At 50.8% G+C, this 72,089-nt stretch overlaps 1 protein-coding gene across 1 annotated transcript; it reads right to left on the bottom strand.

The window, feature by feature from the left end:
- Positions 1 to 12,826: 12,826 nt before the first annotated feature.
- On the bottom strand, positions 12,827 to 59,535 carry SNX7 (sorting nexin 7). The gene is given in 10 exon segments (XM_028503011.2): positions 12,827 to 13,017; positions 25,093 to 25,245; positions 43,315 to 43,401; positions 46,077 to 46,276; positions 51,431 to 51,629; positions 53,386 to 53,550; positions 53,909 to 54,019; positions 59,351 to 59,389; positions 59,391 to 59,435; positions 59,437 to 59,535. Coding segments are annotated over 10 exon segments (1,164 nt in total). The 5' UTR covers positions 59,524 to 59,535; the 3' UTR covers positions 12,827 to 12,939.
- Between the last annotated feature and the right edge of the window lie 12,554 nt (positions 59,536 to 72,089).

Here is a 72,089-nt window from a genome sequence, read left to right as displayed (position 1 = left end):
TATGTGGCAGGTAGCAGTCTGAACTACTCACCTCAAAAGAGACTGTGATAGCCCTGGCTGGCATAGCTCAGTGGATTGAGCGCGGGCTGCGAACCAAAGTATCACAGGTTCGATTCCCAGTCAGGGCACATGCCTGGGTTGCAGGCCATGACCCCCAGCAACCGCACATTGATGTTTCTCTCTCTCTCTCTTTCTCCCTCCCTTCCCTCTCTGAAAATAAATAAATAAAATCTTTAAAAATATATTAAAAAAAGAGACTGTGACAAAAGGAGTTCGGGTTTGAAAGATGGTGGATTTTCCAGATCTTTATTCTAAGTCCAGTTCCACAAGTACTGAGCACGCCCTGGGGTGTTCTTCTCTGGCCCCGCCGGTTCCTCACACCCACACACCCGTGGACACTCTGCCCAGGAGCTGGGGGTCCACTTCCGTCTCCGGGGGCTCCGTCCAGGCGGTGCTCTCCCCTGCGGCCCCCTGGAGAGGCCGTCGCCATGCCTCTCTTTGTCCTCAGATTCTCTGCTGTGTCCCTCCGACTCAGGTGTGGTCCCGGTTCGGCTTGGGATCTGCCCCATGCCTGTGGACATGAACCTGGAAAAGAACAGAGGCCCCCATCCTCGGGGCACCACTGCCGTCCTTTGTTGCCCAACGCTGGTGCCTTGGTAACCCCCGCTCCACACATGGCCCCTGTTTACTTCCCCAGGTTCAGTGAGAGTTCTGGTCCGCCTCGGTTGGCAGCGAATGACCCTGAGCATATTCATTCTGACCCCAAAGGGCAGCCCGGGACCCCGGAGCCCCAGCCCGTGAGCAGTGAAGGAGCAATGGTGACGGTCACACAGTCCTGGCGACTCCCAGGGTCCTCTGCCAAGGACCCCGGACAGAAAGGGAAAGAACGCCTTGGACCCGAACTGATGTTGTCATTTAACGGGGCACTGCTCTCACCCAGCATTCTGTACTCGACACTTGAAAAATTTTGAATATGTTCCAAATGTCTTCTTGAAATATTTCACTCTAGTCCTGGGTAGCTGTCATTACAGTGCCACGTGCTGAGTTTATTTTTCTCCGCCCAGTAAAGCTCTTCTCAGTGGACTATCGAGAGAGATCTAGAAGTTATTCACTTTATACACTGTGTACATAAACTCGACTTTAGAAGGCTCTACAGAATAAATCAATGGAAGTATTTCATAATAAAGGAAACATAATTTGTGTGTGTGGGTAAAACATGACTTATGGAACTTCCTATCCATGGCTGACTACACCTGCAGGTAAAATCGCTTTAACTGCTTTGCCTCGGTTGATGGCATGGCTGTTTCGGGATCCCTAGTGACCCAGTTACATCGGCCGGACCATTACAGAACACGAAACTGACGGGCTGTCCCACGGGACAGACTCGCCGAGTCGGGCAAACGCGGCCTGGCTGGTCGTGGATGGAGCCACGGCCCCCCCGCCCCCGCCGGCCCCCCCGCCCCCGCCGGTCCCCCACCCCCGGAAGGGCACCCTGCTGAGAGGTGGTTCGGGCTCTGGGGAGCGCAAGGGAAATATTTATGATTCCTTCCGTTTCCTGTAACGTTGTTATCCAAGGACCCAGACAGAAAGGACTTTTATCCAAGGACTGGAGGTTGCACCAGTACCGCAGCTCCTTAGATCTAAGGGGCCTCTGTTGTCTGAGGCGGGACATCTGTGAGTGTGAGGACTCACGGGCGTGTCGTGCATGCACAGCCCGGAGAGAGAAACCCCCAGCCAGAGTCCGGCAGCGTCCCACCTGCCCCCTAAACAGAACACCAGATTAGCCGAAGCCAACACGCCCTGGAAGACACGGGCCCCCGAGGCACCCGACAGCCACTGCGGAGCGGAAGCACGAGCTCCGGACGGCACCCACGGCAGGCCTGCGTGTGCCCGCTGCACCCACCGAGTGCCGACAGCGCCTCCCGTCTCCGACGAGTCAGTAGCCGTCACAGCACCAGCAGGCCTGCCTGCGACTTCCCAGTGGCAAGGACTGAGGGTTTTGCCTGGAGAACAGTTCTGTGGATTAAGGGACGTCATGAAGATGAATCTGGGAGAACGGCGCAGCGCCCTTACAGTCCTGTGAGAAAAAGAACCGTGGACGTGGACAAAGTGTGGTGATGGTGGTGAGTTGGAGGGGGGTGCTGGGGCCGGGACAATATGGGGGGGTAAATGGTATCAGAAAATGCAATAGAATATCTTATTAATAAACTAAAATAAAATAAATAAAATGCCGTTGGCAGCGGGCCCCTACAGTTCCGCCCCGCTCCCAGCCACATGTTCTGGTTAAGAAGGAAACGGCGGGGGCTGCAGTGAGCACGGGAAGGAAAACGACAGGATCTGAGACGGGCTGGGGGAGGCCTCGCGGATGCGCGGCACTTTAACGTTAGGAAACACTGCATGGAGCTGGACTCAGAGGCTGGGAGCCAGGCGTCCGGCTGATAACAGCCCCCGAGAGCTCAGGGTAACAGCTGAATGAGGTTGGAAGAGAGAAAAGTTTGACTGAAGGGTGTCTCTTTGCTCCACTGCAGGAACCAGAGAAATGTGTATTGAAAGAGTAGAGAAGTACATTATTCTCCTCTTACCTATTTTTCAGGCTCTTTTGGTGAATGACTCATTACGCCAATGAATGGAAATAAGGAAGCTGGGACAAATTTATTCTTCTCCATAATGTCTGTCTGGACACGCTGGGAACCCCATGTCCCCCAGCCGTCAGGGTTCTCCCCCAACAGCACCTCCTTGTCACCCTGCAGGTGACACGTGGCACGAAGCCCAGTGGGCCCTTCAGCTGGGCCCTGCGTTTTCCGACCTTCGGGCAGCTGGGTGTCAGACAGCTCAATGAGGGTGTCACCGCCCACTCCCCACGAGACTACGCTCCAGGCTCCTTGTGACCCTCTGTGATGAGAGATATCTGGACGCCAGAGGGAAGACATGAACTCCGCCAAGTCCGTGATGAAGTCTCTCTCTCTGTCGGATCGTTAATGGTATTTCCACGGTTGTACAATGAACACAATCGGGGAGGAGACTGATTACATTGCCTAGAGGGAGGACACGGCAAATGACAGAGGGACATGTGACCGCTGGGGCCCTACACTCACACTGGCTCTGGACGGAGCATCATAATAACAGCGTCCGAGGGCAAGAAGCGAAATAACCCTCAGCGCGAGTCCTTCTGCACCTCGTGTAAACACAAGCCCAGGAGGCGAGATCACGGGACACTCGGAGTCCAACAGCTCGGACTTTAGCGATCTCACGTGCACGTTTCCCACGAAGTGGTGTTTTCGTGGTAAGTGCTTATAGTCAGCGACGATGTCTGTCTTTTTTGTCACTAGCGTCACCCCCGATGAGCGTGGCTGGCATCGATATGCAAAGGACATTGGTGAGTGAAGCCACAGAGATCGGAAGCTGTGCACTGCGGAGACGCACGCGGGTTTTACCGAAGAAGAGCACCAGCTCACCAGCTCCACCGCTCGGGCAGGCTCGGTTCGCCGGGCTGCCTCGGGTGCCTGCGTCTCGGCAAAGTCACTCGTGCCTAATAAATGATGTGCTTGTGAGTGGCCTCCCTTTGCAAGGAGGATGACCGGAAGGATGTGCAGATTCTGAGCATCTTGGACTCCTAAGTGTTCAATTTAAAATAATTTCACATCAGGAGAGCAGGCGGGCAGGGGGTGTATCGGCACCACACAGCGTGTGGCCTCGGTCATCACTCCGCTGTCACCTCTCACCGTGCCACTGCCCTGGCCCCCAGGCACCTCCCTGCGTCCTCTCCTGCCTCCTACTAACCCGTCCGTCCTCTGAAAGGCAAGTGAGGACGTGTCTCCTGTCCACCCAGAGCTCTCCAGTGATCCGCCTCTGTCTCCGAATGAACTTGAACGCACTTGCCATGGCCTGCAAAGTCCCCGCCCCCTGCGACCAGGCCTCTGTGACCTCCCCCCCACGGCCGCCCGCCCCCTGCCACACTCACCTGCTCCGGCTGCACCGTTTCCCTTGCTCTCAGAGACCCATGAAGCCCCCGGGCTGGGAGAAAGTCCACTCCCGCAGTTTAAACCACCCAGCGTGCGGTCTTCGGTGGCAGCCCTCGCAAACCGACACGCTGTTCTTATGAAGACAAATACCAGTTCTGACGCCCAGAAACATTGGTGCACATGCCCGAGGTCGCACAGACAATGAGTGATTGATTCAGGTCCAAAGGTGGGGCTCCGGAGCCTCACCCTCAGCCATTATCGGGGAGGGCGCCCGGCTCCCTGGCTGGCAGAAGGGGGTGTTCACCGCTGCCCGCCGGCCGCCCCAGTGCACCGCTGCTCCGTAATTACCACCCGGGACACGCTATTGATCGGTCTCTTCGGAGATCGCCAAACAAATTAATGTTGGGGTTACCAGGCACTGGAGGGAAATAATTACTCTGAGGTTAAAGGGGACACAGAACGTGGGCATTTACAGTGTTTCTTGAGTGATATAAATACGTGAGAACATTCTTGAGACATTTTTTACTGCATGAGGCGAATTTTGAAAACTGCCTGCGATTTAGCAGCCCACACTGACCCTAGAAAACCGCTCAGCTTAATAGTGGCTGAGCTGTAATTTACTCGAGACGCAGGGAGAGAGAGAGAGAGCACTTTCACTGGGAATGGAAAATGCGCAAAATTATCGAGACCGAGTGGGAAGTAGGGAGAATTTATACCAGAAGAGTGAATTAGGCATTACCCCTCCCTAACTTATCTTACTTAATGTATAACATGTCACATGTAATATAGAAATCTATATCTATGTATCAAATATATCATAAATAACATATTACCACTCTATATATCTATATATCTATAATCTATAAACCTATAAATATGTGTTTCTCAGATACTGAAGACCCTTAATTTTTAATTAAGCTCTTCCTCCCTAACTCATATAGGTACATCAAGATGATAAGTAAATACTGTTTTAACTTTTTAAAGTATATTCGTTTTAAAATGTTTTAAATTAAAAATTTAATTATTAAATTTTCCAAAAAATCAAGTTTCCCAATTTTAAAAGCATTTTTTTTCTGGGTGATTTGTAAAGAACTTGTGCTGAGGAGCGGAACCACAGGTGCCAAAGCAGAGAACACCGTGAGGCCCCCTCCTTGTTCCTGCCACCGGCCACTGCTCCGCTCTGAGTAATGACAGTGACCTTCAGAGCCTGCACTCTGTCTGCGGTACCCGGGGAGGAGTTATGGCAAAGGAGAAAGGACAGCCACTTAAAACCATCTTTAGCTCTGGTTGGTGTGGCTCAGTGGATTGAGTGCTGGGCTGTGAACCAAAGGGTTGTGGGTTCGATTCCCAGCCGGGGCACATGGTTGTGGGCTGGGACCCCAGTAGGGGGCGTATGAGGGGCAACCACACATTGGTGTTTCTCTCCCTCTCTTTAAAAATCAAAACCAAACAAAACAATCTTCGGTTTAGGAGGTGAAAGTGAGCTGAGAGGAGACAGCTCTAATTCTGGCTGTTTTCAAATAACCACGACCAGGACCCACTACGGAATTTGTGGGGCCTGGCGGAAAACGGAAATGCAAGGCCGCTTGTTGAAAAATGAGTGACTTCAAGCCGGTGACAGCAGGTCACTAGACCAAGTGCCGGGCCCGAGAAGCCAGGGTCCTGGGGGACCATCCAGACCCCAGGCCGTGAGGCCCACTCTCACTGAGACCCCGGATCACGGTTTCTTCGTAAACTCAGGGACCCAGTCAGCTGATCTCCAGGGTCCCTCACAGTTTTTAGGGGTCTCTTACGACTATAAAATACTGTATGCTTCTCAGATGAAAAGATTGTAATGTTCACCTGATGGAGCAGAATGTTGTGAACTTTTTTGTCTAGTCGGAATTACCTACCATAATGTTTTCTATGATTTGTAGCCTTGACTTACAGGAGAAAAACCCTGACCCCTAAATGGGATTCTTCATGACTCCCGTCCCAGGTGTCCGAAGGAACACTCCGGAAATCTCAACTGCCAGAGAGAAGGGACAGCGTGGGACCTGCACGCAAAGGAGAAAGGAGAAAATGCGTCCACCCTGTCTTTCCGACCTTGAGGCTGAGAAGTGGACAATTACGGCCCTTCTGTTTTCGTGTTCCACTTTAGGACCTCGGAGAGCACTCAGCCACGTCAATTATGCCATCAAGCCGTCCTGGGTTCTTCGGGGCTTTGTGATGTAATAACTAAACACAAAAAGTGTCTCCTGTAAAAAAGGACTGAGTGCAGCCCATTTTCCCCTTTCTCGACGTGTCAGACTCTGACGCCCTTGCAGTGGGAGGTGTTCTGGCACGACAGAGGTGAGCAGGGGCTTGGGACGCCAGGGTGCAGGACGAGAGAGAGAGAGACAGGGGGACAGAAAGGGGAACAAGGGAGCTACAGCAATGCCCCTTTAAGAGGAAGCCTCATTTTAGAAGGAAGAACTCCCCAAAGCTAAGTGAAGCGACTGCGGTGATGCTTCAGGAGAAAGAAACCATGGTGGCAGGTGTCTGTCGGCCCTTTGGGAGCGGCCCTGGGCGGGGCGTGCAGTCGGAGACCGATCTGACGACAGCTCAGGACGCTCAGTTTTTCCGTCTGCGGGTCCCCGAGGTAGACTCCACTGGGAAGTGGGGAGAAATGGGATTCCCATTGTGCCACCCAAGGCTCCAACTCACTGCGGATGGGGCTGGTTATCCACCCACACCCGGCTTCCCCGTGGCCTCCGTCCTGGGACTCTGACCTTACTTGGCGAAGCTGTGCACACCAGTGAGTATTACGTCCTGTGGTCTCCCTCGAATAGGGGACTGGCCACTGAGTCCCAAGCACAACCCCGTACCCCAGTTAGCACGGACTCCCTACCCTCGGGGTGAGGTGGGTCCATTTCCCGCGTGTTGGCCCTGAGGCAATACACTTCGTTTGTTTTATTTGTCCCGCAACTCTGGCTTCCTTAGCCTTCGACATGCTGTTATTCCCCCTTACATTTTAGAGCTCCTTCCAAACCTCTGCTGCCACGGCTGCAGTTAAAATCTCAGCAGTCTCTCATCCGGGCTGTAGCAGCACGTCCTCAACTAGTCTCCGGCCTCCGACTCAAATGTAACTTCTCGGTTTTTTTACACAGACTCGCCATATTCTCCCTGATTGCTCTGAGCCAGCGCAGAATAACAGCATGGAGGGCAGAGTTAAAGAATCGTCATTATTACCGTGACTGTATTATGCCCAAACGTAGACATGAGGACTCCAGGAACAGTGGGACATGGCATAAACCATGTGTATACGGTCAGTTAATTTTGGACGAAGGAGCCAAGACCGCACTGTGGGGAAAGGGCAGTGTCTCCAACTAACGGTGTTCGGGAGACTGGCCAGCCAGCTGCAGGCGAAAGGAATGCAGGCGGCCCCTGTCGTGCACCCCACACGAAGGCCCGCTGAGAATGGATCAATGTGGGGCCCGATACGGTAAAACTCCTGGAAGACGAACAGGGGTAAGCTCCCTGCTATGGGTCTGGCAATGATTTTTTTTGGATTGGAGCAAAAATAAACAAGTGGGATTACATCGAGCTAAAAAGCCCCTGCACAGCAAAGGAAACCATCAACAGGATGGACAGGCACCCTACAGAGCAGGAGGAAATATTTGCAAACCGCATGTCTGATAAGGGGTTGCTATCCAAAATATAGGAGCATCTCATACGACCTGCCTCACCTCAGCCCAGTTCTGCTAATTGCTCTCAATTCCTTTAAAAAAAATTCTGATGAAGTCTTATCTTGAGACCCCTTCCCTGTCCTTCACTACCCTCCAGACACCGGACTGTCTTTCACTTCTTGCGTCATGTCAGGCTTTCCCCCACCCCAGGACCTTTGCACGTGCTGTTTCACGAAGCCCTGAAGTGCTCCCTTCGCTTATTTGGTTACTTCTTATTTTCTAGGTGCTCGGCAGTCCTTCCTGCTTACTCAGTTTACCCAGCCCTGGCCGGGTGGCAAAGCTGGTCGGAGCACTGCCCTGGGTATCAGAAGGCAGTGGGTGCGACCCGTGGTCAGGGCACATGCCCAGGGTGAGGGTTCGGTCCCTGGTCGGGGCCCGTACGGGAGGCAACCGATGGATATTCCTCCCTCCCATCGATGTTTCTCTCTCTCCCTCTGTCCCTCTCTCCAAAAATCAATAAACAGACCCTCGGGTGAGGATCTAGAAACATCGATGCTCCACGTGGTTCTCTTAGTTGTCTCTGCATCGTAACGCTCACCAGTCTGCAGTTTTGCATTGTTATGGGGGTGTCGCTCAGAGAGGGCGTGCTGAAGTCCCGACCCCCAGCACCTCAAAATGTGCCCTTCTTTTTGAAATAAGGTCTTCACAGAGGTGGTCCCGGTAAAACGAGGTCCCCAGGGTGGGCCCTCATCCGGTATGACTGGTGCCCTGTGAACAGAGCAAGTCTGGGCACAGAGACGGACACTGGGCAGGAAGAGGATGTGAACTCACAGGGGGAGGGTGGCCCCGTGCCCGGGGCGATGCCTCTGTCCGAGGAACACCAGGGCTGCCAGCCAGCAGCAGAGGCCGGGAGAGGCCAGGGGGGACCCTCTCTTACAGCCCGCACGGAGCAGGGGTGCTGCCGACACCCTGACCTCGGACGTCCTGCCCCTGGGACTGCGAGACGGGACATTTGTGTTGCTCTCAGCCACCGAGTTCCGGGCACTTCCTACTGGCCGCCCTGGAGATGAACGGAGCATCGGTTGAGAAGTATTTATTATTTACGGACGATGTCGGTGTTTTCACGGCACTTTCAGCTTACTGAGGGCAGGTCGCCTTTCTCTTATTTTCCGATGCTGTCATCACTGCCCAGGTGGCGGTGTCCGGCACCACCTGTCAGCCATGGGGTATGTGGATTAATTAGCACAGGAATGGATGCGTGGATGGGGGTTTTCAATGCAAAGAGGTTCAAAAGATTTCACCACCTCGGATGGTTCAAACACACCACTTAAAAGTGATAATTTAATCTTAAAATCAGTAATCATAATACTTCAAGGAGAAAGAGAACATCTTTTGTGCCTAATTATCAGATGCCTCATTTAAGCAGCTCTGACGAGCTCTTTAAATTGCGCGTTCAGGGATGCCTTCCCCGCAAATGAGAAAGCATTGTTCCTCTGATCTTACCCAAAAATTACCCTGTTACGTTTTAGAACAAAAACTACAAACAGTCTCTTCAACCTCCATGACTCACGTTAAGAGAAATATAAACAGGAACTGCGGAAGCTCAGTTTTGACCTTTGGCATGTATGTAATAAGAGTGTTGTCCTGAGAGGCTGAGGTTGCAGGTTCGATCCCCAGTCAGGGCACATACAAGCATCAGCCAATGAATGTGTCAAAAAGTGGAACAACAAATTGATGTGTATTTTTTCTTTCTCCAAAAATAATCAGTAAATAAAAATTAAAAAAAAAACAGTTACACTTGCTGAGGATGGCGAGCGCACACCCACAGCTGTCCTGTTTGAAAGGACCTCATTGCTCAGTAACCTGATGATGAGGATCATCGAGGCATCATCAAACCCCACGGAGCTGTCACAGAAAAGGAGGCGGGACCGCAGAAGCAGGGTGCTTGCCACTGGCCTCCTGCTCCAGCAATTTCCAATTCACGTGTCTTTCCACTAGTCACACCACACATGCGCCCAAGCACCCGTGTGCATAAACAGGAACCCACATGTGTGTCAATGTCTATTTATAGTCACACACATGCATTCCATGTGGAGCCTTTCTTAACACACCTTTGTCAACGATGACCATTCGCTTGCTTTATCTCAGCCGGAACTCATGGATGGGCGCTGGGGTGCGGGCAGGGAGGGGCACCAGGGGAGGCTGATGCAGAATTCAATGCTTTTTGGCGGGGGGAGTCAGAGTAAATAGGCTAAGTCAGCTGTGTATAATTTATTCTCACACTTCCCAGCAATGCACATCTGGCAGATTAATTCCCCCTTTCCACAGATGGGAAATCGGGGCTCAGAATTTTAAGTGCTAAAACGCCTGTATTTGCTTTTTACAGTATGCTCAGAACTTACTTCTACCTCGATGACTCCAACCGTTTATCTAAAGCTGTTATTACATAAAATGCCCAGGACCATGATTTCCGAGTTTGTGAGCTGGATGCCAGAATCGTGCTGCCGGAAAGACTGCGTCCAGGCAACGTCCACTTCTCTCCCAAGGTGGCCTGTCCCCCTGCAGCTGGTTTTTAAACAGTGAGACAGCAGGGCACTCTCCTTGATCAGCGGGCCACTCTGCTGGGGGGAAGGAACCAGGCAGAACGGAACCTGTGCTTTGGGAAGCAGCTGTTGCAAGAAGGCAGGTGTGGAGTGAAAGGTACATGTCACCTGAGGGCCAATCTTTCTTCTAGGTAAAAGGGTGGTCACAGCACAACAGATCTCGATGCCGAGGTGCCCAGTCGCCCAGTCGTCACACTTCGTGTTACCGACACGGCCATTGCCACACACGTCACAACCGGTCCAGGAGACCCACCCGGGCGCTGCAGGGACCGGTCCCCCGGGTGGCGAGGATGAGAGGCAGTCTCCCCAGCACACAGCACCAGGGCAGGTGGGTGTCCACAGGCAAAGGGGCGAAAGCGTGCCCTTCTCTCACATCCCGCACCGTAACTGCCTCGACGCGGGTCAGAGTCCTGGACTGCAATGTGGAGGCTCTGGGGAGAACGCTCGGGGTAGATCTGCATGACCTTGGACTTGGTGGTGGACTGCTAGACACAACCCCAGAGGCATAGACAATGAGAGAAACACTAAATACACTGAACGTCATCAAAAGTAAAAACTTCTAGGTTTCAAAGCACATTATCTAGAAACGGAAGAGAAATATTGGCAAGTCACAATCTGATCAGGGATTCAGATCTAGAATACACAAATAACTTACGATTCAATAATAAAAGACACAACTTTAACAGCGCGCAGAAGATCTGACATTTCCCCAGAGAATGCACACGACGGCCAGCAAGCACCTGAACAGGTGCAGCGGGAAGCGCAGCTCAAGCAGCAGCGACCCCGGGCCTGCCACGAGGGCGTCAAGGATAGAAAAGAGCAGAAGACAACAGGTGTGACGGGCGACGGAGCAGTCAGGGCCGCACCCACGGCCGGTGGGCACGGAGAGCGGTGCGGCCCCCCCGGAAACAGTCTCACAGCTCTGGAAACGGTTCTGTGTCGCTGCGATGCGACCCCGTCATTTCACTCCCAGGTGTAGACCCGGGGGGAATGAGGACACACGCCCACACACACACTTGTACAGCAGCGTTACTCATGAAAGCTGAAGGTGAAAACGGCTCCGGGTCTCTCGTGAAAGGATACACCAACATGACGGACAAAGACAGGGTGGTCTCTCCATGCAATGGGGTGTTTCGGACCATAAACGAAAATAGAGTATTCATAAATGCTGCAACATGAGTGAACCTTGAAAACATTATATGAAGGAAGCCAGAGACAAAGGTCACGTGTTATATGATTCCGTTAATAGGAACTACCCAGAATAGGCAGGTCTGGATGGGCAGGTAGGCAGAAAAAGCAAAGCAGTGATTCCTTCGGCCTGAGGGAGTGGGGGCAGGGTGGGGAGCGACCGCCGAAAGGCAGGTGATGAAAAGTCCAGCAGAGAGGGGGTTGCATAGTGTGAACTCCCTCCCAGGGCCCCACGAGGGCTCCCTCTGGCTGTCTAAGCAGCTGCCCCGCGTGGGCAGGGGGGAGGGGGAGGCGGGGCTTCCAGCTGTCAGCAAACACGGATAAGGGAGCCAGCGTTGTCCCTGCAAGCGGTTTAACAATTCCACAGGCCAGTATTTAAGACAAGGGTTGAGGCTTGCATTTATAGATGTGTTCATGTTTCTTGTTAAAAGAATCTGAACTAAAACAGTTAAGATGCTTCACGTGTCTGGGTGTTTGGGTATGGCACTCATTGTAGGGCTTATTCCCAAACGAAGAGGTCTGTGTGTGCAACGTCACATGCAGGACCCAACGCCTCCGACTTTGCTCGAGTCCGGAGCAACATCTATTTCCCAAACTTAGCAAATACTCCATTACTATCAGGTACTCAGTGGTCAAATACGGCCATAGAAGGAACAGGAAATCGCTGTGCATGGCCGCTAGAGCTGGGATGTGAGGCTGGGGGGAGAGGCAGGGGGCTGTGTCGTTTTCACCACCGTGGGTCCTGGGCACGGGGACCGAGCCTCGCGCACAGTAGACGTTTGATTAATAAAGGGACGAATAAATCTGATAAACGCCGTGTACTCTAAAAATAAAAGCTGGATGGGAGCAGTGAAGACGGTGTAAAAAAATATCAAAACAATTTTACTAGAGGGGATATGATTGTATAATGGTATTTAATTTAATAACTCAAATAATAATCTAAATCTATTTTGGTACCTTTCTTAAATTGTGGAAAACAAGTACTTTGAACAAACCAACTTTGGAACAGTTATCAGCAATGTGTAATAATGTTAAACCATTTTTCTATGTATTTCGAATTCCTAATATCGAAGGGAATCATGTCCAGAGAAAACGATGACGAAATCCAGGTGAATGTGGCGTCACATCAGAACCCGCTCCAGAGGCCAGAGCTCCGTGCAGGAAAGGAACAGACCACAGCCCGTCCTTTCATACGAAACTTTTTATTATTAAAATCGAGTCTTTATAATATATTTAAAATGACATGTCCACAGACAAATACGCAAGAAAAAAATTTCTATATTTCGTTATTGGCATATAAATTTAAGAACATAATGAAAACTAAGCCAAAGATTTATACATATACATACATGTATATATAGCTATATAGACATCTCCCAGCTTGTGTCAGCGATCCGGAACACCTGAGCTCAGCTGCTCGGTCTTCCAGACGGTGTGGAGCGTCTGGCGCCCACTGTGTCGAGGGCACGGCCCACCCGGGAAGAATGACTTCGGCCAAGCGGCGCTCCCTCCCGAGGGTCACGGAAGTCCTCCGCGGGGTCAAGGATCCTCTTCGCAGGGCTCTTTGGAGCAGAAGTCGCTCTGCGACGAGAGGAAGGACTCCCACGTGGCGAGGCACTGAGTGAGGAGAGCACACAGCACGAGCAGATGAGCCGCGGTTCACGGTCAGTGTCAAAGGATGGAAGTCCTCCCCTCCGGCCTACAGCAACCTGCCTCCCTCCACCCTGCCGCCAGCTTGCCAGGACGCTCGTCATTTTCTACCTGTTTTCATTCTTAATGAGGGAAACTGTTGCCCCTCAGCGAGGGGCAAGCCTCTGCAAGGGGGAAAGACTAGCATGGACTGGCTGGCTGAAACACTGCGCTGCTACCCCGCTGTCCCGGGTACGCAGGAGGAGGCAGACCCTCCGGTGGGAGGGGGCCGGTGTGAGGTGTGGGGCAGAGGGGCGGAGACCCGGGCGCACCGTAATCGGATCCGAACCCCTCGGCGGCACCTGCCACCTGCGAGTGTGCGCCAGCCGGCCATCTCTATCAGAGTGTCTGCAGCCGTAGCTCGGGTTCATGGTCATGCGTGCTGACCACTGAAGCGATTGCTAGGGAAAGTTAAATTTACGTCACCTGTATAAATCTCTAGGCAGGACGAACGCCCAGCACAAACCAAGTGCTCAAAAATGAGCAGTTATGTAACGGTGGTCTGTTGGGACTAGGCGCCTAGACTTGGTCATTAACGGGCCACAGGAAGTGCAAGAGGGTCAGAGAGGCGGGAGATGGTGACGGTGACCACACGGTGACGTGGCCCATATGGCCACTGTGCCCAGGGCTCCTCTGTCAGCGGCCTGGCCTCGGCTGTCTGGGCGAAGTTCATCCGCAGAACAGTCTGAACAGTCTGTGTGTTGTGCACAGAGGAAGAAAGATGAGGACGCCCATATTTCTTGTCCAAAATAACATGGGAGGTCAGTACAGCAGCATTTTTAAAGCGGTGGAGGAAAACACACTGTCCACTTAGAATTCCCCTCAAAAACAAAAGTAGAATAAAAGATATTTGCAGACTTTCAAAAGCTACAGGATTTATCACCATCAGACCAAAACGTTTTTATTTTTAAGTCTAGAAGGTGGAAAAGAGAGGAGCAGATAAAAAGAAGGATCCGTGCAAAGGTGTGAAGAGCCCTAGATACAGTGACCGCATGGCTGCATACGTAACGGTTTAGTACTTAAATAGGTTTAAAATATAACTGACCACCTAACTGATGATAGTAATATGATCTTGTGAGAATTATAATCGATGATGAGTGAAAGGTAGGACAAAAAGTACATACAGCCCTGGCTGGCATAGCTCAGTGGATTGAGCGCGGGCTGTGAACCAAAGCATCTCAGGTTCGATTCCCAGTCAGGGCACATGCCTGGGTTGCAGGTCACAGCCCCCAGCAACCGCTCACTGATGTCTCTCTCTCTCTCTCTCTTTCTCCCTCCCTTCCCTCTCTAAATAAACAAATACATACATACATACATACATAAAATCTAAAAAAAAAAGCTAAAAAAAAAAAAGCGCATACAGGCCAGGAGAAAGAAGTGGAAGAATATAAATGCAGACACTGGAGTGACAGGCGGGCTGCTGTAATATCACCTGAAGACAGAAGAGAAGACACATCCAATCAGCCTGAAAGTCACCACTAAAATAATAAAACAAACGGTCAGACCTAATCGATCAACAAAAGATCTAAAATGACATGATGCAAAATTGTATCTTAATCCAAAGGAAGGCGTAATGAGGAAAATGGGAGCAAGGAACAGAAGGAACAAATGCAAGATGAATTGCAAAATAACAGATTATGCAAAAAGTCTCAATGAATTTAAAAACAGTCAAATCATATGAAGTTTATTCTCTGAATGTAATAGAATTAAATTAGAAACCAGTAATAGAAAGATATCTGAAAAATCCCCAAATAGTTGAAATATAGACAAGACACAAATAATCTCTTGCATCAAAGAAGAAATTAAAAGGGAATTTAGAAATATTTTGAACTGAATAAAAATAAAAACACCACATACGAAAATTTGGGGATGGCACCAAGGCAGGACACAGATAAACTTACAGCACCAAATATTTACATTGGAAAAGAAGAGAGGTCTTAAATAAATGATTTAAATCTCTACCTTAAAAACCCAAAAAAAGAACAAATTAAACCCGAAGGAAGCAGGAGAACGAACCAACCAACCAACCGGAAAAGATCAGAATGGGAATCAATGCAACATAAACAAGAATAATACAGACGACCAAAACTCACTCCGGAGAAAACAGACAACCCAAGTGGATGTGAATGTGGTGTTAAATACCTCTCTCTCTCTCTCTCTCTCTCTCTCTCTCTCTCTCTCTCACACACACACACACACACACACACACACACACGCAACTCCAGGCCCAACTGGCTTCTACCAAACATTCAAGGAAGAATTCGTATTAATTCGACACAGCCCCTTCCAGAAAACTGAAGACACAGAAAAGCTTCCAACTTACCCAAACCAAAGATACGATAAGAAAACTACAAACCATCACCCCTCGTAAACATGGATGCAAAAACCTAAGCCAAATTTCCGCAAGTCAAATTTATGACCAAACGGGCCGATGAAACCCAGCACTTGGATGGAAACGGATTCCCTGCCCACCTCGTGGGAACTCCCTGCTCCCACGAGCACCCCTGCCCTTTGCAGATGATGGAGTTTCTCCGAGCCGGGCACACAGTCGGTACTCAGTAAACGCACATGACTACGGAGAACAGTATCCTGGCCCCCGAAAACCCGGCATTTTCAACCCAACCATGAACCAGTCATCATGCTGGCTCGTATGGCGCTCGAACTTTGTTCTCCCAGAAAGCCTGTCCCTGCCTCGGGCCGCTGAGTCCTGAGTGGGGTCGCCAGGCCGGCGGAGCTGAGGCTGTGACCACGATGGTGCAGCTGCTGACGCTGCCAGATCCGCTGTGGAATTTTGGCAGCACACTTTTTACTAAATAAATGCGAACTACCACCTCCTGCCAATGTTGAATATTAAGTCATTACACATTTACCCAGTTAATCCACATACATCTATCTAAAGTAATAAAAGACAGTATCTAACACTTGTCTATCTTTTTACTTTCGTGTGTTTTCGAGCATGGCAACACTCAGTAAGAACTTAAGAAACGGATTGTTTATGCGACATAGTGAAACAATGTAGTTCAGTCCAGGACACTGATAATTGGGGGATATAAAGAGTCATCAAAACAATAACAACAAAAATCTGAAAACCTAGGGTGAGATTTGTTTACTGTTGCAAATTACATTTTTAAAAAGCTATTAGGCTTCCCATTGTTTTCTATCAAGGACTTGATTTTTTTCCCCGCTTTTAATTCTTCACAATTAGTGAAGTGAACGGAAATCTATCAAAATTAGCGTGGCACCCAGAGGTACTTGTACAATCATTGCAGAATCAGCCACAGGAATTCCACTTTCAGGGGAGTCCTTACTATTCTGTTGGCTGCGCCATGGACACACGGTGGGCCAGTGCCTGTCCTGTCCACGCTGCCGGCCACGTTTGTCACAAGTCCCCCTTCGCTGGGAATCCGGCACTTCCTCCCCTGGGGGCGGAGCCAAGGGCCCCAAACTGCCGCTTCTTTTTGCAGGAGGGGCTACGCGGAGCCTGAGCTGGGGAAGCAGACCCCGCAGGTACACAAAAGCCCTTTATCCCTACACACCTGTTTCCAAGCCCCTCGAAGACACAGATGGGACACTTAGACAATGTTTTGGTTCCAAAGGAAGTTTAACTCTACATTTAAGAGTGAGTATTTCCAAGCCGGTGGGAGGGGAGGAGGTTCCATCCCTCCGCGTGACCTCAGGCAAACCCCTGCCCCCTCTGGGCCTGTGCATGCGCTCCCAGAGGAAGGGGCTGGGACCACGGGTGCCGTCACCTTTCCTCCTAGAACCAGACGGGCGGGTGTCGGGGGGCTGACTGACATCACCTACGGCTCACACACACGCCTTGCTCTGTGGAGGGGCATGACCGAGAATGCATCAAAAGCAGAATTTTACTTCTCCCCTTGGTCTTTGATATGTGTGAGATAATTATCATTACAAAAAACTTCCAGAGACGCACACACAAATGAGACATAGTCTCAGTTACTGCTGCAGCTACCAGTGGTCTGCACTCACTGAGACCTTATCACGTGCTGGGCACTGAGTCAAGGATTCTGTATATATTATCTGTCTATTGAGCAGCCTGCGACTTGTTGGGTTGGCCAAAACGCTGTCCCCCCCCCCCCCCGCCCCCTATAAGATGGCTCTAGTAGTGCTTAGTTGTCTTTAAGTTTATCGGAAACAATTTTGTTAGGCTGTATTGTGACAGTTGTCATATCAGTCTTCATTTGAAAATTTTTTATCAAAATTGAATTTCTGTGTAGCCATTTTAAAGATTTTACTTATTTATTTTTAGAGAGGGAAGGGGGGGAGATAGAGAGAGAGAGAGAAACATCAATGTGTGGTTGCTGGGGGCCGTGGCCTGCAACCCAGGCATGTGCCCTGGCTGGGAATCGAACCTGCAACACTTTGGTTCGCAGCCCGAGCTCAATCCACTGAGCTACGCCAGCCAGGGCTTCTGTGTAGCCATTTTAACATTGAAGACGGAAGAAGATAAGCAACAACTTGGTAGAGTACGCTTTATTACTTCAGGAAAGGCTAAAACACACTGAAATGAGAAAGAGATCTGTGCGGTGTGCGGAGAAGGTGCTGTGGCTGATCAGAGGTGTCAAATGTGGTCTGTGAGGTTTCCTGCTGGAGATTTCTCGCTGGACGGTGCTCCCCGGTCGGGTGGACCAGCTGAAGTTGATAATGATCAAATTGAGACATTTATTGAGAACAATCAACGTTATACCACATAGGAGATAGCCGACATACTCAAAACAGCCACAATAATAAAGTTACCCATGAACCTGGCTGGCGTAGCTCAGTGGATTGAGCGCGGGCTGCAAACCAAAGTGTCGCAGGTTCAACTCCCAGTCAGGGCACATGCCTGGGTTGCAGGCCACGGCCCCCAGCAACCGCACATTGATGTTTCTCTCTCTCTCTCTCTCTCTCTCTCTCCCTCCCTCCCTCTCTAAAAATAAATAAATAAAATCTTTAAAAAAAAGCTTTTTTTAAAAAAAAAAAGTCACCCATGAAAATGAAACATGTGTCATTTATTTTATGGAAAAAACGGACTGGCCTTTCTGGCCAACCCAGTGCTTCCTACGCTGGCAGTCTCGCACTCCAGGGAAGGAAGCCCCACCGTGAAGGGTCAGCTGGCCGAGACTCCGGAAAAGTGTTTCCGAGTATGAAAGCTCAAAGTCGGTCAGTCCTGTTAGTGGCTTACCAGGAACACCGAAATTTGCTTCTCGGCTTTTTCGTCCACCTTCCTTCACGCTATTCCGCACACACACACCTCGGTTCATCCTCACACCCGGACAGACCCACGGAGCAGTCACGGTGGTTCCCAGCGCCCCAGAGAAAGGACACTGGAATACGGACAAGCCTTCCAGGTCTCTCAGCTCAAGGCCACGGGCCACCTGTCTGAAGCCCATGCTCTCGGCCACCACGTGGTAACACCCACACACGGTTTAACAGCCTCGTGGGTGAGGCTGCGGCCCCACTCATGGAACAGCTACCGGAAAACCTGGTTTCGTCTGGACGGACTCACAGACACACAGAACAGACTGACGGTCCCCAGGGGGCGGGGGCTGTGAGGCTGGGTGGAAAGGGGGATGGTGTTAAGGAATACAGATGCGTGGGTACAGAACAGTTTAGGGAATGTTGTCAATTATACTGTGATAATGGCGTACGGTGCCAGGCGGGGACCAAAAGTATCGGGGGGATCACTGTGTGAAGCACGTGACTGTCTCACCACTACGCCGCACACCTGCAACTCCGACAGAATAACCCTCAGTGTAAACTGAAATCGTGAAATAAAACTTAAGAAAGAAAATTTAGTTTCATTCAAATTATCACAAAACTCAAATGAATAAATACTACCTCTATAGCCCTGTAACAAAGTAAAATAACCATAGATTTGCCTAAAATAACATTATCTATTGTTATAAAACATGATATAAGCCAAGCCTTACCATATATTTGTTTGTTTCTTTAAATTTTCAATTTATTTATTTTTAGAGAGAGGGAAGGGGAGGGAGAAGGCGAGGGAGAGAAACACGAATGTGAGAGAGAAACCTTGATCGGTTGCCCCTCACACACGCCTTGACCGGGGACCGAACCTGCAACCAGGCCTGTGCCCTGACCCGGAATCAAACCAACGGCCTTACGCTTTGCGGGATGACACCCGACCCAGGGACCGCGTGCCCAGGAAATGCATGGAGCCGGTCAGGACCCACGTGTTTCTTTCCAAACCAGGAATCTCCACAGCAGAGCAACAGTTGGGGTGCTCCCCCTTCCTCCCCCTACTGCGCGCATCTGGGAGTGCCTTTCAGACAGCACCATGGTAACCGCATCTCTCCCAGCAAACGGGAAGCAAGAGCCGCGCCTGGATGTCCTTTAAGCACTTTAATGCTGCCTCCCACGACCTTGGGCACAGGTGACATCGCTCTTGTTTGAAGAAACACTGAGCTCAAATATGCAAACGCCTCTCCAGGAGGCCAACCTCACTGCAAAAGAAACTGCCCTATAAAAACTGTGGACCGTGCCCCAGATGAGGGCCACGGAACGTTGTGGGAATTGTTTTTCACCACCTACCCCTAAGATTCAGACCAGTAATGAAACCTTCCGGGAGCCGCATATGTTAACATTATGAAATCAGTCTCGAAAGACATTAGAGACGATGGTAGAGGGGAGGAACACCTATTGTTCTTGCAACAGTTGAAAATTACTCAAAATTTTCGTTTTTGGAAAGGTCCACATTGAGCTTCTAAGAATCCCCTGCCCACGTATACGTTTAGAAATAGCCATAACTAAAAATACGGGGTTCGTATTTTTTAAAATATTGCTTTTACATCTCCCCCAAGAACCAAAGTAACAAATGTGCATTTGCAAATACTGCAAATAATGAAACGACTGCCAGGCGTGAGCGCCAAATTCCCGACTCATTAGCTGCACACGCCCCCTTGTGGTCATGTCTTGACTGTTTGTCCTCCATCTCTAACCCAAGCTCCGCTGAGGAGAGAAGGAGCCTCGGACTTCATTTACTCCGCGTCCCGCTTTTGCAGCTGGGAAAACGGGGGCTCCACGAGTTCTGAGGCGATCAGAATCTTCTTAGCGAGGATTCGTCCGTGAGTCAAATTTGGGATGCGTATCTTTTGCGCTCAGACTTTTTCTGTGTCATATCACTGTTAGTTTTTGACTAACAACAAGCCCGTTATATGAAGTCGGCCCACTTTGGCACCAGATGCTTCAAACATCGAGCGTGCCCGTGCTTGGTTAGCCAGACCACCCCCCCCTCCCGCCCCCCGAAAACCGAAATGAGCACGTTTGCGTTTGGGTTACTGGACAATGACGGAGGTGCAGCCCTGATGGTGGGCCGCTTTGTTTGAAGGCAGCTCACATGTTTTCCAATTTTGTTTTCCAAAAGAGTCGTGAGGGCCGTGTGTGGGGGGGGGGGAGGTAACCAAAGGGTATTACCCCCTCTGTTTGATGGGTCAGGAGGCTGGGCACAGAGCGGACCTGGGGAAGATTTTGTAATGAGCCAGAGGCAGGCGCCCGACTTGATTTATGTATTTTTTTTTTTATCAAAAAAACCTATCTTCTTTCTTCAAGATCTTATATCTCTTAAAATACTCCAGATTTTAGTCCCTTTTTATTTATATTTGCCTAAATCTCTTAACGCACACTTTCACTCTCCTTGGTGGGAAAAACACCAGTGAAATAAAATTGCAGTACGGGAGTTCTGTTTTCTGTTTCCTTGGCACGGTTTCCATCAGGAATTCGTGGTGCGTGCTTTATCAGCGCCCCTGAGTCCCTCTTCCTCCGCCTTCCCAGGGCCCGGCTTGGCCTCTCTCGGCCCCGGGTCACAGGTGCAGTCCCGGGGGGGGGGGGGGGGCGGTCACGTCTGCTTGTTGTCCGCTTCCCTCCTGCGTCTAGAACTGGCCACGCCTCTCCGTCGACGTCCCTTTGAGAGTCCGTGACTCTGAAAATCACCACGACCTTTCCTGTCATTTTTTAAAAAACTGTTCTATGAAATTCTGGGACTAGGACTGAGAATAGACAGGGGGTTCCTCCCTTTGCGCTCACCTCCCACTTGGAAAGGGCACCTCCCCCCAGGACAGCTCCCCTGTCCCCTGGGCTGGGCGGCACTAAGCCCAGGGATGCTGCCCCCCCCCCCCCTTCCCCTTTTAATTTGCACAGACTAGCGCCGAGGCCGGCACTGATCTGACCACCAGTGCTTTTAAGAATGAACGCAGCTTCAGAGAGTAATCTAAACTCCACCCGCGGGAGTCTCTGTCATCACTGTCTGCAGAGATGAGTGAGTCGCTCGAAGTCACCGCATGGGGCCATCTTTACTTGGGCCAGGGTGTCTGAAATACTCACGAAACTTACAAAACGGTCCCAAGGGGGCAGTGCGCCAGTCAAGTGAAAGCTAGTGATTCCTTCGCTAGAGTTTCTCCATTCCCCAACATAACAAGGAACACATTTCTAAGTGGACACAACTGTCCTTGAAGGGTGCCCGGGACAGTCCGTGCCCATCCGTCACTTGCTCCTAGAAGGTCTGTTACAATTACTAGCTTTTAAAAAATTTCTCTAATTTTTATGTGGCCCATAAGTACCGTATTTTTCGGACTATAAGACATACTTTTTCCCCAAATTTGGGAGGAAAGGGGAGGGGTGCATCTTATAGTCCGAATGTAGCTTTACACTTACATTGGTGAAATGTCATGTTATTTATGTTATTAAATACTTTACCACATTTTTTGCTTCAAATTTTTTTTCCTTATTTTTCTCCTCTAAAACCCAGGTGCGCCTTATGGTCTGAAAAATACGGTAGCTTGACTTGGCGTTTAGGAAAAGAAGCTGGATTATTCATTTGGCTACAGGGGGCACCCCGATCACGACTTCTCTGTTCATTCACTTTCCGGAAAGCAGCGCCCACTGTAACTGTGTCCCTGCTTCCCAGAATGCCCTGCAGACACGTATATTTATATTGTTCCGTAGTGATGACACCCTTTCTACTAAGACTGTGCATTTGGATTCGGGTAATTTAAATATTTTTCCACTAAAACTTGAATTCACTGTAAAGCTGTATTGATCAAGTGAAAAATCTGCGTACTCCTTCTTCTTCCCTAATAAGCTGTAGCTTCCTAATGACAAGATTTAAGTTTGAATTTGGATGCTCCGCAGCGCTCAGCGCAGGGTTTTGACGCCAGTGGAACCTTAAGTGAGTGATCTTACACGAGGCCCCTGACATCTGAAACAGGACTAAGAGCATCCGAATGGAGTGGCCCCTGACCTGGCGATGCGGCCACACCCGCTCGTGTTGGCACAGTGGGAAAGGGCCATGCAGACTTTCAGTAATATTCGGACCATAGTGCATTGCTTTCCTGTACCTGTACTTACACGTACCACTCTAGGAGGAAAGGCTATGGGTACACAATACATTTCTTTGTCAGTGCCCTTAGCTCTGTTCCCGCCATTCTTGCCTGTTCTTAGCATGCCCGAGTGGATTTCATAATGAGAAAAACACTGAGCCTCTGAGAAAAGGACCTCCATCCACTGACTAGTCTAAGATAAACGGTGCAAAGGAATAAATGCCATCGCTTTAAGCAGTATATTCACCTAACAACACACTGCTGTACTTGGCAAAAACTCACATTATGTGTTCTTTTCCGGATTCTGACATTAAAATCAAACTTTCAAAGGGTATATCTTCTTGATCTGTAATATACTCGTCCTCTAACATCTCCTCATGGCCATCATCATCATCACCATCACCAGCATCAATAACCAGAGCAGGTTCTCTTCTGTACCTGCTGGAGCACAACTAGAAATGTCCCTGCAGCCGACCGGACAGGTCACGTTTTGTGGTTTTAGTGTTCCTTCGTATTCTAGCAGGAAATCACTGTCTTTGGTTATTTGGGCACTAATAGACTTTGAAATGATTCAGTCATGTTCAATTGGATTTGGAGTTTTATTGTTTTGCTCTTCTCATTTTCAGAAAAATACCGAATAAAATTATTCTTAATTGCTGGTCATACAAGACGAAATGGGAATGACCTCATTTTATAAAATTTCTATTTTATATTTGGTGTCAACTGTCTCCAATTAAATCCACATGTCTAAGCACATTTCCATCTGATAATAACTGCCTTCTGAAACAGACCTCTGTCTTATATTTATAATTTGACTTTCCTCTATCACTTTGATATTTAAATTTAAAGTTGTAAACCAGCTGTGACCATTTAACTTCATAAAAGTAAGTCTAAAGGCAAATGTTTATACTGTATTTCATCTATCACACTAGAAACAACCCCCTTGGGGGTTCATCTTTGCAAATGTTGATGAAAACAAGAAATATATCCATAAGAATGTGATGGCATTTAGAAAGGGGATGGGAAGATGGCGGAACACCTCACTTCCTGCGTGACTTCCTGTGTGACCGGGGTACTCTGAAGTTAGCCCATCACAGCACCTCGTGACTGAACCACAAACACAGCACAGTCTGGGGGCTCATTGGGAAGCCTTGACTGTGGGGCTCCAATCCCCTGATCACGCATGGACCAACGTGCCAAGCACTTAGAAGTCACTCACTCAGAAAAAAACAACAACAAAATGAATAACCGGAGCTGTGGTGTCCTCTGAGGTTACAGTAAGGAAAACCAACGATTCCTGCAAATTCACGCATCCGAGAGGAAGTGTGCCTGGTGTGCGCATATATTCAGGAACATTTAGGAATATAATTCACTTTCAGGAAAGCATAAAAACATAACATACTGATACCAAGTGCTGTGAAGAACAATATTTGCGACATGGCAACATGGCACGTGAGGCTAATGCGACTGTTTCTAAGAAAATAGTCATTTTGTATAAGCAGAATTCAGTCTAGAGAATGACAGAAGTATGTATTTAGGTGAGAGGTGTGATCAAAACCAAATACTTCTGTGGGAGTTCTACAGAATGGCTGTGGACAGTTTCTCTTAAAATAAAGAAAGTCCTGACTTAGAACAATTGTACAGATCTTACCATTTAAAGGAAAACACAGTAGGTGCATTTGTCATGTGATTTTATACCCTAAAGCACTTCTTGTTTTATCATTGTAATCAATGATAAGATATTCCATGCTCTGATTTTCAAGGCATTTTCTTAGGAATGCTTTCAGTTGGTTGCCCACTAGCTACTCTGTCAAGAAGTACAATCTTTTAGTTTATAGCATCTTTGAACTGACGAGCGACTATAGATAATAAAGCCTAAAACAGTTTTCCTGATGTGTTGGTTTCCCGTATCCATTAATGCAGCCGGAGATAAGGTGAAAGATATATGTTCTTCTAGAACATGTCTAGAACATGCTGGATGAAGAAAGCGATAGGATAAAATTCATTTAGAATAATCACTGTTCTGGGGAACTGTTAGTTTTTCAACTAATAGTAATCATTTGAAATGCAAAATGGTGACTAAGTTCTTTCCATCACTAAAACAAGTTAGTAACTGAAGTCAACTAAACTAAAAAAAGAACAGCACGCTCCTTCCCCGACGTTTTGAACAGACACAGAAGGTCGGGCAGGCAGGAACTCGAGGGGTGGGACATGGACAGACTTCGCTCCTTGTAACTGAGGTTTCTGCCCTCGCTTTGCGGACCCTGCACTGTCCAAGGAAGGGAGGGACAAGGGAAGGAAGGTAGGAGAATCGTTAGGAAGCCTTACCAAGTCCTTGTGAGGAACACAAATCCTCCCAGAACAAGACACTGAGGGGGAAGCAACCAGCCACGTGGTGGCACAGTCCCTCTCCCGTGGAGCTCAGTGGCCCGAGGCCCCGGGGGCTTGTGTGGAAGAAGAAAGAAAACGAGTCACCCACACCCTTGTTTCAGTGGGTGGGCTCAGCATCACTGCATTACCCAGCAAGACCTTTGGCACCAAGCCGCCAAGAGGCTCTTGAATGGGACACTTGTTTCCTTAATACTCTTCCCACACAGGACAGATAGAGAGTGCAAGAGGAGATAACTTTGCAGATGCATGAGGGGACACCCCAACCACTCGTCACCTGCTCGTAATACTGGACGTTCCGCTCGGCCATGTCTGAGAACGCAGACTTGATGTCATTCCGCATATTTTGTCTCCACCTCTCCCAGTCCGCTTTCAGAGCGTTATTGGCGCACTCCACCTTATCTTCGAGCTTTCCGATCTCTTCCGTGAGCTGAATCAGACACAGAGAGGGACAAATTGATCAGCAGGGTCTGGCCACTAAGCGAAGTCACTGAACCGAAGCCGAACATTATATCAAAACAGCTTGAGAATATGTATTTTTTGAAGAGTCACCAGAATGTACTGGGCACGAACTGGTCAGAGTCGGAAGAACACTGGGTCCGGCCGGAGACGCTGAGTGGTCTGGAGGCGGCCCCCAGTGAGCGCCTGCCCCTGGCTGACTCCCACCAACCTTGGGCTGCGGCTTCCCTCTTTATAAAGCAAAGGAAACCGAACTAAAAGTTCTCTAAAAATTCTTCTGCACTAACACTCTCGTTACCACTACTGTCCGTGGCGATAACGTTTATGTTAAAAAGCATGGTTTCATTCACTTCACCTTCCCATCCCTGGTCCTCAGTTTTCCATGCTTTTTGCAGAATGCTCAACTACCTGGCGTCTCAGGACTTCCGTAAAGACGACCACACCCAACCAGAAGGCCAAAGGGCTCTGCCTGTCAAATTTCACTCAAATAGTGGGTAAAGGAGGCGGGTTTTTATCTCAAGATGCAGACAGCTTTCCTGCACCCCTCCAACACGCCCGGTGAGACATGTCCGCCCACCCCCTTGCACCTCGCCCACCGACCTGTGAGATGGGATCCACTGACGTGCTGTTTTATATCCGGCATATCTATATTTATATACATGCTTCTGCACTTGTACATGTTTTACACCACTTACACATAGTCGCATAGTCAGCATGTATTTATTAAGTGCTTTTCCAGGACAGAATAAAGGCGGGTGGCCTCATTAGCACACATTGGGTTTTAGACAGATTGTATGTGAGACTAATCCCTGTTCAAGTCCCACCTCTGGCTGTCACAAGGCCTGTGACATCGGTAAGACTCCTCGCAGAAGCCCTGGTTTCTTCACATGTAAAATGGACATGTACAAAGATCACTATCTATCACACAGGAGTTTTTATAAAATTGCACGCTGTAATGAAGATTAGTTGATTTGCACAGCGCCTGACAATGTCTACGAAATCGTATCTCTTATCACACCTCCACCTCTGCCACCATCACCACCGTCGTCCCCGCCAGCATCACCACCGCGATCGCCGCCGCCTCCTGCACCAGCTCCGCCGTCACCACCAGTCGGTGAAACGGAGCGGACTCCCTACCTCCCCCCAGCGCTTCGGTCTCTGGCACCCGCCGCCCCTCCGCCACGGTCTAGCTCTAGCGCTATGTTTGAGCCTCTTCTCACCGAGTGTGGAAACCGATGTGTACGTTTTGAGTATATATGATCAATTCTCGCCCTCTTTGTGGCTATAGCTGGGTATTCTTTCTTGCTTTGATTGCTTCATCGTTATCTCAGCTGGCAGGGGAGACATGAAGCATTTCCCCCCCACGGAATCGGCTCCCCGCGATTTCAATTTAGGAAGCGCTGATAATAAGCACAAAAAACCCCAACTCTGCCTTTCCTGACAATACAGAGAAGCGTAATATTATTAGGTGTCTGGTCCACCTGTTGACCTCAGTGTCAGCAAGTTCCCTGGGACAGGAACCGTGCTTCCGGAGGGCGCCGCCCCGCCCCGCCCGGCCTTGGAACACACGCCCTCAATAAAAGTTCACCGAAGGGGGAAGGAAGGCGACTTAGAGACCTGGCGGGCCAAAGGTGCCTCTGCAACCAGCCGCACGGCAGGTGCCAGGGACTGCACAGGGAGGAGACTTCACCCCTGGCCTGGACTGGAAAACAGCACCCAAGAGGCTGCCGAAAACGGCCCAAGCTCCGGTCATTCCTTTCGCAGACCCTGGAGGCTCTTTGGCCCTCTGTTGGTGGGGAGAGAAGGAGCAAGCAACCTTTTTTATCCCCCCGTACAGTGTAATACCGGAATACGTAATAAAAGGTTGTAAGCGAGTGAAAAAAAAGGTCTATATTTACCAGCAAGGCTAATGGGTCATTTTTGGCCTCCGTTGTTATGCGTGGCCAGAAATCAGCTACGCTGTTAAGTGAAGACCATTAATACCAGCGCTCGGACAAACAAAACAGCATCCCTCTCTGACGGGGGTGCCTACAGGGGTACCGGGAACAGCAGCTGGAATAATGACCGCTCGGGAAGTCATACATTATTTCACTTCATCTGCATAACAGTGCCGTGAATTTGGTAGCATTGTCTTCCTCCAACAAGCTGGGGCCCCAGGAGGAGGGACTGAGAGAGGTCACACAGCTCCCAGTGGCCAGACACAGACTCAGCCCCAGTCTGCCTGAGCCGAGGCAGGCCCCCTCTCCACGCTGACCGCACAGAGCCGGTGGCTCCCCGGGTTGAGCAGGTTCAGCTCTGACCTCAGGGAGACTGCAGTCTGTGGGAACACGGATAGGCAGAGATCAAGCAAACCCCAAGGCTGCCGTGCAGAGCAGAATGTGATTTGTGTCCTAATGCAGGGAAAAATGAAGCGTCTCCACGCTTCAGAAGGAGGATTCATTCCGGCGGGGGTGGGGGAGGCTGAGGCTGTGGCTGTGAATCCGGTAGGCAGGGGCTGGGGGCGGGGGTGGTGAGGCGACACCTGCGTGGGGATCCGGTGTAAAGGGAACCACGGACTCGGTACACCGAGGCGGGTGGCAGAGCGTGGGGAAGAGGTTAGGGGACTGGAGGTGGGTGTGGAGGCCTGAGACGCAGCCGGGGGTGGGGATGGGGGTGGGAGGGGGGCTGGCGGACCCACTGGAAGTGGGGATGAGCCTGAGCAGGGTGTGGAGTCTGCAGGCAATGGGAAGACACGACAAGTTGGCCACCAGGGCAGAGCTGTGCCTGCGACAGATCCCCAAGTCTGAGACAGGCAGGGATGGTGGACAGACAGGAGTGGGGGAGGACACCGGTCCACTGAAGTGGAACTCTGGAGCCACAGGGAACAGTGGCAGAGAGGGGCTGCTTCATCCCCGTTCACTGACCCGCCCTCCACCCAGCAGCCCCCGCCCCGCGGCCCATCCGGGAGCCTGCCCTCCAGGGCTCACGGTGAAGCGGAGAAGTGAAAAAGCAGCCGAAGAAAAGGCGCTTTGCGTCACGGGTGACGCAACTGGCAGGTGGCAGTCCTGGAAGCACGCTTATTCTGGAGTTTCCGAAGAGCTGCAGGTGGCCCATGACGGCTGCTACCTAGAGTGTGACTAGGGGGCCCCTGTGAGTAGGGGACCACCGGCAGAGGGTGAGGAAAGAGGGGGACAGCTGGCAGGTCCTAAAGGGTTTCCACCGAGAGTATTTGGACTGAATGGGAGCAAGTGCAGTGGAGATGCTGGAGATGCTGGGCCCCTGAGAGGAGGGGGTTAAAGTGCTGGGAGGCAGGATCACGAGGCTTCGGGTGGGCGCTGGGCGCAAGGCTGCTTGCTGACCAGGTATCCTGGAGGAGGGGTGCGGGGCAGGGAGTGAAGGCCCAAAGGCAGCAGTCGGAGCCGTGCTGGGTGAGGTGCACCCCCAGGGAAGGTGCAAAACGCTCATTTACACCCAGAGCACCACACAATTTTTGGAGGTCAGCAGGAGTCGAGATCTCGAGCAAGCTTTGACGCCTCCAAAGTGACCTGCTGTGGCGGCGTGGGCGGTGGCATCATCTAACCAGATACACACGAGCACAGCTGAGCATCGGAAATGATGAAGGGTTAGAGCTCTTTGTCGGAGGCAGAGAGGTCAAACCGTAAGGCAATTGCCCAGCGAAGGTTCTCTGCCCCGCAGAGCAGGGGCTGGGTGACTCCAGCCAGCGAGAGCGAGACGGCGCTTCCCTATCCAGGTTTCTAACTCGGTGTTTTCATGCTTCAGTTGCCCTAGAGTTCCTTCTAGGACAAAAAAAATGGATGTGGCTGCTCTGAAAACTTACAAGACTCGCTCCCACAACATGTCAGTTGCCCATGGTATTAGGAAGTTGTTTGTGGCTCCTTCTCTTTAAAGGATTCATCGTCACACACCCTCCTGGGTCAGTGACCTTAGGGCCTGGCTCTGAAGTCCTTCATCAACAGGGTGACCTCATGCAAGTTCAGTTCCTGGGAGAGTGAGGTTTGCTCACCCTTCCAGGTGTGAGGAGAAAAGAAAAGAATCTATTTCACAGGATCATTTTGAATGATGTACGGGTAGCGCAGGTTAGGCCAGAGGGACACTCTATAAAGTAATAATGGAAGGGTAGGGCCTCATCAACGTCCTGACACAGGATAGGCGAAGTGCCGGCTCACTCGCCTGTCCTACATCAGGGAGTCCCCACGGAGGACCTGCGTGGAAGAGGAGGACCAGGCCCACAGAAACAAAGGGACACACCATCGGTAGCGAAGAAAGCTCCCCAAAGCTCCCCACAGGACTCAGAGTTGGTGGCCAGACTGGACAATGTGGCCAGGCCAGCAAGTCCACGCAAGGATGCTCGGTCATGTCCATTTCCAAGTCAGGGTCAAAGCCAAACGGTCAGGAAAACACCTCCAGTCTAAGGAAGCGGGTCACCAAGTCATGCTGCTCAGTGTCCCCACTGGAAGCCAAGCGATGACAGTGTCTTGCCACTTATGGAATGACAGAACCCTAACACTGAAGGTACTTCGGGGTACACTTCCTAGTAATGGAAACACCTGTCCGGTTGGGGTTTTTTTGAAGGCCACAATATTCCAAACGTTCTCTTAGGCCTTTAGTCTTTCTTACTTACCAGAGACTAGTGATTAGGTTTCAGAAAAGACATTAGTCCGTTCAACAGTGATTTGTGGAGCCCTTCCTACGTGCGAGGCACCGTCCCGCTCTGGGAAATATTTTCCTTCTTTTCCCATTTAATTTTTGTAAAATCCTCACTCGAGGATATGTTTACTAATTTGAAAGAGAGAGGAAGGGAGAGAGAGAGACATCATCGATGGGAAGGAGAAACACTGACCTACTGCATCCCAAATGTGCCCTGACTAGGAATCGAACCCGCAGACTTTGGGTGTAGGGGATGATGCTCCAACCAGCTGAGCCGCGCCAGGCCAGGGCCCCATTCAATTTTTCACATATACTGATTTTGTAGAAGCAAATCTTAACATCAGGAAGGCCTCTCGATTCTGACACCGTTTCCTGATGAGACCGTGCCGTGTGCTTCCCAGCCTGGGATTCCTACACCCCGTGACCACTCGGCGATGGTTTAGACCACCCACACGATGATGAACTAGAGCGCCTTCTCGTCACAGATGCTTTGCAGAAAGCACACAAAATATTTTTAAATGAACACAAACTCAAATACATTCACACGAAACCTGAAACTTCGAGCTCACACCAACCACTGGCGGGGCTCCCTCAGACTGCTGGGGTGCGTGTTCCAACTTCCCTAGACCCAAGAAAGTACTCACTTTTGGTAAAAATGTTGGAACTACCTGCGCCACGAAAATACATGTTGGAAGCAAATCTGCCTAACCACTGAACTGTATGCTCTTGGCACGATAATTCCAGGGGGGCTCATTGCCATGATCACCAACAATTTTGTCCAGGTATCACTTACACAAATTACAGATGGAGAACGCAGCTTCCTCACAGTCCATTTCTGCAGCAGTAGCTGCCTAGGTGACAGGAGGACACAGACCACATTTTCCATCCTGGTCCTCTCTCCCCGCAACACAGCCGTCTAGGGGGTCCCCCTTTTCTCTCTGAGAAAGAACCTGTTCTACAGACTGTTTCGTCACCCGCCCTTCCCCACTGGTCCCTGAGATGGTCATCTCGCACCCCTTCCCCTTGCAGCACCCCCTGAATGCATCTCCTCACAAGCTCAGTGGGGGGCCCGTGTGGGTGCAAAGACTGTCCCACCCCAAAGGGCTAAGCAGTGAGCGGGGGTCTGCCCCTAATGCATTACAGGAGGTGTCTTTCCCACCCACCGTCACGCAGGCTGGCATCTCACACAAATCAGTCCAGCGTGTGGAAACGTACGACACACCTAGCATGGCCTCGATCCCAAAACGGACACTTCTGGCGTGAGCAGCGGTACCTACAGGTCATCTTCCCGGCTTCGGTGAGGCGTGATGGACAGACCGTGTATGCTGGCTGTGCGCCACGTGATCATGAAGCTTTCTTATTCAGAGACATGGATACGAGAGTCCTAGAAAACTGAGCAAGCCAAATCCAGCAAGGCTTCTACCCCAGGGATCCACGGCTGGTTAAAATGAAAAATCTCGCAATGGAGAAAAACCATGCGATTGTATCAGCAGGGATGGAAACCCTGTCCGCGAAACCCAGCAGCCGCTCATGTGTCTCGGCACACAGGAGCAGGTAAGACCTGCCTTAATCTGATTAAACGCATGTATGTGAAAATACATATAGGTACTCTGGCAAACATCCTTACTCATGGAGTAAACCTTGAAAGCATTCCCTTTAGAGTTTGGAATAATACAGGGAAGTCCCGTCACAAATAACAGTATGATGCATTTTTTAGCTCAATGAGAAGCGGGAAAGGAAATGCAAAGTATAGTGGCTGAATAAATGCGACAAACCTATGGCATGCATCTATCATGGAATTTTCTACCTAATAAATCCCACAGAGCCCACAAATTGTTAAAATTAAAAATAATTTAGATGATCGCTAGATAGAAGATTAATATGCCAAAGTGAACTGCATTTCTAGACTGGCCAAAAATAACAGTGAGAAAATAAACATTCCTAAATACATCATTTACGATAAATAAAAATAAGATAGAAATAAGTTTATCAAAAGATGTAGAAGACCTTTTTGGGGAAAAAAACCATTTTAAACTTTTATGAAGAGATATCAGAGACGACAAGTAGATGGCAGGGTGTCTGCAAAGATTATTCTGTTTTTCAGTCTGAAGGCTAATTCTCTTCTAATTCCAGCTTCATACCACTTCCTCTGATGGCCCTTCCGAGAACAGCATTTCTGGGTCAGACAGGTTGTTCGTGCTAGCTTCTGTCTCAATCTACGGCTCGTTTCCTCGACACTCACTGGAACGAGCCATCATTGTATGTATTTGCCTGTGCGCTTCCCTGTCGGAAGGCCAGCCCTGCCATGAGGGCCCGCGGGTCCGCATTTCGACCACGAAATCCCCAGTGCTCACGCTAAGTGGGGATTTGACAAATACTGGTGGAATGAATGAGTAATTTTAGAAAAGTAAGATATTAGGAATGAAGCTAGGCTTACTTCCCTGCTGCCTGTACCTAACCCTAAAGGCACACATTGCCCAAATTTTCAAGCCGAACAATACGATTGGGGGATAATAGCTATTCTTACTTAAAAAAAAAATATCTTCATTGTGTTCTTTGTTAGATGGCTTCCCCATTATTTCCTTTTATGGAATAAAATCAACCATTCCATCTATTTATTCAAATGCTAAAAATTTCTCCTCATAATCAGAAAAGCTGGGAAATTATCATTTCGAAAAGTTCTTGAAAATAATATACCTAAATAAAAAGATTTCGATTGCCACTCCATCAGAAGACAATAGAAAACTCAAGAATTCAATTCTCATCTGACAGCTACCTCTTCTTAGCAAGCATTAATTAAATTGCAGGGGAGAGATAAGAGCTCTTAACAAGAAAATTATGTTATTTTGTGATTTGCGGGAGAGGTAAGATGTGTCGGGAGAAATGAGATGCTTGATTATACGACGCTGCTCAGGCGTACGTGTGATTACTAAGTAGCACCTTTGTTACAGGCTTCACAATACACGCTTGTCTCTAGCAGCAGCGGCAGGCCCCTCCCTGCAACCCGCGGTCGATTTCGTTATCGAGATGGAACCGGGCGCAGTGAGACACAATGCACTTTCCAAAAATGACAAATTGAGTCATAAAATACCACAAACGTCGGTGACACATCACCTGTCACACAGGCGCCTCCGACGCCATTAACATCCCTCACGGAGAAGAATAATCGCAATTTCCTGCAACCCTGCAGGCAACAGGGAGTCAATTATTTAAATGGCCCCCTTTCAGGACATGCTCTCCTTTGAGTCCTCTGCAGGGACACAGAAAACACACATGTGACTGAAGAGGATTCATTTCTTTCTGGGTGCTTCCGCGAGCCCTGTTCATAGAAACCCTCCAAGAAAAGAATAATGCGTCTCCTTAAAAATAAAACAAATCCAGGGTCTTTTAACCAATTAGATACGACAATGTTCTGTGTTGGTGTCTGAGGAACATTATCCAGGCTTAGGAAAAATGCTGTGTTAACATTAGGTGGTACTGAGGTTAAAGATTAGTGCAAAGCTCAAATGTGCACTTATTGATGTTACAGAACTTCACAGGCTACATGATTTTCTGTCCTAAAATGTTTTAATTGCATTCAGCACTTAAGCAAACAGCATCTCACATGTTATCCTCATCAAATGCTCATCACACAGCCACCGGTGACTATCCTTTCCCCTATTTCACTGACAAAGAAAAGTAAGGCTTCTTGACGAGTCAGTGACGTGTTTTCATAACTTCTTACGACCCAGGTCCTCTGTGTGATTCGATTCCCCAGAAAAAGCTTACTCTCCAAAGCCTAGAACTGGATGAAATCAAACTGCACTTAATTCTGAGATATGGCACCATGCAAGAGGAAAAACGACGGCTCTGTTCTTCGTGGAACTATAATTTTCTTGTTGTTTTTAGAAGAGCCAGTCGGATGATTCAGAGCCTCTGACATATTATTCTTTGGTACTTCTTTTCCTCTTAACAAAATTTTTACTGACACAGGCTCTAATTTATACGCATGAATTCATCTTCAAAATGTTTTTCTTCAAAGTAAGCATTATTTCTGCCTGTTCATGGCTAAAGAATAATTAATGTCTGATTAAGGCCACAAGTTAGGGAACGGTGAATCAAACCCTTCCCAGGCCCCAGACTCCCCGTGTGCTATTGCTCGGAGCATAATCAAATATTTATTGAGGCAGGGCCTGGGGAGAGAGAGAGAGATATGAGACAGACCCTCAGGGCACATTTCTTATGAACAAAAAAAGCCTAAATTAAAAGGAAAATGAATTTATGTCGAGTTTCTACCTGGGACTGCTGTCGAAACTATTGTATTTACGGGAGGCAGAACCCCACATGCCCGCCCCCCCGCCCCCGCCCAGCCATCCGCAAGGGCACCACGTGCACGTGCTCTTCAGTCCTGGGACCAGATGACTGCGGTGTCCACTCGCCCTTCACTCTTTCTGCAGCAGGTGGGGCCGCGGGCAGGGGGCGGGGGGTGTTGCTGGAGAGAGACACAGGGCTTGCACGCACTCTGTCTGCGGGAACCGGGGATGGCCACGCTCCACTGCAGTGTCACACTGTCCCTGCACACCTGCCTGCCCAGGGCCCACAGGCCCTAGTCACCCGGACTGTTCGGTGCTGTGTTACTCCTTCCAAACCAGTGACCCTTAAAAACGCGGTCACCTTCCCTAAGCAAAATGCACGGGGAAAAATTCTGGAAGGGGCACAATTTTCTCACCTCGCCCTCATTTTCTGCACAGTCACAGGTGACGCACATCCATTCAGGTTTGTGTTCACAGCAGACACGCGGGCGTCTGGGGCTTCCAAAGGCACAGGCCTGCAAACACCCTTGGGGGTCACGAATATGCAGTGAAACCTGCGTGTGTCTTCGAGACGCTTTGCAGTCCTTTACCTCCAGTTCTTATGTATCCATGTGCTTCTCCTTTGTTTCCTCTCAGAGTTAAGATGGCTTCCACAATGACGCTGTAAACACAGCTAGTTCAGGGGGACTCCGGAGATCAAAGACCCCAGAGCAAAGGGAACGTTAGAACAGGGCACGCACCAGGTAGGGCCGGGGGTGAGGAGCACACACCGGACACGGCTGGCAGAGAGAGATGGTCCGAACAGCTGGTGGCCCGGGTGGTCCAGAGCAGGGGTGTCAACCTCGTCTTCACCCAGGGCCACATCGGTCTTCAGAGGGCAGAGTGTGATTTCAACTCCTTCACAGTTAAGGAGAAGTGACACGTACACAGCCCCCAAATTATTCCGGCCCTTGGAAGGCACCCGCGGTGAGGCTGATGTGGCCCCCGGTGAGGATGAGGTTGACACCCCTGCTCTGGTGACCGATGTGAAGAGTTGGGGGGAGCAGGGGAGACCGCCCCGGGTGTAACACCCCCAGCGTGGCGGCTGGAGAAAGCCAACAGCTCCGGAGAAGCGAAACCCTGTTGCTGAGTGAGACGTGAAGGAAACTTCGCTCCGAGGCCTCGTGAAGGAGAAGCGGGACGGAGTCCATTCTGTAGATACTCAGGACGAAGTGGCCCACGGTCCTCCTCACAAGGCCCCTCCTTACAGACCCGCGGTGCAGACCCAGGGCCGGTTCAGGTAGCAGTGTCCTGCGGGGTCCCACACACCTTCCGGCGGTCTGCAGAAACTCCGGTACACTCTGGCGCAGCCAGGGCAAGCGGCCACCGTTAATCTCCAGCTAATTGCAGACTTTTTTTTTTTTTTTTTTTACACAGCATGAAGGTCTAGCAAGCTGGATGACAGACACCACTTTCCAAACTTCGACCTGGAAGAGCGAAATGGCTGATATGCACTTCAAAGAACGTTCCTCTAGTGCTATTTGTAAAAACATTGATAATCTGAGCCTGGTTAGGCCGGGCTGCGGGTTTCACGTGCTGATCTGACAACCCTCCCGGGAAGACAGCGCCTGCCTTGCAGAGCTGAGCTGACTCAGCAGGGCGGTGGGGCACCCCTGCGTCCCCCCCGGACACAGGCAGGCACTCGGCACTGCGGCCGAAACCACGTGCGGCTCCGCGAGGGGGTTTAAGGCCTCGCGGTGAATGCGTTTCGGGGGCGCTGTGCACGGGAGAGCCGGGGCCTGCAGACCGGCGGCAGGGTGGGGTGGGGTGTGGGGGGGGGAGGAGTGATGAGGCCGGATTCCACACGGGTGCCCCAGGCTCGACGGACGCATATTCACAGGGTCGGGCTGCCTTTGCTGCTCTTTGATGGAACATCGACCATCACCCCATAGGAGCTTGTGTGAGCAGGAGCACGTGGGTCCTCCTCCCCCCACTCCAGCTGTGCCGTCCCGAGGGAGGGGCCCGCCGGGAAGGCGCAGAGGGAGAGGCGTCACTGGTCACCCGGCCCCGGTTCCCGCCCGGCGGGTGTCGGCCCCTCCCACACGCTGCAGCGTTAAACATGCGTGGTGCGTATTTACAGGTTGCTGACCCGAGATCCACCTCCCACTGGAGCCCCAGCTGTTTGCCGGGTATTTGCAACAGGTTGCATTGCGGCTGGTCCGAGCCAACTCTGACGGTCCCATGCCTGCTCCAGGGAGCGGTCTGTCCGTGGATTTCTCACGGCTCCGGCCAGTGAGGTGTGAGGTGTGCTGATGCCTCCTAGGCATCACACTCATTTATATTTGATAAAAAGGAGCCCATAAAAAGAAATCTACAGGGACCAACCCCCTTCTCCTCCCACTGGGGCGTGTCCTTCACCCACTGCTGTGTGAGTGTGAGTGTGTGGGTGTGTGGGCATCTGTGTGTGTCTGTGTGTGTTTCTCTCACACACAAAAGGAGCAGAGAGAGGAAAATGGATACTAGGAAACGAGACACATAGAAAGAAATAATTTGTAAAAACGCCAGGAGGCAAAGGTAAGACAAAAATACCCGGGGAAAGGCAGTGGCAGCCTCACACCCTGTCCCTCAAACACACACACTCTTAGAAGCTACATCAACATTATCATTCTGTTAAAGCTCAGAGAGAAGGCAGTGTTGCTCTGTGAAGCGCGAGGGGCGCTATCAAGAGCACGCGAAGATTAATAACCATTATTTGAAGATAAGAGTAAAATACTGGTTCAAAAATAGCTAGTCACACAGAGCAAGGACCGGCTTGAATACATTTGGTGTCTGTTTGTATCGACTGAATGTGGCTATATGCAAATCCGGACTATAATGATCTTATGAAAATGCAAATTTATTTTTTGCTCACAGAAATACCCTGCTAAACAGAGATGGCATTATTTCCAGATCCAACGCTCAGATTCTGTGCACATATTGCTAAATGTCAAATGTATTCATATTCATTTATATCTGAGTGCTGCTTTGAGTGGAAAAACTATAACCCATTCAAAAACGAAAAATAAAAATAAAGTGGGTATGCAGCATTATTTGGCACCGCAGATGAACCTTATTTATCTTACAGTTAAGCGGTGAAGTGAATAAGCATTTTCAAACAGAAGCTCCGGCTCTGAAAACTTACAACTAAACTGCAAAAACCTCAAGTTTCTCCGGAGAGCTGAGCTTCCTCATTACTCCCGTTCTCATTGCACCTCCAGCTCCGCGGCCAGAATTCTCCGACTTGGACTGAGCAGTTGGAATATCTTTCTCTTCGGGGCCCATGATGTAACTGTCAATGTCTCCTGATACCTTTTATCATCGACGCTCATCTTAGTCATTTCGCCTCAAGCTGATCTTATTAATGCCTCATAAATGGAGAAGTGCTCAGGGAGGCTGAATGACCCCAAATACATGTTTAGTTCATCGTATTGGTCCAGTGACCTCCCAACAGCTGGAGCTCTGCCCCTCCCCTTTCCTGGCCCCGCCCCCAGACGCCCCATCTCTGATCCTGCACATCGAGGTGGGCCAAGGGTCAGTCATGGGAATGACCTCACACCTTTAGTGACCTCCACAAATCTCATGGCTCGAAATACTGTCTGCTCACGACTCCCAAATATATACCTGCAGGGGGATTCCTTCCCGGCCTCTGAATTTTTATGCGGATTTTTGTATGTGACTCCCTAGTCGGCATGTCCACGCAGGAATCAGATGGACACCTCAGCGTCCATGTCCAAATCTGATGTCTCCTGAACCTGTCCTTTGCAAAGGCTTCCCCATCTCAGCGCATGAGACTCTTTCCTCCCAGTTGCTCAGTCCCAAACCTCGTCTCTGACCCTTTCCCGGCTCCCAGTCCACAGTCTGCAAAATAGCAAGCAGTCTGCCTTCAGAATATGCTGCAACCCTGAGCACTCACTCCCCAGCACTTCCGCCCGGGGCCCAGCTCCGCCGTCTCCAGTGCCGGCGTCCCCCATGCCACGCACACACCGCACACACGCCATCCTCGTCTTCCCCAGGGTCAGTGGCTGCTTTACAGCTTCGTGTCACTCCTCTGCCCACCTGCTCTCTTCCTGCCTCACTGAGACCGCACCCTGGGGCTGGATCTGACCCCTGGCCACCTGTCTGACCCCACTGCCCACAGCTCTTTCGCTTGCTCCTTCTGTCCTAGCAACACCAGTCCCCAGGCTTCTCCTGGAACGCGCAGGCATTTCTGGCCTGGAACGCTCTGGGCCCAGGTGGGTCACAGCCTCACCTCTTCCAGGTGTGACTTAACCCCCTGCTGGTAAGACCTTCCCTGCCCCTCCTTTGAAATGGCGCTGCTCCCCAGCACTCCCGTGCCTCCACACGCCTCCTGCATGGCTGTGCACTGTCAGTTTGCACTGGCCCTTTATCTCTGGTCGCCTCTACCCCTGGATGCCGGCCTCCTGTCTCCCAGGGCTTGCCACGGGTCTCTCACGAGGTGGGTGGTGACATGGGCTGGACAGTGTTTGTTGGACACCCCTCCCTTAAATGTCGTCTTATCATGGCAGGAAACGGCGCATGTCTGATTTTCTTCTTTTAGGCTCCAGTTCGGTTTATCGTGCTACTGCCTGCCCTCCTTCCAGGCCAGAAGAGCTAAGAGTCACTAACAGCTTGAAATGTTGGCTGCCCCTCATGCTACAGAGTCAGGCTTCCACCTGCATCCCTCTCAAGTTCATGGCCCCCAGCAAGTTCACAACCACTGACCTCTTCGGTCCGGGCTCCCTCTGGGTCCTCGCTGCCTCCTTCCTGACAAATGATGAGGCCCCCTTCCCACTGGACTGAGGCTGCCTTCACAGCAACCCCCCCACCTCCTCTGTACCCTGCTCTCCACTCCCCCACCTCTCACCTCCCCTGCACCCTGCTCTCCACTCCCCCACCTCCCCTGCACCTGCCCTCCACTCCCCCACCTCCCCTGCACCTTCCTCTCTGCACCACAACCTGGTCCCCTCCGGCCAGGATGCTGCTGGAGGTTTTCCTACTTTCCAGCACATCCACCCACATGAGGTGTCTTCTATGTTCTTCAAGGAACAACAACTGAGTCACCAAACAGGACCCATCTTGGACATTAAAACAACGGCAGCTTCCCCAACTGGTGTGGCTCAGTGGGTTGGCCATTGTCCCACAAAGCAAAAGGTGGCTGGTTTGATTCCCGGTCAAAGCTCATGCCTGGGTTATGGGTCTGGTCTCCGGTCAAGGCATGCATGAGAGACAACCGATCGATGTTTCTCTGCTTCTCTTTCTCCCTCCCTTCTCCTTGCTCCAAAAATAAAATTAATTTTAAAAAATAGCAGCTAATGGCTTCTGAGTGCTTACTCTCATCCAAATCATTGTCTTGCACTGTCTTATTCAATCTTTAAATAAGCCTGCTAGGCAGGTACCAATAATTTCCCCAAATTATACACGATAAAACAAGGTTAAAAGAAGCTAAGAAGCAAAAAAGCAGCAGCAGCAGCAGCAGCAGCAGCAGCAGCAGCTAAGAAACGCGTCCTAGGTCACAGATTTAATAAGCACACGAGCTAGGCTTCGACCCACGGTCGACATGACTCGGAAGCCGGGATGACCAGACTCTCCACGAGCAGCTGAGCCGACCTGCACGTGAGCGCGCTGGAAGCGTCTGGGGGGTGGGGGTCGTTCGGAAGCCGCCGATTTCCTCATGGTGAGACAGGAGCTGCAAACCCCAGACCCTAAGAAGCAGCTATGCCACAACTGCCCCGGTGACAAATCAAGAAACTCACTCTAGCACATTATTTTAGTGGGCGGGAAAGCACATCATTTTGGTGGGCGTGCCTGAGGGATGAGAAAAACGAACAACAATGCCATCATCGCAGGCATTGGCGAGCAGCCGGTACAGAGTCGGAGCCCAGGTACGGACTGGGGCCCCACGCTTGCACCCCAGGAAGCCCACGGACAGATCACCTGCGCGTCCAGCGGGACCTCCGGAAGGTTACATCACCGCGGCATTTCTACCCGATCGTTGTAACGTTCCCCGGCCCTCGTCCTTCATTTCTTTCAATGACCTTTGCGTGTTCCGAGCTGCTTTGCGGGGTCTGCGTGCAGCATTGCACCCAGAGGTGACTCGGATGGGCCTGCGAGGGCCGCCCCAGCGGGTCTCCATAGAAATGGCCCCGGGGTGGTCTCCAAAGTGGCCTTGCTTGAGTTGCCATGGCAAACAACCAGGCTAGATTGCTATATTCGGTTCTCTGCCAGGGTCGCCATGGTGACTGCAAAGGATGGCTCCTTAGAAGGACCTCACAAGGGTGCGTTTCCATGGTGACCCTAGCCTGCATATTTCTCAGCCACTTCCCTTCGGTGGGTCTGGGACCGATCACGGCAGGTTCACGAGGAAGGTTTCTCTGGAAGATGCCATCATCGCACACGGGGGTTTCGAAGTGAGGTCTGTAAACAAATGCACTGCTTGGAGGCGTGAGAGGTGCCGTTTACCAGTCCTTTGATCAGTCCTCTGATCAGTCCTCATACATTTTAGGAGGGATCCGTTTTGATGGGTAACAGAAAAGTATGTGCGAGGTCTCCGTTTCAAATGCTCGTTAATTACAAGTATCTCACAAAATACAATGCAGACAACTGAGGTTTCAAATGCCTCCATCCTACAGCACAGCCCTGACCTTGGTAAACACGGTTCTCGCCAGCGTACCTGGCATGCATGGAGACGGAGCCGGAAATACAGATGGAGCATTAGGTTATAATGAGATATCAAGGAAGCTTTTACAGAGCAAAAGACAAAATATTTGCAAGTCAAATGAAAAAAAAAACCGTGCTTTTTTAGCTGAGTTGGGAAAGCCGGGCCGTATTTGGGCCCGAGCTATTTCTTCCTGTGTTTTTGCAGTTGGAATAGACCCAGCTGTTCTCCTTTCCCACTTCAGATATGATTCTGAGCCATTCTGAACAGATGCTTGGTTTTTTAAGCCATTTGACGAGTCTCCTGAAACTTGAAAATAATTTACTTTTCAAGTATTTGGTCAAGGGCACACTTTTATCTAATCAGTAATGTCAATGTCTTTAAAAATTATCTCACACATAAAAATATCTACGGTTCAAAAGATATGATTGTAATTTGTGCATAAGCACCCCCTCCCCATTTTTGTTCCTTCTCATGGACTCTCCACAAAATTAAAAGGTAACGCACACACCCCCTTATTGAACAGAGGAGGCTAATCTTGGGTCCGTCCTGCTGCTTTGGTGTTTTCTGGTATTTTCTCTCTCGGAGAGACCCCTCCTTCCCTCTGCTCACAGCAGCCCCCCACCCCCTGCCCATGCCACACTCACACCCCCTTCGGGAGCATGAACTTGAGTCTGAAAATGGACATCACCCAAAAAGATGAGGACAATTCGCTGGCACATTTCAGTGGAGTCTCAGTGTGCCGCACAGAGGCCGAGCTTGTAGAGACTTCCTGCTTCAAGCCATCAGCGCTGTGATGGGTCATAAAGACCGTTGCCGGCCAGCGCGATTCCCGCTCATTCACTCCCCGCCTGTTTCCAGACGGGCTGCCTTGGCCTGAGCCCTGTGCCGGGGCTGAGTGCCTCGGGAGACAGACAGAAGTCTCCGGCCTGTAAGACTGGCCTATCTGTCTCCCGCCTGTAAGTCTCCTGCCTGTAAGACTGGCGCTTAGGTTATAGACAAGGAGAAAAAGAAAAAGAAAAAAAGAAAGAGAAAAAGAAGGGAAGGAAGGAAGGAAGGAAAGGGAAATGAAAGGGAAAAAAAAGAAAAAAAAGAGGGAGGGAATACAAAGAAAACCAGCGAGGGCATCATCGCTCAGGTTAGAAAATGACTGAAGTGAGGGAGCCATGAAAGCAGTTTCGACGGGGCAACTCGGATACTACGGATTAGTGGGGGGTTCAAGGATGCCCCTACTCACCTGCCATCAGTGTACTCAATGTTCATCTACATTCTTGAATTAAAAAAAAGATTAAGAAAGTCTCTTTCATAGAACTCAAGAGAAGTTAATCAGAGCACTAATCGTTTCCCGAGTAAATCTGTTCTCCGAGGGGCAGCGTGGCCTGAGGCAGGCAAGTGGTCCCGTCACGCCCAACCCCATCTCTGCTCAGAGCTGCATCAGCTCAGCCGCACCATTGCTTCTTCCGAGCCTCTGGCTCAATTTCAACATGAGAACACACATCCCAGTCCGATAGCATTACTCTGAGATAAAGCGCAGATACTAAATATTGTGGGTGGTCATATCATGCCTGGGATTAAACTGTCTAGAACAAAAGTGCCCTTTGAAAATACTCCAGGAAGAAAGAGGGGAGAAAACGAGAAAAACAGATGGAACACTTTGAGTGAATACTGGGAAATAACGAAGCCCAGCGACGGGTGTCTGAGTTCATTATAGTGTTGGTCCTCTTTCTATCTCTGAGGATTTTCACACAAAGGTCTTTTAAGAAAAGGACTAAACTTGTCCTGGCTGGTGTAGCTCAGTGGATTGAGCATGGGCTGCGAACCAAAGTGTCGCAGGTTAGATTCCCAGTCAGGGCACATGCCTGGGTTGCAGGCCATGACCCCCAGCAACCGCACATTGATGTTTCTCTCTCTCTCTCTCTCTCCCTCCCTCCCTTCCCTCTCTAAAAATAAATAAATAAATAATCTTTAAAAAAAAAAGAAAAGGACTAAACTTGAAAACAAAGATACTTCACCTTTGTAAACGTTTTTTACAATATCTAGACAAAAGTGTGTAAGAACACCAATGTATTTTGTAAAAATATCTTACAAACCTAGATAAGTGGATTTACATACCGAGCACTGACTAACTTTCTAGAGCAATGCTAGGTACTTTTCATACCGTCTTCCAGCACTCCAGCTCAAGAACATTAACTTCGTACTTGACTCATCGTGAGAGACGGCGTAAGACAGAAGGCACATGAGCACCGCGGTTAAGCTCACAGGCACCCTGGGGACCCAGTGCATAACGGATTTGGGGAGAGGTTCTGAGAGAAATGCTGGTACCATCTGCCGAATGCTCCAAAGCGAGGCTGGAAACGGAGTTCTCATTCCTAATAAAGGTTTCCCTCGCCAGCTCGGTGCAGAATGGCATCGAGGAGCCAGCACTTACCAGGTCCGCGTCTGCCTTCTTGCAGGTCAGCGCTTCCACTTTGGAGTCCAGTTCTGCTTGGATTTGGTCTCGTCTCTTCATGACACCCTTGGGGGGAGAACACACGGGCTCGGTCATCTTCGCATAACAAAAGCACACGTTTCAGAACATAAACCGCCATCAGGACTTGACAAAATCATTTTAATCTCTAGAAGCCAACCTGAAAGCAAGCATTTGGAAAGGTTTTTCATCGCCCCTCTAGTTCTCCCAGTGCACGTGTCACCGGTGTGGGTCTGTTACACGCAGTTCCTCAGAAAGGGCGAAGAACGCGACGAGCGGGCAGCAGGAGCCCTGCAAGCTCGGCTCCGGCGGGAGCTCACTGCTGCTGGGCCCACAGGCCGCCCTTTCACCTGGCTCCCCCCGCCCCTCCCCCCGTGTGGCCCGTCAGTCCGTGACCGCAGGGAGCCAGAACACGGGAGGGTGCATCCGCATCTGAAGATTTTACTGTAGCTTAAAATATATATATATGTGTGTGACTCAATTAGCCGCGCTTTGGATGAGAAACCGTGGCCTCTTCCCTCACGGACAGGGTTTCTTAAATGACCGAGACTTCTTGGGTCGGGGCCGCGGCACCGAGCCCGCCTCTGCGGAGGAAAGTGCATGCAGGTCTCGCCTGGAACCCTGACCGTGCTTGCTAGTCTTTTACCGCGTCTTCCCCTTGGGGGCGCACTTTCCCTCCGAGACAGCCTGCTCGGGCTTCGTGGACAGGAACGAGGGCTCCCGTGATTGGCACGCATCTTCACGGGGCGTCTAGTGTCAGCCAGATGATGACACTGTCGTCGCGAGCACACGTGGCCTCAACAGGTTAAGGGAAAGAAAAGGGTTCCACCGGGGAGAGTTAAAGGAAAGACACACAGGACAAGGGGTTGCACGAGACACAGGCCTCTCGGGCGTGTTCAGAAGCAGGGAGGAACCTAGACGCAAACTAGTTCGGCAGGGACCAGAGGGGAAGGCCCTGCAGCACCCGGGGCAGAACCGAGAGGCTGTGGGGGAAACAGCACCCTGAGGACTGCGGGGTCCGGTTCTGCACCCACGGGACAGCCCCGAACGCGTTCAGAGGAGAGGAAGACCGCTCCCATGTTAAAGCGATCCTTACATAAATCAACTAATGACCGTGCATTCTCTTATACTGATGTCCCTGGCTCATTGCCACGGATGTCAGAGACCCCTCCCCTTCCCAATGACACGGATGGCAATTTGGTCCCCTTTATCCAAGGTCTGTTTCCATAAATAGAAGGCACCGTGCTTCCTGTAAGTAGGAATGCCAGGTAAGAGGTTGGTGGCTCAGAAGGAAATGGGTAAAAATTACCCCCGTGTCACCATTTCGTCGAGGCACGTGCTTTTCGCTCCTTCAGCTCACACCGAACCCCCCCCCCCCCACCTTGGAGCACAGAAGCAGACGGCCACATAAGTGCCACTGATTGTACCCCGGAGTCTAACAAATAATACAATCGAATGAGGGCCTAAAAAAAAAAAAAAAAAAAAAAAAAAAACAATGCTTCCTAGCTGCTATGATAATGTCCCCACGCCTTCAACGATACATGATGTAAATTGCATGATTTCCATCTTGACATGCTAAAGAGCAAAACCGTCTAATAAGGGGAAAGAATACAGAATCCACGACTTTAAATAATACAAATCATTTCTCTGAACAGTCACACAAAGCAGGGATCGATGATGAAGTCAAGCAACGGGAGTGTCGCCAAGGAAACCGACGGAGAGAGGAGGAGGAGGAGGGACGCATGCGAGCCCTTGGGGAAGTGAGCTGGGTGTGTCCACGGCACGACCCCAGGAAGGCAAGGGACAGCAGGAACCCGACATAGCCACCAGATGCCTAACGGCTCTGTGAGAGGAAAGCCTAGAGACCATAAACCTGCTGAGAGGCGGAGACAGCTTTTCTTACCAAGTTAGAAGCAAAATTTAAAAGAATACCTCCCCCACCCCAAAATCAAGAGTGCATGCAAACAGAAAGCAGACGTGGGTGAGAAGCGGCGGAGGAGGCGGGATCTGCCCGCGCGCGGGCTGCAGGGGCCCCGCTGCAGCGCTGAAACGCCAGGCCCGCGCGCGGCTCTGTAGGCCGAGCCCGTGCGGGTGCGGGTGAAGCGCATTAGCTGAGCAGCCTGCACCGCTAAATCCCAGCTATCTGGGAACCTTCACTCGAACGGAGGAGGTTAAATGCAAAACTCGGCTCCAAGAGGGAGCAAAGCCTTTTCAAACAGTGGCAGAGAAACATTTCCACGTGAAGGATTTCTTTTCAGAGGCGCCCAGGAGGCAGAGCAAACATGGAGATCCAGCTCAAGTGCTTTGCGCATAATGACACGGACTGTGTTGCCGGAGCCAATGCGCCACCACCCAGCAGCGGGGGAGCGACTCGCTCGCCGAAAGAAATGTCTCACGACGTGCTGCCAGTTTTTGAAAAATTGAAAAGGTTGGAGAAGCGACTCCTATTCCCTGTCTAAATCGTGTTGGAGGATGCCTCAGATCTCCCTCTGCATAACCTTCCAGACTGCTGTCGGCACTGCTGAACGGTCCTGCCTTTCACCGGTGTATTCTTCCGCCCATCCATTCATTGGTGCGGCGACCGCACATGGGCACTCTATCTGCACGCGGAGCCTCCCACCGGGACGGGAAGACGGGGGTGCAAATGCACGAGTGGGAGCTGCCTTTGGGAAGCCTGGAACCAGGCCCGGGACTGAGGCGCAAGTGTAACGGAGCGCTCTTACCGTTAACGTCTCGCTGTAAAGCACGTACTCGTGGACCACCGGGAGCAGGGCCTCGGGCAGCCCCGACAGGCGCCTCTCGGTGGCGGTGCAGCACCGGGCCAGGCAGCTGGCAACCCCGCTCAGGGTGTCCGCCAGGTCTTCTTCGGACTCCGCCCACAGGGTATGAATCGGGGCATATTCTTTCATTTCGTCCAAGTATTCTAAAAAGAAAACAAAGCAAAAAAAAAAAAGTTCTCCCGTTTATGGACGTTTTTAACATCCCTGATGATAGAGGCAGCAAGCAAGGGGCTTATTTTTGTCGTCCTTTTGCCCATGTGCTCATACACGAACACGGGAAGTGGGACATCAGCCTTCACTAACTCGACTGGTCACGCTGGTCTGCTCAGAATAACTGGCCAGCGACGACCCAACAAGGACTGTCCAGGCATAAGCAGTAATGGAGTCCCTTTTCCTTCTAGAAAGTGTCCTGGCTTGGGGGCACCTGTGTGCTCACCATTTCTTCACCGGCGTCTGCCTGACACGCACGCACGGCCCCTGCGCGTCCCACAGCAACTTGACCTACAGGAAAACCTCGTCTTCTTTCTCCCTCCTCCCGATTCACCATCTCCCACGGCTGGTGGTAAGTGCTCGCAGGGAGCTGAGCCGAAAGTCCCGGCTGCACCCTGGGCTCCCGGCTGCACAGCCGGTCAGCCACCAGGTCCCCCGGATCTTCCTCGTTGCTATGTGTCCACCGGTCCCTCTGCCTGCCTCCCCTCCCCTCCATTCTCATCAGCGTCTCCGACCTGCACTCCTGCAAAGGGCTGTGACCTCGTCTCTCTCCTCCTTACCCTTCGTGTCACAGAATGTAAACATCGGACTTCTTTAGGAATTGGAAAGTTCTAGTTCAGGATCCGTCCTCACCTTGCCTCTCGGGATCCAACCCTTGGGATTCTCTCCTAGAGAGGTTTTAATCGAAGCCCCGATCCTCGCTCCCGTGTGAATCTCTCCCGACTCCTGCGCGCGCAGACGCCGCCTGCATCCCTCAGCCATCGCCACCGTGTCCAACAAACTGCGCTCAGTCCCTTAAATCACAGTCTAAGCAAAGCTCTTCGGGTCCCGTTCCAACGGATGTGGAGAGGCTTTGTCCTCAGGGAGCCTAGCATAACGTTCCAGGCCTCCTCCAGCCTGTTACAATTCTGCGCTCCGACCACCCCGCTCTGCCAGGACGGCTTGCAGCAATGACACACTCCTCGGCCATATGCGCCTTACAACAAAGGCTGAGTCTTATTATATTTCTTAAGTCTCGAAGCCTGATCCATAATGTGTTCGATAAATATTTTCACATCAATGAAAGAATACATGAATAACAAAAGGACTGTTCAATGCTTGATAAGCCATTTATGCAAAAATTTGAATTTCATTTTAAAATCTGAATATTTTTACATTTTTTGCTTTCACACTATCAACTTTTAGCAACAGTTTTTTTTTTTTTTATGGGAGAAAATGTATAAGCGAGCTTTTTTTTTTTTTGCCTGATAACCATATAAATAAAACTAAATTCTCTACATTTAATCATCTTCTACTCATTAGAGTCAGTTGTAATGTCATATTGCTCTAAGTTAAAATATTATAATTTCAAGAGTTTATACAATAAAGTAAACTGAAAAAATATTTCCAAAATTTCAAACAATGGAAATGTCAGTGGTCACCTAATGAGGTTAATTAGGTGTCATGACCTTAGACCACTTCCCAAATCACTCTCCTTACCTAGGCCCATCCTGTATTTTAAAGGAAGGCCGGAGTAAAATAATGTTCCTAGAAGCCCTGGCTGGCGTAGCTCAGTGGATTGAGCGCGGGCTGTGAACCAAAGTGTCGCAGGTTCGATTCCCAGTCAGGGCACATGCCTGGGTTGCAGGCCATGACCCCCAGCAACTGCACATTGATGTTTCTGTCTCTCTCTCTCTATCTCCCTCCCTTCCCTCTCTAAAAAATAAATAAATAAAATCTTAAAGAAAAATAATGTTCCTAGAATAGAAAATATCCTCCTTTATTTTTGTTCTCAATTTGTGTATATCTCAACGTGTGTCACTTAATCTGTTCAGTATTTATTTTTTTAAATCATTTTTAAGTTTTTATCCCACTACAGTTGTCCCAGTTTTTCCCCTTTGTCCTCCTCCACCCATCCCAACCCCCCACTCCCTCAGTCCATCCCCACCCTGTCCTCCACGCCCACCGGTCACTCACACCTGTTCTATGTCTAGGCCCTTCCCCTTCTTCCCACCAGTATGCCCCTCCCCCCTCCCCCTCCCCTCTGGTCAGTCTGCTCCCTGTTTCCATCCCTGTGGTTCTATTTTGTCCTTTAGTTTATCTTGTTCATTAGCTTCCTCTTATAGGTGAGATCACATGGTATGTGTCTTTTGCCCACTGGCTTATTGCACTCAGCATAATGCTCTCCAGTTCCATCCACGCTGTCCCAAAAGGTAGGAGTCCCTTCTTTCTTTTTCAATAATAAAATAAATACAGAGCTTCTGTACAATTAGAAAGTGTGCTTACAGAGCGCTCAGACACAGTCACTTGCAAACATTTAACAAGCTGCACTGTGGTTGTCTGTTAATGTGTTCGTTTGCCTCGCTGGACGGCAAGCTCACAGCACGGGCACCTCGTCCCTCCTCTAATCTCCACTCGGATGAGCAGCACAACATGGGGTTGGTATAAACCTGCCAGATAAACTGGGGGGCCCAAAACAAACACAATCAAAGAAACAATGAATTAAAAAATACAAAGAGAGACCACTGGTTGTGATCACCAAACTTGCTGATCTGACTGTGAACACAACGCCCCTGCCACCTCGGCTCCCCAAGCCACCGAAGAGAGCACTGCTTCATGCCGAACGGAATCCTCACAAGTGGGTGGGCTTCACACTCTCGAGATCAGAGATTCCTCAGTGCCCCGGCTGGTGTGGCCCAGTGGACTGAGCACTGGCCTGAGAACCAAAGGGTGGCCAGTTCGATTCCTAGTCAGGGCACAGGCCCTGGTTGTGGGCCAGGTCCCCAGTAGGGGGCGCTCGAGAGGCAACCACACACTGATGTTTCTCTCCCCTTCTTTCACCTTCCTTTCCTTTCTTTCTAAAAATAAATTAATAAAATCTTAAAAAAAGAAAAGAAATCCATTGACTCCCTGAAAGGAGAGCTCAGAGTTGCCAAGCCTGTCGTACAAAGCCCAGGTCGCCTTCTGAGCACTTCCCACAGAGGAGTGTCCACCTGAGATCTCTCACCTCCCGCCTTGCAACAGCCGACCCAAAGCCTGTGGATATTCAATAAACCTCTTAAGTGTCAAGGGTTTCCAGGGGCCTCTCTGAATTGCCATCCCACTTAGCAAGGCTTCAAGAACCTACTTAACAGAACTGGAATCACAGAACCTCGTTAAAACAATGAGCTTCTTGGGATTCAAAACAAAGTGACAAATGGTGATGACAAGGGCAGACCCAGAAGGCTTAAGCAAACCGTTAAACCGTATTTTGTCACGACGACGAGCTCAGTAAGTGTCCGTGCACGGACAAGGCAAGAAGCAGCCAACTGCTCCCTGATGAAGCCACTGACGCCCATTCATTTAGCTCTTCGGTCCCTGAACAGATTTTAATCGAGTACCGTCTGCATGTGAGACACTCTCTAGATACTAGACACACAACAAACCCTTCCCCTTCTTGTCCTGACTGAACTTACAGTTTAATGGGGGAGGGGGGCACAAACAATAAAAAATGCCCCAAACCATCAATATAGGGACTGTAAGTAGTTCATTTCTAAAGTCAATGTATATTAGGAAATATAGTTTATCACTTAACCATCTATTTTAAATATAGGTAAATGCAATTGGAAAATTAGCAAAAGTCATCATGGAATTAGGAAAAAAACATCATGGAATAAACTTGAACTTATAAGCCAAAAAACCCCCACAAAAAACCCAGGACAGAAAGAAACTAGAAAAAGGAACTGATGATAGAAAAACAAGAAAAAAGTCCTGTTTTCCAGCATATAAATCTGTCTGTCACACTCGGACAGGCCCCGCACAGAGAGGACGTGCCCCTTCCCAAGTCACTCGGACACGCGGAAGCACTGCTTCCTGGGACCGCACGGCTTTGACTCGAAGTTATGGCCCATGTTGAACATGCAGACCAACTCGATGCCACTGCACCCCAAATCTTAAGCACGGGGCGTACGTCACCAGTGCTACTTGTAGGTGGGAGCAAGCACAGCGCCTGACTGGACTGGCCGTGACTGCCTTCCGAAGCAGGCAGGAGTCGGGAATGTGCACGCTACGTCTGGGCACAAGAGACACTTGAAGGGGAAATTCTAACTTAAGTCATGTGACTCCTTATAGAAGGACGTTGGAAGTTGCCACCAGGTCCTAACGACCCGTAAAATGCTGACCAGGCTGAAAATCAACATCTTCTCTTGGCCCCGCGTGGGAAGGGAGGACTCAGGACCGACCGCTGTCCTGGGGAATGGAGTGACAGACGGGCATCGGGCCTGGCCGGCACACAGCCTCGGGAGTGGAGACCAGGGCTGGGAAGGCTGGGCAGGGGGTTGGGGCCGGGACTGAGAATCTGCCGGGGCCTGGTGGGCAACTCTGAGGGGTGAGAACTCCAGGGGCCCCAGTCCCCATGAGTCTGTGCGGTTTACCCCGGGAGCTCAGCTCGGTTAGATTCCCACAGTACGTGTCCAGTAGGAGCCACGCCGGCTTTCCTCGGGGGCTGGGGGACAAGCACCCTGAAACAGCCAGGGCACTCGGCTCTTTGTGACAAGGTCCGAGCTCAGGGGACATGGCTTACAGGGGCTCACCTGCTGGGCGTCACCCAGGCCATGCCCACCTGCAGGGAGGGAGATCCCCAGCCCCCGCCCACTGGGGCCAGCCCATCCCAACGAAGGGAAGGAGAAACTGAGGACCTCGTGAAGGTCAGTCCAGAGGCTGAGACCTCATCACAGGGCCCAGGGACACGTCCCCTCCCCCACTCCACCGCCACGTGACAACTATTCAAATGGCTGCTTGTACTGGGTACATCGAGTCCAGCTAGCAAGGAAAGATTTCCAGGCTTATAAAAGGCAAGAAACACCATCTGACCAGACGGGGCAAGCCTCAGACATGAAGCCTGGAACCATCAGAGTGGGAGTTCGAGACGACGGTGCAGACACGCGGAGGGCAGCCGTGGGTACGTGGGCAGCAGGCGGGCACGGACTGGTGCAGGGGGCAGAGAGATGGAAGCTCTGGGAAAGGCCGGAAAAGGGGTGCTACCCTCCCGCTGTCTGACCGCACTCTCGGGTGTGAAGACCCCCCAGAAAGTAAGCAACGTTAAAGTCTCGAACCGGAGACCTACATACCCCTTTCCTCCTTGTAAATTCTCTGAGATATTTTGTCTATCAAGTTGATTTTCTGGCTGAAGGTTTCAATGAAGTCGTTCATGTCCATGAACTCCTCGGGGCGGCTTTTCACTCCCCGCACGGACCAGGCCACGGCGCGGACCGTCTGCCCCACCTTGCTGAGGAGCCCCGGCCCTTGCTTCTTGTGAGAAGACAGTTCCTAGAAATTTAATTTAAAAAAATTGTGGTCAAGCAAGCAACAACATTCCAAGACTCAACAGAAAAAAAAACCCTACTTAGAAGAAGAATATAATGAAAGTGTTTCATATACATCTTATTTTTTCACGTTAGTTTGAAGCAGATGAGTTCTGTGGGGGTGAGTTCTTCCTGAACATCCCCTGTCTCCTCCATAACACCCCTTTGCAAAGTCAGCCACGTACCCGTGTTTCCTCAGGGCACGGGTCTTTGGAAGAACAAGGTTTATAGAGAGAATGGTGCCTAGGAAGCTCCTGAGGAGACGGATGAGAGGGAATGCAACCCGCATTTTATAGAGGGACTTCACGGGGAAGATGATGGAGAGAACACTGCTCAGAGCCTAAACCGCTCCCTGACAAAAGACACTGGGAAACTTCATGAACTTTGTAGTAGCAAACATAATAATAGCAAACATGTATTGCAAGTTTTATAGATTCCAGGCCAATCCTCACATTTTTATATACATAACTCACGGTGCCATGAGGAAGGTTCTGTTATTACTCTCATTTTCTAGGACGAAATAGAGACATGGGAAGTGGAGGGGCTTGTCCTTGGTCCAAGAGCAGCGAGCACGGACAGGGCTCGGGGCCAGGTGGCATCTGATGCCAGAGGCTTCTCTTTGAGGCACTGACCCGCTGTCTTCGTTAAGTCCCCAGGACAGTCTGTAAACAAATACAAACTCTCCCTGACTGTAGCTCCTGAACCTACTGGAGTGGGCCAACTGGTATACCACCTCCCTCCACTGGCTGACTGGCTGCAGAGGAAGATTCTTTATAAGACACGTCACTAGCTGTTTCACAGTTAACCCAGGAGGGACAGAGACAGGCTGGCAACACAGAAAAAACGTTCCAGGCGGTATCACTCTGCGTGCAGATGAGAACAGGCGCCCTGTCTGACCGGACCACGTGTCTACCCAGGAGAGCTCCAGCGGCACTCAGCAGTGTAAACACCATTAGAGACAACACGGGCCACACTGGCAAGCCGTGACAGCCACTGCTGGCTGTAGACAAGGGTCCCTACAGCTTCTCTGGTGCCGGAGTCAGGCCGCAGACTCAACTCACGTGAAGACGGAGATGAACCACTTTCTAGCCTCCACCACTTTGGCAACAACTGAGAGGCTGATTAAATCAACTCAACATCAGTCAGTAACTGTTTAATACTGACTGCTTGTCCTATCCAGGGTCTTACTTGATGAATTCCATCTTCACAGTTAGAAATAAGAAGGAAGAGGAACATATATTGTATGTAGAGTAGAAATTAGAGTCCCCTCCCCCCAAAAATAGTAATTGAAGGGAAATGAAGAAATTGCATTATCTATCTAGGTACCTATCATTCCATCCATCTATCCACTGCATCCATCCATTTAATAATGACTTTTATTCTAATTTGAAAAGCCCTAACTAAAATATTCATTACTACTCAAAACAGTGTCAATAAAAGGAATAAATATATTTGTATATGTTCAGTACTGGCTATGCATGAATGAAAAAGTCAGCTACCAAGAGAAATGTGAGTATGTAGGATGTGAGAAAGGTACAAGGTTTCTGTAATGTTTACATGTAGCTTTGACACAGGGTTAAATCTGAAGGTATCCCTCCGACATTTCAAAATTCTTCTGAATTCCAGGACCCTGCTGTCTGGTTTACACGGGTAAATAGGGGAGGCGTACCATCTTCCAGCCACATAGGCACTGAAGGATTGTATAAGTCAAAATTCCTTACCCAAGCTTGTGCAGTAAGAAAAACTTTGAAGTCTTCATTGAACGTTAAAGTTGGATGATCGGCAATTCGGTTCAGAAATGTGTGCAGGGCCTTCCGGCGCGTCTCGATGAAGTCGTCGTTGAAGCGTTCCACCATCCCCTTCACTATGAACTTCTCTGGCAACGGCTGAGGCAAAAAAAAAAAGTGAAAGCCATACCTGAGCGTCAGGTGGCACAGGATTGTAAGAAATTCTGCATGTTTCCATGGGAGAAGACTATTTGCACCTGTGATCACTTCTCATCAAAATAATTCTCAAAATTCACAATGCTAACGCCAAAAATGACCACACTGTAACACTACAACGGTTAGAAATAAATAAATCTGTACTTCGATGGAGAAGTACTTAGACTGAAAAGTTCAAAAACAACCGTTCCCAAGATGAATGAATTACACTGAATGGCAAGGCCTGACACTGGGTCTTCAGCACCTCCTCGGTTCGCAAGACAAGACAGTAGCTATTCAATGACAAACAATGTCAACTTACTGGGATAATCAGGGTGGGGTGTGCCTCTTCCAGTTTTCCTTTTAACCAGAGGAAGTCTTGGTAGCGCCTCCTGACTTCGAACTCGCTGGAGTCAAATTCCCCACGGGACGTCTGCGGGGAGCAGGAGCGGGCAACAGCACATGCGAGAGAGACGGGAGGCGTTTGCCTGCTGATATTTTAGACTTTCTAAAATAAGTGGGTCTCTAAGAAACATGAACAAATTCTAATTATTCAGTGTTTGTCAGCCTGGGCTTTTTCATTTTTTTATTTTTTGCAGTCATCAATTCATGTAGCAGATGAAACAAAGCGAACTTTCCAGTATTTCCAGAAAGAAAGCAAACATCACACTCGAGTTTAAAATCCAAACTGAAAAAAATCTGTCTCAGAGTTACCATCTGCCTTCCACGAGACTTAACAGCGATCATCTTTGGCATGCCTTTCCTGCTAACGAGAAAGTGTGTTCTGAATTTAGGTTTCAAAGAGATGTCTTTTCTCAAGATGATCAGAATTCAGAATTTGAGGAAAGGTCTATTATTGCGACTTGGAAAAGAATTTGAACATAACTGCGAAAAAATGTTTTCCTGGAATTTGTGCAAATGGATTGCTTTGCTAAAACCTGCTTTCCGTATATGAAAATTCTAACATTTTGTAGAGTGATTTTGCCCACTGTTTTAAAAAATGTTATTAATGGAGACTTGATGTGGAAAAAAAATGTTCCTGTCATTCGCAAGGAATTTTATTTTGAGTTATATGCTTAACTCCTAAAAATTAAGCAAATATATTAATATATCTGTTCCCAATAAACCAGGGACCTACGCCAGCACATGTGACAAGAATGTGGGTCCAGTACTGTCCACCCCCCTCCGACTGCCCGAACTTCCAGCCAAACACAAAATAGACCCACACATGCGCACTCACCTCTCAGAGGAAGACAGTCACGCCTGCCAACATCTTATTTAACTGAATTTTTGCACATTAAAGATCATACGCAGCAACATTAGGGTTGAAATGTTGCTGCAGGAGGAAAGAAGACGCAGCACATGGCACCCACGTTTCACGCTCACCAGAAACCTCGGTCTCACACACAGACACATGCAATCGTACAATGAAGAGGTTCAGGTCACCAGCAACTTAACCGTCAGGAAATAAGGCTCACAGAAGCCGTACTTTCCAAGATTTATTCTTTTGAAATGACTGTTTGGAACACCATGCTATGTATCTCAGTAAAACACTCCCTTTTCAGTGGAAAAAGTGGAGGTAGATGAGATGCGGGAGCCTAAAGAACTAAATGCTCACGGAACACGGCAAAGTCCTGACTGTTATGCAAAGCGGCGCGTGTTATAGAAATGGTAAAAATAGGAAGACTAAATCCAGCAGAAACACAGTTTAACAATATACACGAGTTGGTGTGCGCACACATATAGATATGCGAACATACACACATATGCACACAAGTCGTGCTTTCGAGGCGCTCATTAAAAAGTATTTATTGAACACCTCTTGTACCAGGCACAGATGTCCAGGTTCGCTGCTGATTTCCAAGGGGAAAAAATGGCGTAGCTAAAATTAAAAACACTCACAAACTGAGCAGTAAAGATGGAGCTTTTTGGGAAAAAAAAAGATGGAGCTTTTTGTGCCCTCAAGAATGTCTAGCACTTTAAGGAGACGGAAGACAAGAGGAGGATGTAAAATGCGGCCACGTGACAGCCGGTCCTGCCCTCGTGGCCGAGGACCAGAAGCAGCCCTCTCCCGTCCCTGCAGCAGCGGGTGAGCGCGAGCCTCGAGGCAGGGGGCCTTCCGTCCCCCGGTCCGGCTGCCTCTGGCCCCCGAAAGGCTGTAAGGTGCGTGTGGGGCTCTGGCAAGGAAAACAAGCACCATTGGGGGAGTTTCAGATCATCCCTAATCCCCCAGGGCAAGGACAGCGGCCTTGTCCCGTCGACAGGGGCCAGCGGGGCTCATTTGAAGACAGATGAAAGCTGCGTGATGGGAACCGGTGACCGGTCTCCAACTCCGAAAGTATGTGCGATCTAAAAAGTGAATTGGGACCACGAACCATGTTTCCAATCCACAGCACAGTTTTCCACGGGTGTTATATTGTGAGTGGTGTTTAATGCCTTATGTCTGGCCACGGAGTTTAGAACTCATGGCCTCATGTGATCGATACCCCAAAAGGAATTCACTCAACAAACCCTGACCTGCGGTCAAGGACGGTGACTCTTCGCGCTGAGGATACAGAAACCTGTTTTTGAGGGAACACGAATCTAGAGTCAAGAACATACTCTAAGCCCCACCTGCCCTTGGGCAGGCATTCGTGTTTCGTCTTCGCGATGAGCGTGTGTGAGGACAGACCCTCATTCAATGTGGGGTCTCACGTCTGTGTGCAGTGAGCGGTGGGGTGGGGTGGGGTGGGGGGCACAGCCTTCGGTCTCCAAAGGAGAGAGCGCTTCCTTAGGGCGGTCCCCTCCCAGAGTCCCGCCTGGAGAGTGGAAGGTCATTTCCCACGGGGCCACAGGTGCCGGGAACCAGGGCTTCCTGGCATCATTATTCACGGGCAGGTCATGTTTAAGGGTTCCTAAGTACCAGTGTGCGTGCTCAATCCTTACGATCTCAGGGCCCATCAATATCAATTTTTATGAAACAAAGTCTCAGGAAACCACCTCTGAGCCTCGAAATTAAGTGGGGTACCCCATGCTCAAAAAATGCCATATTTCTAGCCTTGGCTTGCGTAGCTCAGTGGATTGAGTGTGGGCTGAGAACCAAAGTGTCGCAGGTTCGATTCCCAGCCAGGGTACATGCCTGGGTTGCAGGCCATAATCCCCAGCAACCGCACATTGATGTTTCTCTCTCTCTCTCTCTCTCCCTCCCTTCCCTCTCTAAAAATAAATAAATAAAATCTTTTAAAAAATGAGAACATATTTCTTTTAAAAAAATGCCATATTTCTCTGCCATCACATGTTAATTACTTAATTACTATAGTCAAGTAATTAAGCACATAACTGAAGGTCCAGAGGGGTGCAGGATACGTCTGGTTTGGTTGCCGATATCATCTTAATCTACAAGCACCCGAGACAAACCTGACACTCAATAAAGCTTCGGTGAGTACATGAGGAAATGAAGCCTCGGATCACAGTGGGAATACTATGTTGGATGACATCGTTTACATCCACAAAGTGTTTACATGCTCGACTTGTACCTGCGATGCACAGTCTGCGCGATCTCGCATTGAAGCTCAGTCTACACATGAGGATGGAGTAAAAAAGAACTAAAAAGAGAACAAAGAAACTCGAGCTCGTAAGAGTTCCACTGGCAGACAGGGATGCACAGACGTGTAACAGGAAACACGTGGAGCGCGAGGGGCAACTGTCCGGCGTGAAATCCCAGCTCAGCTGGCCGCCACGCTGCTGCGTCAGCGCTGGCAAGCCCACGCAGAGCAGGGTCCTGGCGCACAAAACGGGGGCAGATCCTACGGGCTGCAGCCCGGGAGGGCCGCGGCCTTAAACTGGCCCTTAGCTACTTGGCGAGAGCGCCGCCTGGTGGCGAGGACGCGCGGGAACGCACAAGAATGGAAAGTGAGAATCGGCAGGACGGCCGTTTCGGGCTTGTCAAGAACGTCCTTCTGAGAGAGACGAACGATGAGACAATAATTCAGTCCCACAGATTCGTTGCTGGAAAAGGTGCTGACAAGGGGTGATTATAATTATAACAGCAGTGGCAGGAGAAACCCGGCGCTGTTCTTAGTAGTGTGTCTGCATGCACACATGAAGTGTTCACAAAGACCCTCCCACGGGTGGCCGTCATCCAAGTGGCAAACGAGGAGACAGCCTGGAGAGGTGCATTCGAGCGCCCCGGACACAGAGCAGGGAAGGGGAGGAGTCGGGACTCAACCCCCCACAGCCCTGCGATGGCGGGGAGACTAACCATGCCTTCCCTCGCCGGCTCCTTCACCCTGACTTAGGCAATTCACCCTGAAAAGGTAAACTCCCGACTTAGCGCAGCCTAAGGATCGTGTCTGGAATCGTGGAAAATGAAGATACAGCGACCCCCCTTGGGGGGCTCACACACTCACGGGGAATACACACAAAACTAAATATCCCGGGCCAGCGTGGCCCCGGCGGTTGGAGCGTCATCCCCTAGCCAAAAGGTTGCAGGTTGGATACTCAGTCGGGGCACAGAGCCAGGCTGCGGGTTCACTCCCCGGTTGAGGTGCGAGCAGGGCACAGGGGGCGGGGTGCGACGGACTGGTGTTTCCCTCTCGCATCGATGTTTCTCTGTCTCTCTCTCAAATCAGTGCGCGTATCCTCAGGTGAGGATAAAAAAAACGGTGGAGGGAACAGAAGAGGACTGCCAGCCTGCAGGAGCGGGGGGTGAAGGCGTGGGCACCCTCCTGAGTGGTGTCTTGAGAAGGAAACAGCAGCTGTCCGCCGGAGAGCTGGCAGGGCGACCGGAACAGAGCGGAGCGGGCGTGCACTTGGGTCAGGACAGTGAGGACCCCCAGGAACACTCGGCAACAGAAGGAGGACCTCCAGGTGCGGAGACAGCGTGAGGGGGGCAGACACCGTGAGGGGGGCAGAGGTGAGTCCCGCCGGGGCTGGGCACGGGGTGGGAGTGCCCCCGGTGTGACACCAAAGCGTTTGGGTGCTCTGCTGGACCGGGGGCCCAGGGCAGGGCCGGGAGGGTCGGAGGGGAGAGGTCAGGGTTGTCACCCGGATGCGATGACACACAGTGGAAGGGCGGTGGGAGCGGCCCCGGACGGGGCGACCACAGGAAGATGGTCCCAAAACATTGTCAGCTCCAAGAGGGATGCAGGGTGACGCTTCATACACAGATTAGCATAACTTAAAAATGCAGTTCTCACCGGCTGCTGGTGTGCACAGGACTCCTTCTAAAATGGTTACACTGTACAGGGTGGTTTTGTTTTGTCAGAGGTAGAGTCTGTTTGGGCAGCCTGTCCAAGGTGGGGGGCCCCTGGGCTCGAGCTCTGCCCTGGAATCACCGAGAACCAGCGGCAGCATCTACCTCCTGCGTAAGATGCGGACACCGCCAGCCCTTCTCTGGAAAACAGGGGACATTAGTGGCTGTCACCTTCCGGAGAACTGGGACTAGAAAAGACCGAACCGTGTTCTCAACCTGCTGTTCTCGTATCAACCAGTGGGGGCTCTTCTTTCCCAAAGATATTTCTTCCCATTTCTTTTAACCCCAAACTTACAAGGCTCTATCTTAAGAAGCACAAGGGCTAAGGAGCGAGGGGCTGTTACGGAGCCTGGCCAATCCGAGGCAGAGCGAGTGAAGTGTAGCGAGGACGTGACGTCCAAGATGCTTGAGACACGCAGAGGTCGATTGAGCAAAGACTCTCCTGGGCCGAGAGGCAGCAGGAACAAGAGGCACTTCTGACGGGCCGAGAGGCGGCAGCCGTGCCCCAGACAATGTCGGCTGCGTACTCACCTTCGTGACGACCCTGTAGGTGATGAAGGTTTCCAGCGTGGGTGACGTGGCTCTCGGGCTCGTCCACCGTGATGAAGAGATCCTTTCAAGTCCGGCTCATCTTCAAACTTGACCTGGTTGATCATCGATAAAGGGGACGTCGGCATCATGGGGCTGAGGGAGTTCATGTCCATCAGCGAGGCGTCCTGAGGAAGGAAACGGTCCAACATTAACAGCTGCAGAGAAAAGAGTTAAGGTCCTTTTTCTCAGACGCCAGAACGGTTCACGAAGTGTGTCGGGAACAGAAAGGGCCGTTGGAGTCCTGGTTCAGGAGTGTATGCCGAACACGTGATTTTTTGTCTTAGCTTTCTCGCCAGCCCCACGGAGGACAGTGAAGAGACAAATAAACTAACAGAAATCCAAACCAAACCGAAAGGCGTACACCCTCAAGGTAGAAAGAAGACACGAAGCCAAGTTTTCTTTGTGGAAACTGGGAGTCTGGCCCTGAAATGCCGGTGTACAGCAGGCTGGAGAGTGAACCCAGGAGGGAATGGTCAGTGAGGAGGAAGGCGGGTTCATGACCGAGAACCCCAAAGAGGCTCAGAATTAGAGCCACCAGGAGCTGTGGGCGTGTGAGTAGGGATAGAGCTGAAACCAGAGCATGGGTTGAAAAAGCGAATAAAACAAACAAAAACAGAGTTAGTACCTCAGATTCCCTCACCCAACCCAGGGATCAGGGGCCTTTCTCCTCGATTCTGCAGAAAACTGCCAGTTCCTTTCAGAAGTGGCTCTGAACTCAGGGGCACCAGGCAAGATGGGGGGCGGGGGTGGTGGCTCTAGGAGAATACGAACTTCAAGGCCAAGTGCTACCTCCTAGATGGAACGGTACCCGGGCCCATGCCTCACAGCCCCACAATGCTGGCGGGAGGGCCCTCGTTTGCCCCTCAACTCAGTCTGAGTGCTTTGAGGCACCAGTAACACCCGGAGCGCTGGTCTTGGGGCCCCCCCACCCACGCCCAGTTAGTGAGTGAGCTTACGTGGCAGCGCGTGTGCACTTTCAGTGCAATGATGGGGAGTGATGTTAGGTAGCACACTAGTGTAGAGAGACAAGACTAATGGCTTTTATTAAAATATTCAGGTAGCCCTGTGGCGTAGCTCAGTGGATTGAGCGCGGGCTGTGAACCAAAGTGTCGCAGGTTCGATTCCCAGTCAGGGCACATGCCTGGGTTGCAGGCCATGACCCCCAGCAACCACACATTGATGCTTCTCTCTCTCTCTATCTATCTGTCTCCCTCCCTTCCCTCTCTAAAAATAAATAAATAAATGAAACATTAAAAAAAAGAAGGTTCAGGTTATTGTCATTACAGAAGTGTTTGTGAAAGAAAAGGGAAAAAATCATTTAGGCATGGCACGGACCCAAACAATCGAAGCCCACCGATGGGTTAATCGGACAAGCAAGGGCTTGGAGACAGGAAAGGTCTGGCAGCAAACGTTGAATGAAATAAATTATGGCATGTCCCCATGAGAGGGTATAATAAAGTGATTAAAAGTAATGTTTTAGGAGAATATATAGTAACTTGCAAAAAGGTTCACAGTGTGTAATTAAGAGAAAATAGCAGGTCATAAAATGTGTGTTCTCGTAGCTTCTAATGTGCACATGTGTGTGTGATGGAGCGTAGCCAGAGGAAGGAGAGTAGGAGAGTGTGTGTGTGTGTGTGTAAGAGAGAGTGAGGGAGAAGGCGAGGGGATGGAGGGAGGAAGGACGCACTTGGGATGGATAAATTTAAAAGTTATACAAAAAAGTTAATAGTTATTGCAGGTGTTGGGATTGCTGTTGAATTTCCTATTTTTTCTACATGAGTCTTTCCAAATATTCCAAAAAAAAAATAAATAAACACGTACTCTGAGGGAACGTTAAACCTGTCAGAATGAACAGCGTATGCCGGGCACAGAGGCGGTAAGAAGGACTGTCGTAAAGGAAAAGGGTCGCCTCGGTCGCCTTGGCAGCAGACCGGAGGTTGCATTGGGTTTTTCCCTGAACTCACCGAAGTGGCGGGTTCCACAGGAAATTTAAAAATGCACTGGAGGCACGTGAAAACGGGATTGTCAACACGATTATAGGACACTGAGACAAAGGGATACTGAGCAGCCACCAGAAACAGAGCTTCCAGGTTCCAAACAAATGTGCAATCGGCACGCACAAAAATCTCCCTCCATGACCATTTCATGCAAGTGCAGCGTTTTTAGGCTGACAAATGCCAATGCGATGGGCAAGCGTCCTTTGGAAGTCCCCCGCACGGCCTGTGACCGCGGCTTCCGCGTTCTCTGAAGCCACGCGTCTTACTCCCCGCAGCCCGCGCCTCGCGCCTGCTACATAATTTAGCAATTCTATTTCTCCTGCTTAAAATGCATCCTTCTGCAGAGCGGGGAAGATCTGCATGCCTTTACACAGGCTCCCAACCCCACTGCGCGCAGCGCGGTGTCATGAAAATATGCCTCCACATCGAGCAGAGGGAGAAAATTACAGGCTGAAATTTAGCAACATCCAGGATTTCAGCAGAAGGATTTAAATTACTATGAATCACTCAGAAAGCATTCTCAAAACCTCAATAAAAACCGACTCTCCGAAGTGTTTTACATTCACTTCAAAAAAAAAAAAATGGGAAGCAGGGAGGGGGAGGAAATGCTGATAACACTCCCAGGATTTTACATTTGGGCATGAATAAATGACGAAGTGCGTGAGAGGACCCAAAAAGCACTTAACCAAAAAGGACTCCACTTAACCTTTGGCGGTTGATGCTTTTCGGGAGAAATGGATCATTCAACTTTGTTGTTCCCAAGCGAAGGCCTCGCCTCCCCCAGATGCACGCGGGCCTCCCTCTCCCCCCCCCCTCCTCTCGGTGACCCCCCCCACACCACCACAGCTTCATTTACGCATCCTTTCAGTCTTAACCATAGGGTATGTGCTCGTTGTCTTAGGAACACATATCTTTTCATTGTTTTCTTCAAGCGATTTAACCAAAAGGGTCGTTACCTGTGTGGTGAATCTCTAGTTCTTAAATACCACCACCGAACACCGCCTCTCCCGTAGCTAGCAGGTGTGGACCCACGGAGACACACACAGACGCCCACGCCCCCAGCGGGGAAGCCGCGCCTGGTTTCCAGCCGAGAGCTGGCTCCGCCGAGTCGAGAAGGCCCTGGGCTGCGGGAGTCATTGTCTTCTGTCCGCACTCCAGCCCGGCGCAGCCACTGGGAGAAAAACCACCCAGGGGACCTGAGTCGGGGGAAAGGACATCACGGGAGCTGGAACTGTGTGAGCGTGAGGCTGGGGCTGACTGGCAAGGCCACGTCCAAGTGCAGGCGTCCCTCGCTGCTACTTCCGGTTCACCGCGAGCCTTCGTTCGGCTGAATCGTGTCCTTCCAAACTGCGGCCGTGGGAGTCGCCTGGCGCTTCAGGATGCGCCTCTTTGGGGGGAGGGGGCCTTCACAGAGGCAGTCAAGTTAAGATGTGGTCACGGAGGTGGGTCCTGGTGCAATGGCACCGGTGCCTTCACAACAAGGGGACACGGGACACAGAGACTTCTGCAGACGGAGGACAATGCAGAGAGACACAGGGAGGAGGTGGCCACCCACAAGCAGAGGACAGAGGCCCACACACCACCCCCTCGCTGCCCTCGGAGAGAAGCAGCCCCGGAAAACCAGACTGCAGCCAGCGAGCTTCCGGAACTGCGGGCAGAAGACCTGTGCTGTCTGGCCTAGTCCGCGGAACCTGGTCACGGCGCCCCCACGCACTCGCAGCACGCCTGCGCAGAGCGCCGCGCGCGGTAAAAATCTAAGGCAGTCAAGGGGAGAGGAAGGACGGGATCACGATGCAAACGGTGCAGCCTTGCTCACTCATTAATTTTTTCCAGGCTGTCCATCCGCTCCCGCGATTTCTCAGAAGCGTGTGCGCTCCCTCCTCTCGGGCTACCGGGTGTTTCCACTTGCCGTGGGAAACACACAATGCGCGGCCGGGATGCCGAGCACACCAGGGTGCGCCGTGCCGACGCGTGCGTCCTCAGGGCCACGCCAGAAGAAACAGGTCGGCAGGGGAGAGGGCCTGTCTGCGGGGTCCCTCCTGCAGGGATCTGTGACATGCGCACAGAACGGCCCACAGACGCGTGTGGGTGTCTCGGGGAGTCCCACACCACGTCCGCCATCTGTGCCGGCGGCTCTTTCCCTTCCACGCGGAGGGGGAGCCATCGACACGAGAAGTGCGATAACCCAGAAAGGGCCACGGGAAGAGCACAGCTGATGCCCGCGGGTGGCGCACGCCCGACAGCTGGCGGACAGCGCCTCGCACAGGAAGGAGCCGGAGGAGCACGCCGTTCTCGGGGACACTGGCGTGATGGGGCTAAATTTAGGCCCGGCAGCTGTGTTTGGGTTTCCGACTCCCTCCAATCTGCCTGCGTGTGATCACAATACAGAGTCGGAAAGGCCTGCCGCGGAAGGCGGGAAAATGTGCGATGGGGCGGAGCCGCGGGCTGCGCTCTGCGACGGCGCGCACGGCACCCTCGCCCGGTCTGACACTCGTCCAGTCCCATGCGGGGTGGGGGTGCAGCGCCTGCGCCCCGCGCGCACTGACCCCCGTTCACTCGGCCCCGTTGTGTTGCTAGTGCTTCCTTTCCAGCTGCGCCGCCTTGCACGCACTGGACTTCCTCGGGTGTTACGTGCTACAAAGCTACGCTGGCCCTAGAAATCTTTCACATAACTTTGTTTGACATGAATTTCCCCTGGCGAGAGAGAGAGAGAGAGAAGCGAGAGAGAGAGAGAGGGAGGGAGGGAGGGAGAGAGAGGAGAGAGGGAAAGGTATTAAAAAAAAAAAAAAAACTCTCTACAGCCAGGCAGAGCCAAACCTAGTTCAAGTTCACATACACCGCCTGTGTGAGCCTGGGCCAGTGACAGACACTCCTTCTGAAGTTCCGTTTCCTCACTGGTGACCTCGTACAGAGGCCACATCCTGGATCAGAGAGGGTGACGGAGGGGTTACAAAGAGGCGAGTAAACCTGATGAGCACATTCTCTGCTCGGAGGGTGTACATGAATTAGCTTACACACACTTCGCCACGACCCGGGCCAGCACGCTCTGTCCCACCGCGGTGGGAACCAACCACACCTTCACGCAAGAACAGAGGCAACCCTCGTGAGTTAAATTTTGGCGGGGGCGCGGGGGGGGGGGGGCAAAGGAGAAGCATTCGTACAGGATGACACCACTTTTAAGAGTCCTGAACCATACAAGATCCAAAACCATATAAATCCTTAAAATACATTGCTTCAAGATGCATACATAAACTTTTATGGAAACCAAACAAATAATGAACAAAAGTCAGGTTATTATTTTCCTTTAGGCAGATGAGAGGTAATCTTGGGGAGGACCACCCAGGGATATCGGTGTGGCGTTATGTTTTACTTCCTAAGCGGAGTAGTGGGGAACACGGGATGCAGATTTTATTATTCTATTACTAGGAGTAAATTTTTTTCCAAAAAGGGCCAGATAGTGAATTTGGGCCTTAGGGGCCATCTGGTCTCTGTCGCCTTGGCCACTGTAGTGAGTAGACATTCACAGGACATACAACAATGATCCGCTGTGGCTGGGTGCCAATAAAACTTTATTTACAAAGCAGACCAGATCCGGCCCACAGGCTGTGGTTTGCTGCCACTGCACACTATAGGTGTTACATAGGAGTATAGAGAGACAGCCATAATATGCATACACTTCCATATATATTCTTCTGTATGCATGAAGATGTTCTATAATAAACAATCATTTTAAAAGCTTTAAGAAGCATTAAAATGGTATGATCAAATAGGATAAAGATATATTCTTGATGATTAAAAATAGGGCATTAATTTTCTTCTCACAAGTTTCCTCATGAAACTTAGAAATGCAAAGAAAGTCCTCTTGACCTGTGCTAGGTCAGTGGAAGGTAAGTCCATGCTGGAGTTTTGGCGTCTGCGTTTCTGTTAGGGGCTTTTTCAAACCCTCAGACCGCACGCGCACACACTCACGAACCCCTCAGTAAAGATGATTAAAGCCAAGAACAAGTGAAATGCTGGGGCCAAGAGCCAGGCAGAGCCCCCACTAACATGTACAGCAAATGCGTGTCAAAGACATTCAAGGTCAAGGCCGCCAAGTGCACGGATGACCAGGGGCTCCCGAAGCTGCCTTAAACTGTGCCTGGGGGTGACATCCAGCGGCGAAAACCAATCCAGGCGCCTTTCAGAAGGGACTCACTGTGTGCTTATGGCGTCAGGAGTAGCAGCTACACCTGCGTGCCGAGAGTCCTTTCCTGCCTGGCGCTGCTCCTCGGCCTGGCAGACACCCAGGTAATGACTCACACAGCGCAAATGCAGCCTTTAAGGAATGAGACCGGAATTCGGGGAATGTTCTCAACAGTACCTGAAAGCACACGCGCTTCATTATTTCCAGTCAAACGTGTCCCACCTCAACTGCATCTCCACGGCCCGCTTTGACTGCATAGGACTTTCCCCATGATTTTCCCACAGTTCGTCGAAGTCCCATGTGCATACATACACGGCCCCACCTACCCCACCAATGCACGAGCACAACAGCCTCCCTACAATAAGCAGGAGCTCCTTAAACATGGGAACAAATGTATTTCTGGGGTTCTCTGAAGATCTCACTACAAATGCAAAATGGATGCTCGTACTAGTTAAAAACATTCACCTTAAATACAATAACAGCAAATACCGACGGCTTCTCCAGTGCCCTGGCACCACGTGCTGGCCTCGACACGCGGAATCCTCCCTACAGCCCGACGCGCCCCGGTGCCCCGGTCAGCGCCCGCACTTCCCAGGCCGCATGCTTCCAGTGCAGGAAGGACGCTGCTTCTCCCCTGAGCACTCAGGTCTGAGCTGGCGGAGCCAAGACCCCACCACCCATAGGCACACACAGGGAGAGCACCCAGCAAATGTCACAGCTTCACCCCGTTTAACAAGCAGTCATGGAACACCCCCCCACATGTCAGCCCCGGGCTGGGGGTACAACAGTAGCCAAGTCTGACCTGTCCCCTATTCTCAGGAGCTCACACTTTGGTTAGGGGGCAGGGTGACAGCTGATAGACGAATACGCACAGGAGAACAACTCCGGATACGACCAGGCATTGGGGAGCAAGGGGGTGAACCCCAGAGAAAGAGAAGGGGGTTGCGAGGGTAGAGGGTTGGGGCACAGGGCCGCAGGGATGCTCTGGACAGAGCTGGGTTTGCGGGGTGCCCTCACGGAGGAGGAGCCAGCCACGGGGGACAAGAGGGGATGGGGTCCCATCGGGGACATACAGATCTAAGGCAGGAAAGGACTGAGAGTCTTGGAGGATGGCCCAGCCACGGGCTCCAAGGATGGCGGAACCCACAGAACTCGGGCTGAGATTTACTGGGTCAGCACCGTGAGTATCATGTTTCTATGGCCCAGGTCTCTAAAGCGGGGAGGAGAGCGCCCCCTGATGAGCGATGGCTGCACCCCCAGGTCCGGAAGTGAGCCCTTTGTGGCACAGCCCCAGGCCTTTGAGGAGCTGTGTGGTCTGACTCAGACGACTCGTGAGACGCATTAGCCCAGTGGAGGCTGTGAATTATGACTAATGCCTGTCCACGTATCTCGATCACGCTTGGGCAGTTTCTTGCCTGGTGGAAAATTTTCTTTTTCCTGTTTGACACAATAGGAAAAAACTGGTTTTCCTTATTCTGAAAGGTCCCACGTGCCACTGGCCTATCACTTGGCCACCAGAGCACTGTGGGAGGTGGGTTGATTGATTGTTGCCGATGACCCCTCATCTTCCTGCGGGAAGGTGACACCTCCCGGTCCATTTCCAGGTGGCTTTCAGCGTCTCCCATGGGAGAAGAGTCCGCCACCCCCGTGGCTTTGACCAGGGACTTGCTCTAGATAGCAGCGTGTGAGTCTGAGCAGATCTGGGAGCCGTGCCTGCTTCCGGGATGACACAGCCCAGTCGGGGGGCACTCCTTCAGTCTGGACCCCGAAAGGGGGAAGACATGAAGCAGACCCAAACCCCGGAACAGACTCCCGGCCCAGCCACAGCCGGGGGACACGAGGCAGAAACAAGGATTGGCTGTAGGTCGGCCGCTGAGGTCTTGAGGCTGTTTGGACTGCAGCTGCAGCGTAACCTAGTGTGAGCTCATGACAACACCCTTCAGTGTGCGATGAGATCAAACACATACATGTGTATACGTGTGGACACATGTAGACACACACACCACACACACTGATCCTGCTCAAAGTTAGTACAAATGAACAAATTAGGGAATTTTCCCCCCAGTTTTGAAGATTCACATACCAAGGGGTTTGCCATATGTTTTTGGTCACACCTAATAAGGCTTTTATTTTAATTTTAGACAGAGTTCTTACTAATGTGTCGCCTTAAATAATTAAGCTATGTTTTTCATTTTAAAGCTTTGCTTCATGTATCAAAAATTAAATCTATGACTCAAAAAATGATAAAATCACCACAAAAGTGAGCTGAGCTATTATGTAAAGGAGAGAAACCAGGCACAAAAGACCACATGGTGTGGGTTCCGTTCGTACAAACTTCCTGAAAAGCAAATACATAAAGACAAGAAATAGCAGCTAATGCTCTGTGGGTTGGAGTGAGAACAGATTATCTATGAAGGGCCTGATGGGTTTGGATTTGGGGGAGGGGACATAATGTTCTAAAACTGGTTTATGGTGATTATATCATTCAGTACATTTGCTAAAAAACAACTCACCCCAAATGGGTGAATTTTATTGTTACATAAATTATACCTCAATAGTTATTTAAAAAACAATAACAAATTGTATGTCATACCAAAGCATTGCTCAAATAAAAAAATAAAATTATTTCAGTGCAATTTTAAAAACTAGTGATTTAATCTTCTGTTCTGTCCTAAGTGTGTTCTCCTGATTTTTATGTCACTACTTGCTGATACCTTGGATTGCCCAAATGCACCCTTTTTTATTAACCCCACGGACCACACTGTGTTCCGCAGCGCGACGGCTCTCCGCGGCGTCAGGGCCGGTCAATCATTCCACTTAACGCAGACCGGATCTTTTAACCATGCACCTTTTCACTCATTTGCTGAGAAAACCTTCAAGTATATTCTTAAAGTGGGTACCTGCGAATGGAAGTTTTCACTTTAGCCTTATACCCTCTTTGGAAAGGGCTGGATACCGGTGGGTCGCCGCGAAACCGGCCAGGACCGCACAGCCGCTGAGCGCCGCCTCCGCGCCCACGGCAGCTCCAGGGGCGCGAGCCGCACCCGTCCCACGGCGCCGGGGCATCTGCCGGAACTGCGCGCCACTGCGCAGATCCCAGACTGCACCTGTGCACGACTCCTCCAGCCGGGTCTTCCGAGTTACGGAAGGTGCAAGTCTGGAACCTCGTGACATCATTGCTCCAAAATGCTTGTAAAAACTCCCCCGGGACGACTGAGCGATAAAGACACGGAGTGCGGTTGTCCTCACAAGCGAACTGCAGGCCCCTTCCTACAGGTCGCGGTGGTGTGCTTCTCCTCCTTTGGGTGCCACGACTCCCACTCCCCTCTGCGAACGTGACATCGGCTTCTAGTTTCTGCGGGTGCTTCTCCTTCTGCACCCGAGTTCGCAGCCCCCCTCCCAGACCCCCAGTCTACTCGGGAAGCCTCCCACTAGTCCCGCCAGCATGGGCTCCGCTGCGCGAAAAACCGCCTGCTGATCAAAAACTAGCGGCCCAGATCGAGATAGGCGCCGTTAGCTTAAAGGGGTTTATTTTTCAAAGGACAGAAAGGTTCCTAAAGAATTCCACTGGGTTTTTTTTTTTTTTTGTTCGTTTGTTTATGCCTTGTGTTTATTTGTTCTAACACAACCCGAAGAGAAGACTCTGTCCAGGCCGACACCGCACACGGCTCTGCCACCAGGCCACCACTGTCACTCACCGTTTATTAGACCAGTTTGTTTTAATCACATCTGCCCCAGCATCCTGCTCGGAAAGACCAATACAATGCAAACTGAATTTGCTGAAAACAGATCAATGAGAAATTACAGTCGTAATTGGGTCTGTCCATGGGAGAAAGGTCACGGGGCCGTGCCCTCCGCTAATGTCTTTAGTCCATAAACATTTCGATTTCCTACTCTTGTCCCTTCCAGGAGATTAATCTGGTAGAGAGAGACAAGCCACCAAGGTCGTAGAGGAGAGAAATACCGATTTCTAAGGTGTTTATTTCACTCAGAATTAATTGAGTTCATGTATTCGGAAGTTATGAGATTCGGAACCCTATCACGAGGAGCAGAGTGGAGAATTCACTCTCGCTGGAGATGAAGAGGCTCGCAGGGGCGAGTCAGCTTCACATGGGGCCGTGGACCATAGGAAGGATATTGTCTTGTTGACCCAGCAATCACTGAACCAGAGGCCGGAACATACGACGTTCACGTCACGGCCTGTGGACCGACCTAGTTCACTGCTCTGCAACTTGCAAGGGGCCGACGAACCACCCAGCCCCGTTCCGACGCAGAGCCCCACCCACTGGGTGTGCAGTGGGTTCTGACAAGCTCCCAGGGGAAGGAGTGGGCGCACGGGGCGCAGCACAGAGTGGGGAGGCAGGGCAGCCAGGTGCAGCACCTCCAACGAGACGACAGGATCAGCGCTTCCGTGCTCCAGAGACCCGCTGGCTGCAGGCACGCGGGACAGAGTCAAGGCCGCACGGCTGAGGCTGAGACTGGAGACCAGGGAAGGAAGGGCTCTCCAGGTAACCATGCTGACTGTAGCCATGGAAACCGGAGGAGGGCACTCATTCCAGAGGTAGCAAGAACATTCAGCGGATGGAGATGCGGAGAGTGAGTGCAAGGCGTAAGGAGGAGGCACCGCTCGGTATTTCATCCTGGGTATCTAAGGGACTGTCACCTCATTAGCAGAGCACGAAGTGGGAGAGGGAACAGGTACCAGGAGAGAGATACGTAAGAACGAGGAAATGGCAGAACACAGTGCGGTCTGGGACTTAGGCTGAACGGTGACTGGGACCATCTAATTAAGACTTTCCATTGCTCCGGTAGTTCAACTTAGTAGGTTCGAACTGCATTTGTGACAGCCCCTTAACGTTGGGAGGGACAGTCCAGCTGTCACGCCGCCCTCTTTGCTGGGACAGTTACTCATCCAACGTGTACTAGAACATTCCTAGTGACAGAATTCGTGAGTGATCCCTTTCATGTTGGAACCTCCCACGAGAAAACTCGTCCTGAAATTGGCCTACAACTTGTTCCCGTGTATGTTTGACCCAGTGGTCCTAGTTTTGCCTGCAAACCTCCATGTAACCCACCTGATCACCCTAACTCTTCATAAAAGACCCACGTCCTTCCCCAGCCTTTCTTGCCAGGCCATGGCTGCCGGGCACCAAGTGAACCCCTTGGTGTGTGTCCTGTGCTGGCAGCCCCCCACTTCCACGCTGAGACCCCAGCCCTCCGCCTGCGGAGCCCGCTCCAGACCCTGCCTCTCCATCTCCGCCTGCACAGCACGCCCGGGCACCCATCACCACCAGGGCCCTGACTCCTGCAGACAAGGTGACAGCCCTCTGCCATTTCTGCCATAAACCGCCGATTCCCTTTAAGACTCCAGGGTGGAGGGACCGCAGCAGTGACACGGGCAGTTCCGATTACAGTCCACCGAACACCCCAAGCGACCTTGGAAAGGCGACGTCTGTTTAGACTCAAAATCACGTCTTTGTGTAAGCCGATCTTTCCGTCCCCGAAAACCACGAGGAATGTTTGCGCAGAGAACGGTCCTGCCCAAGGTCCGCCGCTCATTCTGAGATGCCCTCGTGCGCGTCCCTTCCACCGAGAACCTGAGGATTTTTCTTTTTTCCTCGCTCCTCGCCCCTTCCTACCCCGATCACCCCCCGCCCCAGGGACACAGGAAACAGAACTGACCGCATCCAAAGCCAGTGCCGGCAGAGTGAAGGAGCTGCAGGAGGTGGGGGGCGGGGGGACACAGTAAACAGTCCCAACCAGCCCTTTGCCTCGTGGGTTCCTCTTTTTTAACCGCCACGCTCGAGGACCCTCTGAGGCAGCACCAGCCTGCGGGCGAGGGGGGCGGGGCGCAGGCCTGCCGCCTGCTGCAGTCCTGCCGCCTGCTGCAGTCCTGCCTGCCGGCTCTTCGGTGAGCTGGGCAATGGAGACTGTGCACACACACATAATACACGTGTACTCACGCACTCATGTATGCATGCACTGTGCATGCATGCTGTGCATGTGTGGTGCACAGCGTGGGTGTGATCTGTGTGTGTGTATGTGTGTGTGTGTGTGTGTGTGTGTGTTTGACACAGCTCAGCAGAGCATCAAGGTAGGAGCCACCCCTCCATTCGAGGATATTCCCTGTTTGCCCCCGAACGCTGCCCCGAATTCCACAGCTAGTCCCCGAGCTACCTGTCTTCACTGGAATCACTGGAGAGAATCCCCGTTCTCCCCGGGGCCAGAACCAGTGCAGGGGCACAGCAGACACTAAGGAGAGAGGGCTCAGAGAACAAATGGGAAAAATCGGTATCCAAACTTCCAGTATTTTCTCCTAGGCATTGGACGGAATCGCTGAGTCGCGCAGGCCACACCCTGCACCGGCACACCGACCTTCTGGACTGGCCGGGACCCAGCACAGATCAGAACCGGATGTCTCGGCAACCATATACCCTATTATCCTTTCAAAAATAATGATTTCCATAAACACAGGGCTCTTTCAAAACTGGGTTCAAAT

Source organism: Phyllostomus discolor, chromosome 14 (genome assembly GCF_004126475.2).
Source record: "Phyllostomus discolor isolate MPI-MPIP mPhyDis1 chromosome 14, mPhyDis1.pri.v3, whole genome shotgun sequence".
Classification (NCBI taxonomy): domain Eukaryota; kingdom Metazoa; phylum Chordata; class Mammalia; order Chiroptera; family Phyllostomidae; genus Phyllostomus; species Phyllostomus discolor.
The sequence above is the reverse complement of the archived record's forward strand: the minus strand, read 5'-3'. Positions and strand labels throughout refer to the sequence as shown.